Source organism: Diceros bicornis, chromosome X (genome assembly GCF_020826845.1).
Source record: "Diceros bicornis minor isolate mBicDic1 chromosome X, mDicBic1.mat.cur, whole genome shotgun sequence".
Lineage (NCBI taxonomy): Eukaryota > Metazoa > Chordata > Mammalia > Perissodactyla > Rhinocerotidae > Diceros > Diceros bicornis.
The window spans coordinates 38,245,833-38,317,921 of NC_080781.1; the positions used below are offsets into that span (position 1 = coordinate 38,245,833).

The 72,089-nt window shown below is 40.5% G+C and overlaps 1 protein-coding gene across 1 annotated transcript; it reads right to left on the reverse strand.

Annotated features, from left to right (window-relative positions):
• Window positions 1-12,654: 12,654 nt before the first annotated feature.
• Window positions 12,655-37,939, reverse strand: NDP (norrin cystine knot growth factor NDP). The gene is made up of 3 exons (XM_058535214.1): window positions 37,911-37,939; window positions 22,879-23,259; window positions 12,655-13,520 (listed from the first exon to the last, which is right to left on the reverse strand). Exons 2-3 carry the CDS (start codon window positions 23,050-23,052, stop codon window positions 13,293-13,295), a joined length of 402 nt encoding a protein of 133 aa, XP_058391197.1. The 5' UTR covers window positions 23,053-23,259; window positions 37,911-37,939; the 3' UTR covers window positions 12,655-13,292.
• Window positions 37,940-72,089: the final 34,150 nt, after the last annotated feature.

Here is a 72,089-nt window from a genome sequence, read left to right on the forward strand (position 1 = left end):
CCTATAATCTAGCTATCCCACTACTGGGAATCTGTCCAACGAACCTGAAATCAACAATCCAAAGAGGCTTATGCACCCCTATGTTCATTGCAACATTATTCACTATAGCCAAGACATGGAAGCAACCCAAGTGTCCCTTGACTGATGAATGGATAAAGAAGATGTGGTATATATACACCATGGAATACTACTCAGCCATAAAAAGAGACAAAATCATCCCATTTGCAACAACGTGGATGGACCTTGAGGGTATTATGTTAAGTGAAATAAGCCAGAAAGAGAAAGACAAACAGTGCATGATTTCACTCATGTGTGGAAGATAAACCAACACATGGACAGATAGAAGTGTTTGGTGGTTACCAGGGGCTAGGGGGGTGGTGGGTGGGCACAAGGGGTGGAGGGATGCACTTATATGGTGACTGATAAACAATAATGTACAACAAAAATTGCACAATAAAAAATAAATAAATAAAATAAAAATAAAAACAAGAACACTTTGGTATGTTGTGTTTGGACAAGTATACTGACAAGTGTTGAAGGCTTGTGCTGCTCCAAGCAGGCTTCTCTTTTCTTTTGTTAAGATCTTTGAAATCCTTAAGAGAATTTGATCTACTAAATTTTAGGATGGTTTTTCATGTTAGATTTGTGAGTCTGCCTTTGTAAATGTGAGAGAATCAAGTACATTAAATTTGTAAATGTAGTTTGAAATATCTAAGGTAATTTGATTAATTAAAGATGGAATTGGCATTAAATATTTAGGAGAATTTGATCTGTCAAGTTTATGAAATAAGTGCACATTAATCAAATAACCAATTAAAGTGATTATTCTTTTTCTTATACAAAAATCACTAAGGTTATAAATATAACTTATAAGTTGAGCCTAAAAGCTTTAAAAGTATAGGTTTTTGTATTTACTACTTTTATAAATTAAATAGAAGCTGTGAGAATATTTTTCTGTGCACAAACCTCCTTGGACAGAAAAGTCACTAACGCTTAAAAATTTTCAAAGGCTTCACAGTGCCCCTAAAATCAAGTCTAAAATATCTAGCACAGGACAAAATCCCTGGAGAGTCAAGTCACCCCTGATTGCCTTTCTATGTCATCCCCATGCTCCTCCACACTCTGCCTCACTTCCCACACCCAGTCTCTGTGGCTGCCAATGCTGGCTGCCGGCCCCCGACCCCCATACGTGCTGGTGCCATCTTAACCCTCCTCTCCACCTGGCTCATTCCTGCCCATCTCTCAGGTCTCAGCTTGAATGTCTCTTCCACCTAAGTTAGCACCCCTGAAATGAACTCATATGTATTCTGTTCCTGGCAAGTAAAATCCATGTTAGAATTCCCACCTATGTATTAATTGCTTTGAGGCACTGCTGGACTCTCAGGGGTTGCTTGTTGGGCTGGAACAACTTCCCTGGAGTGGTAACTGACCATTTGGCCAGCCCGCTGATAGATGTTTTCTGAAGCAATAAGCAAGTATCTTGTTGTCTTCTGAAATTCAGCATGAAGGCCACAAGTGACACCTCAGACCCCCAGGACTAATCCCCAACCACTGACATTCAAGGCAAAGGAATGCAATCCTTCTGCCCCTCATGTGATGGCACCCTCACAATGCAATGCCTGTTGCCCAGCTCTACATCCAGTGCAACCTTTGGCCAAGTCTCTTCATCTGTGAAAGATACCCGATGATTAGCAGGGCCTGAATGTTCTAACAGGAACTACTGTATAGAAAAAGAAAGAAAGAAACTTGACCCCTACTTCACTCCATTTGAGATGTATTATAAACCTAAATGTAAAACCTAGAACTATAAAGCTTCCAGAAGAAGACATAGGAGGATATTTTCATGACTTTGAGACATGCAAATTTCATACACAGGACACTAAAAGCATGAACCATAAAGGTTTTTGGTTATTTAGGTTATTTATTTAAATAGGTCATTTATTCTGCCACGCACTCTGAGCTGGTAAGTTTCATACAATATACTTGCCAAGCCAATATTTGAAATTTCATATATGATACAGCCCCTTTTATTTGTGAGAATCCTAAATTTTAAAAAGTTCGTACTTGTTAACATTACCAGTAATGTATCCTAGTGGATCCTAGATCAGAGGAAAAAAATATTGTTATAAAGGACATTATTGGTACAATTGCTGAAATTTGAGCATAGAGATATAATTTTACTCTGGTTATGTAAGAGAGTGTCCTTATTCTTAGAAAATGCATGATAAAATATTTAGGAATGTAGGGATATTATAATGCCATTTACTCTTAAATGGTTCAGAAAAATATAAATACTTATATCAGAGAGTGAGAAATATAAAGCAAATGTGGCAAAATATTAACAATTGAGGAACCTAGATAAACAGTGCCTGGGTGTTCTTTGTACTTTTCTTGCAACTCTCCTGTAAGTTAGAATTTTTTTTAATTTTAAAAACTAAAAAAAAAGTTCTTGCTGAAATTGAATTGAAATCTATCTCCCAAAGATTTCCATCCTTTTGGATCTAATTCTGCTCCTTCCATGTTTTTTCTAGACGTATTGATTTTTTTCTACTTTAATAGAATTTCAGACGTTAGAATGACGGTGTCACGACTCTCCCAAACTTTTTCTCAGCAGATGATCTGGATGGGAACTTCACCTCCCTCCTGACCTTCACCCCTCCCTGCTCCCCAGTCCTTCTTTCTCCTCTATTCAGGGCACATGCACACACACACACACACATACTCACACACAAACACACATACTCACAAGCACCACGTATATATACTAAGTGTGACATCATACTTTGGGAATCTCTGTCAGCTCCCACATGTGCAGAGCCATCCATGTGAATGGACAAGGAGTTATTTTCTTCCCTGTGTAAAAAACCTCAACAATATCCAAGGCTTCTCCATGCAACTGTGACACAGCCTGTCACTCGCTGCATTGGCGAAGAAAAACTGGATAGCAAAGTATTGTTTCTTTTGGCAGGACTATGAGACAATTGGAGCCTCAGGAACTCACAATGTGTGGAAAAGAGACGAAATGAGACATAAAAGCCTGCTATAGAAAGGTTGCTATGGTGTGATGTGTTTTTCCCCACCCCTCTTTTCAGAGCCACAAAAAATTGAATGATGCTAGGTTTCACCACTTCTTTCTTAAGTGAATGAATGAGGCTTTCCTGAAGAAAATTGTCTCACAAAATGAATGGCTCCATCACACAATCTGGCAACACAGTCGGACATTATGAACCAAGATCACCACAAGCTCTAGTCAACACACAAAGACGTAAGATGAATATGAATTCTGAGGATGTGTATTCACATTTAAAGTATTGACTGATGGCATGGAGTGCATGAGACCTGCCTAGAGTAGTCTGGTACATTTAGCATTACCAAAACCTTGCTGTGGCAATGAAAGCCCAGGAAATATATTTTCATCCAAACATGTTTGTGAGTGTGCTCCCAGGGCCTGGCACAGGAGGTATGAAATATAGCTAGCTTCTTGAGGTCTCTTCCACTTCCTTGATTCTGAGCATAAAGAGTTCTTGGCAGACTCTGTGTTATAGTAGAACATTAGCTCCATCTAAAGGCTACATACCAAATGTCTTGCCAGTGTGAATGTTGCTCAAAATGCTGTTTGCTAGGATGATCTAATTCTTTGGGGGACTGATACGGTGAAAAATTTTGCCTACCTAGAAGGAAGCAGAAGGCCACTATGGCACGCTATGTGTCTGTGACCGTTACATTCCTGGAGAGGTGCATGTCATCTGTAGTGCTTGCCTGTTTGAAGGAGTAAGCCATGTGTTTCAGAAGCTGTGTTGGCTTGTCGCTTGTGTAGGTACCTGTCATTCCTTAGCTCAGGAAATTCCCTCTGCCAGGCCTAGTCTCAACTTGCCATAAGTGCAGCGAGAAAGGAGGTTGGCAGGGAGGGGAAGGATGGGGCAGTCATCCAATAGCCATTAACCTTGGCGGGAGAGAGCGGGGCTCCAGCTCTGCTTTGCTGTTTGCTACGTTTGTGACCTTAACCCCTCTGAGCCTCTCCTGCATAAAACAAGACCATTCAACTAGATTATCTCTAAGGGGCTCTCCTTTTCTGCCATCAGTGTGGCCCTGGGTTCTGACAAGGCAATGTAGATGGCCTTGTCCCATATGTCTACTTCATATCATTGCAGGGAGCAAAATAAAATGACTCAAGCAGGTTTCTGTTAGGGAGTTCTTAAGCACAGCTGAGTTTCACCCAAATCCTTTGGATTCAAGGCCAAGGAAAGTCTGACTTAAAGTTTCCTTGGGAAGTTACAGGCCCCAGTGGTTAGCTGGAGTCTCCAGGTTCCCTAGAACCTCCCAAAGACCTGTTAGAGACAGGGACTGGTCTTAAAAAGACTCGAGTGGTAGGAGGTTTTTAGAACAGATGACCTTTGGTTCTGACCATCTGATGCAGTCATCCAGTGGGAATATGTCTTGTCTGAGGGTCAGACCTAGGTGGGTGCAGGGATGGAGAGTTGATGGAGCAAAAAGAAAAAGAATCTTAAGCTTAGTAGACAGAGAGATCTGTGGTCAATTTGCCTCTGCCCCTTGCTGGTTGTGAGATTTGGGGCAAATCATTCAACCTCTCTAAGCTTTGGTTTCCCTGTCTTTAAAATGCAGCTAACAACAAAGTTCCTGAGAGGATTAAATTAGATATTGTACTCATCGTGTCTAGCACAATACTCGATGCAGAGTAAATATTCCATGAGTGGTGTCATTGGCTTCTTGTTTTGAAATCAGACTCTCCTGTTTGAGGCAACACAGTGCACAAAGAAAGACTTAAGGTTCTTGTGCATCAGCCCAGGCCCCAGCAATAGACTGTGAGTCTCAGACCTAACAAATGCTCGCCAGGTTCCTCTGACACATAGCCCAGGCTCTTGCTTTTGTCTTTCAAAATATTCTCTCTGCTCAGTGCTTCCTGAGTACCTGCCATTGGCCCTGCCTTTCCCCTGCATGATCCTGCTTCTGCTTTTAGCACAGGTGGCTTTGCTGTCAGGGTATTTGAAGTTTTCCTTTGATGGCCCTGCAACTAAGCAACTTAATTATGAATGAGCACTCTGCCTAAAAGCTTGTACCACTCTTTTTTCTTCAAATACCCCTGGCATATATCCAGGGCCTCAATGCACAAAAGCAAAGGGATGGCTGACCCACCCACCCACCACTGAACCACCCCCATCCCTTCCCATCCATCTGCTGCTTGATGCCTTTGTTAGAAGGGAAGAGAGGAAGAGTGAGTTTGGAGGAAAAGAAAAGGAAAGATTTAACATATTTTTCATAAAATATACCATATTTAAATTTTTTTTAATTCTCAAAATGAATGATAATTTATCAGCAATTCACTATGTTCTGAGACTGGTCAAAGCAATATTTTAATGAGCTTACTTCCATTTTTAATCAGTTATATAAAACATCACCCATGTACAACTCTTGAAAAGAAGCAAAGGAAAAACGGAGAAACTCAATAAGTAAAATTTTAGATTTCTTAGTGGTAAAAACACAACAGAAATAGATTTTTGAAAAGTTCCTTTACCTTGAGAATAGGTAAGTGTTAGAGCAGGAGTGTGTGTGCACGTGTGTATGTAGGAAGAATATTCATGATATGGGAAGAGATCTTTGTAATCTGGTTTAAAAGACTGAGTAGTAGAAAGCATGTGATTCGCGCTGGATCACACAGCCAGTTAGTGGTGGAGCCAGGAGTGCATTGGAGTTTCCTGACTCCTAGGGTATTGCTGGGCAAAGCCACGCTGACAATAGTCTCTGAGAAACCTAAGAAACTATTGCGTGCAGGTTCTAAGCAGGCTGATCCGTAATTTGCAGGCTCAACCTCTTTGCTCTTGTTCTTAGACTTGTCCACTATATATGCCCTTTTTTCTCAGAGATTTCAGTACATCCATGAAATCTCAAAAATAATAGATAGCTCAAATTGATATGCATCGTGAGTGTAAAATAAACACCAGATTTCTAAGACTTGGTATGACAAAAAGGATGTAAAATATCTCATTAATAACTTTTCTTATTGATTACATGTTGGAATGATAATATTCAGGATATATTGGATTAAGTAAAATATGTTGTTAAAATTAATTTTACCTGTGTCTTTTTTTTTTTTTTAATGTGACTGCTACGAAATTCAAAGTGATTTATGTGGCTCACGTTACAATTCTATTAGGCAGCACAGACTTAGGTAATATAGCATTGTAATTTTTCAATTTTAATTTGATATTCTAGCCTTTGTTCGAGCTCAAGACTTGCTACAAAGGTTTCTAACTCTGAGTAAATGACTGCTGTTTTGGAAAAATAGGAAGTAACGTAAGAGATAAATGATTTAGACGTATTAAACTGTGCTAATCACTAATTGTGCTGCTTTGGAAAAATGTATAAATTGTGCTAATCAATAGTTGTACTATTCTGGAAAAGTAGAAATTAATGTAAGGAATAAATGATTTGGATATGTTAACTTGCACTATTTACTATAATCTTCCCTTCCTTGGAGTGGACCATATAGTCCCTGACTCTCTGATGTTCTTAAATTTAAATTTAACCAAAAGTGTGCCTTCATGAAGTTCTTTCAGCAGGCCACTACTCAGAACATACTTCAGAATAGGCTTGTTAATTCACACCTGTAAGAGGAATTGTTAAAGGGGCGGGAGGGGTGCACAGGCGGAGAGAAGACTGTTTCTGAGAATAATTGGATGATGGGAGGAAAAGAAGGCTGTACATTCATTTTACAGCAAATTAATTTTGCAGAAAAAGTATTGAGAAACTTGCACATTTCATTGCTTTAATTGTTTCCATCTAAGCTTGATTCAGGCATGTAGGAAGGCAAATAAAATGATCAATAGGTGTCTTCTGCCACTAGTATGAATGTAATTTTAAGCCAAAATACGCAAGCTAAAAGTTAAGCTGTAAATTAACAACAAGCTCTGATTTATTTCTACCAATTTAGTACTATCACCTTAAAAAATGAAAATGTTTTATTGTATAGTAATATAACAAGAAATCTTAAGAATGCATAATTTTTGCTTGGAAAAACTATGGATAAGAATAACATTCAGCTTAATCAAAGCTATATTTGAGAAGGTACGACTTATTCAAACTCTGAATGCATAACGCAAATGGAGCTAATACTCGTGAGTGCTACTCAGTGCCAGGCACGGTTTTAGATTTCTACACATTATCCATTAACTCATTTAATCCTCATCATAGTACCATGAGGTCTATACATAGACTCATCCTATGGTACAGATGTGGAATCCAAGGCACAGAAAGGCCAAATAACTTGCCTGAAAGTCACATGGCTAATAAACAGCAGAGCAGGGATGTGAACTCAGGTAGTCTCGCCCCAGAGTTCATGCTCTTAACATACAATGATACGTGTGCTGAGCACTCTGAATTAGTAGGCAAAGTGGGCAAATAGTCAAAGAAAGTCTTAGAATGTTGGTTTCAACAACAGTAGTGAAGAATCCTTTTGCATCGTTCATGGGAAACTGTCATGCGAGAAAAATCAAGAACATAGCATTGGCCAATGGCACGAGCACTGGTTGAAAAGTCAGGAGACACAGGATCAAAAACTTCTATAAAATGAGAGAGTTAGATGACATGCCTTCCATGATTCTTTTCAGACCAATGATTCTGTTAGTACTAGTTTCTCAAGGCTTCTCACAACAACTGCTACCTAAAAAATCATGAATCCAAAATGAAGCTGTGGAATCAAATAAAGGAAGGAAGACACTGTCCCAATGCGAAAGAGGAAATAATTGGGTGTTAGGATTATGGAAAAAAAAACACTGCTGGTGTAGACCAAAATTTAAGAGAACACATTGTTAAGAGATTAGTTATTTAAAACCATAAGCAGGGTTTAGAATGTCAGCTCTTACAAGGAGACACGTTACCTCTTTAAATTTATAGCACATATGCAAGTACAGATGCTTTATATACATTTTGTGATGATGACGACAATATTAGTTTTGGTGATCATTTTGAAGATAATGAAGAAGAACTCTGGGATACCAGAAAAAGAGTCTGAAAGATTAGAAACCATAAGCACTTATTCAAACTATCTGTAAAGTGGGGCTAATATTAACCTCAAGGTCTGTTGAGAGGGTTAAGTGAGATAAAGCAGAGAAAATGCTAAGCACAATGTCTGCTTCATTGTATGCTATTAATCAAGTTACTAGTGATGATGATGATGATGTTGATGACAATTGATGATGGCAGCAATGATGATGACAACGACACGCCACACAAATCAAACTGCTCCTAGGGAGTCATGTTCAACTCTCAACAATTTTAAAATAAAACATTCAAGTTAACATGTATGTAGAACACTAGAACATTGAAACTATTCAAAACGTTACAGCCAAATGTGCTGGGGTTTTAAATTCATAAGCACGGCTTTGGTTTCATATAAAATTTGGAATGTATTTATTTTCTCCAGAAGTTTATATTGGAATAGTATATTCTCTAAATTTCTATTGGGTCAAGGTCCTCTATGCTTTGTGTCAACAAGCTCCTCACAATCTGAGATCCTAGTTTGCTAATGAGAACTGACAGATACCAACACAAAGTGGTTTGGTGGTCCTTTCCTTCTGTCCACATGCTTTAGAAAAAAGAAAAAGAAAGTGTTTGGCAATAGCAAAGAAAGCACAGACTTTGAGGTCAGAAGACAACCTCTGGTTTCTTATCCGTGAGATTTTTGTAATAATTAACTTATCTTGCAAGGATATTTTGAAAACCAAATGAGATACTATCTGTGCAAGTGCTTTACAAATGCTAATATTATTATTAAAAGTCGTATCCCTTTACTTTAAAACGGCCGCTTTAAAACCAAGCACACAAGATCCTCTGCTTTATGGATTATCGGTGCACTTATTATAGTCATCTCTCATCCTCTCTAGCTTGTGCACATATTAAAAGCAAGGCTATGACTTTTTCACCTCAATCTCTCTAGCGTTTAGCATTCTAGCTGACACATAGTAGGTGCTGGTACATATGTTTAAATTATGCATTTAAAGGAAGCAGAAACATTGATATGAACCCTAACTGTTACAGACCACATAATAAGACTGGATGACTTAGATGTACTTTTTTCTTTTTACAAGCCAATAAAATATGTAAAAGTCATTGTTGCAGGCTTGGTTCCCAAGAGCGAGATGCTGAGATGGAGCTTGTAGTGCAGAGTGTTTATTAGGGCTCAGCACCTGCGGAAGGCAAGGGGGGAAGCAAGCTTGGGCAGAAAGAGAAGTAGAGCTGGCACGCCTCAGCCAACCCAGCGGGCAGCTCTGGAGAGAGGATGGCCCACTAGGGCTGTCTTTCATCAGGCCAAGAAAGCCAGGCTGTTATTACCCCACCTCCATCAGCCACTGGATACGCTCAAGGGGAAGAGCATTCCCTTGAGCAAGGCAACTGCAGCTGAGGTGTTCCCTGAAAGGATTGACAGCTGAGGCAACAAATCCTCCCTTGGTGCATGTCCATGTTCACCATAGTCACCAAATTTTAAATGTTCCATCTACCACACGAGAAGAGGGCATTAATATTTGAGGGCACAGAATGACTTTAATCAATGAGAAATTTGGAATTACATTCATAATCAAATTAAAGAAATCGCCTATACTCTCATAGATTTATGGTAGAATAGACCAAAACATTTCACTAACGTAGTGAAGACTTAAAGGAAAACATTGATTTGTTGGCATGTGATGTTGTTTTCTCATGAAATATAGTCCTTCAGCAAGTAGTTGCAGAGTACCTGTTTGTGCATTGAAACAGGCGTTACTAAGCAAAGCACTCCTCCTGGGGTGTAATGATACAGCTATGGGCAGAATCTCTCTTCCTAGATCCGAGCCTCTCCACTGTTTCAGCTCCTGAAGGGAATGGGTATGTCTGTCCACCACGATGTGGCTGCACCCTGGGCTCATGAGGAGAGCAGCATCAGTAGAATATAGCTTCCCTTTCTGATCTAAGCTTTCCTAACACCCTGGCCCCCAGGCATTTGATGTTTCATCTTGGGCAGCTTTCTTGTTCAAGTGTGTATATTTCAATGGGGCCTGAAGCAGTGACCAAAAGCAAATCTGTACCTTAATTCCTCCAAGGTCAAAAGAAGAAATCAACTTAGTCAAACAGTTCCCCAGTCATAATGTGTATGCAGCCTGTTCTACCTAGTACAAAATAATATGTTGACTGGATTAGCAAAAACTTGAGTTTAGAAGAAAACCACCTGTTATTTCCTCAGGATCAAGAAGGGTTGATTTGTCCTTCATCCTAAGTTTCTGGGGAAAGTTCAGGAGGTTACATGGATAAGACTTACGAGATTGGTCTGGGAAACTGAGATCTCAAGAAAATCAATTCAGTCCGTAAACCTCTCTATCTTCCTCTGCAGTATTAACTCATTATTATTAAATCCTTATAAATAATGAGGGTAAGATCAGTTTAGAAGAGGTTTACCCTCTACCATTATGGATTATCACATAAATTTTTAAGAAGTAAGCTACTAAAATGATAACATATTTTAATTTCACTTAATTCATGCATAGCAAATGGAGAAAACGGGTGAACATTCCTTAGGCATTCTAGGAGTTTTTCTAGAATTATATCAGTTTTTAACTGATCAATGTTTTCATTTGGTTCTCTCTCAATCCTTAAGGGTAAACATTAACATAAGGCTAAAAATGTTTAATTTTTAAAAGATATTATACAAATTCCATAGTAACTTAATATCCAATAATGTCTAAATTCTCTCAGTTCCCAGGGCTATTTTTAGGTCTTTAGGGAAAATATAACTCTTTTTCCTCTTTCTCAGCCTTGGTATGCCCCATTAAACTTTACTCTGTTTCGTCACACTCTTTTCCAGCCCATTCACCATATTCAGCATCCAAGAACCTGAAAAGAGTGAGGCTCCTTTCACAGGCAGGGGGAAGAGAAGCACCCACGGGTGGGGAGAACAGGAAGCTTGGATTCCAATTCCAAATGCAAGACTGTGTGTGTGACTTTGGGCAAGTTTCTGGGTTTCTGCAAGCCTCCATTTGCTCATCTATTTAGGAAGAGAGGAGGATCGATGCTTTTTAATGGCCCTCCCAACGCCAGTGTGCTATGATTCTCTAATGTTCCAAGCATATTCTGCTCATTTCCATGGGGGAAGCTTTGACATTAGACCATGTAATGGGATTTGAACAGAATATTTTCTATGGCTTCCAGAGAATTTGGAAAATGTGAGTCATATAACCGCCCCCTCAAGGCCCAAATTGGTAGTAAGGAAATAAAGTCTGGAGTTTGGGGCATATGACTCTCAAAGCAAATTGAGTTTTCAAAGCCAGGAAGAGATATTTTAAGGCTAGAAGTATTATTTCCACTTTTGATTAGTGACATGAAAGAATAGCTATAAATGTGACCAGCAGTTAATATTTTTATTATCAGTTAAGAATTATAACCGTTTAACTTCAGGTATTAAATTTAATTTTTTAGTAACAAAATTTCTCTTCATGTAATGGTCCAAATTACCATTTCATATTTGCCTTCAGAATGAGGAGAACCTCAATTTAGTGGACTGGCTGGCTCTGCCACCATGAAGGTTAAGATCAAGGTTGAGGTTTAATAGCATTAGTTTCATTCTGTTCCAAAGCCACAAATACAAGCTTAACCCTGCTGGCTTTCTAAAAAATGTGTGAAAGCTATGCCAAAGACTGTAGAAAATCATCATCTCTACAGGAAAAATAATTCACAGGTTGGCTGTACTAACAGCAGGATACACCATCATCTCTGGTGAACGAAGACAGCATGGTGTCAAGGTTGCCCTGGAAACTGGGCCAGTCTGGGTTAGTGTTGAGATGCCTAAAGTGGACACAGCACTCTGCTGGCACCATGAGTATCCTCATAATGGACCTGGAGCACCAGATGGTCAATGGCACAGAAACCATTGTATGTGAACTATTTGTCCTTCTTCTGGTTCTTCAAACTTCATTTATGGATACTCATTCGATTCTGAGAAAAATGGAGAGATTGAAAAGGAGGAGACTTCTCTATTTCATTCCATAGTGCCTAAGAAAGCCAGAATGCATCAGATTTTGTGCTCATTCAATAAGCTAAATTCTGAGACTAAAAGCCAAATTTTATAAGCCCCCACCACCCTAATACATTGATTTCAAAAATGTCCCCACCATGCGTTCTAGAACCTGATTTCCCTCTATTTCTGGAGCTCCCACACACACACACACTGTAGGGAACACATCATAGTAGGACATTGAGTAGGAAAAAACAATACTTACTCAAAATTTTGAAGATACTCTCTTTTTATTTCAAAACATGGGAATAACTCAAATTTTGAGCCTCAAGGACCAAAATACATCTGAACCAAATGTTCAGAAGATGAGCCTAGCCACCATTTTGGCGGCAAGCTTCACATGGACAACTGGATGTTAGAGAATGATGCCCGCGACATGGCTAAAGCTATAGCACACCCACGAATAGAGTCAGACTTGGTTGTCTAATTTGCATGCATGAGTAGAGTGCATTCTCCATGCCACTAGTATGTATATGCCTTTTTCAAAGTCAGTGCAGGATCCGTATTTGTGCAGGTCTTTAAGAGTCTACTTCCTTACAAAATTTTACCATAATTTATCTGAGAGAGCCTTCAGGTGACAAATTCTTTATGCCACCTTTACTTCTCAAAAGACATTTCTGAATAGTAATTACAGCTATCAGGAGTTCCAGCATCACATAAGAGAATCCATTTGTTAGTTATTTTCATGTCAGTTAGCTGGCTGTGAGCGAACCTGGCTAAACATATCCACATGCTTGGTGCCTGGAATTTGAAATTGGTAGCCTTTAGCAGCAATGGCAACCTTAGACCAAATGACAAGATTAAAAAAAAAAAAACCAGATGATGTCCCAGAAAGAGTTGGGCTTTCCTATTTTCCAAAGTGAATACTTCCCTAATCTGCACCAGTGACAGCCTAACCCACTCTTGCCTGGGGGCCCACTTTTCCCACTAATGCCGAATTGTTGGAAACTCAAACAGCATTCAGTGCCAAGGGGGAAAATGCCTGAATCTGAAAAGGAACCAAAAGAAATTGTACCAAGGAAAGGAGGAGACGGGAATGGAAAACAAGTTCCCAAAGTATTTCTCTCTGTCAACAAGCATGTAGAGTCTTTATTCCTAGAATATGCAGAATCCCATGGGAATTGCTGCATCTTTTTTTGCCTTAACTCTTTTCTTGTCAGTCCTTCCCCGGCTGGTTGAACTGCCTCGGTGAGGGGGGAGGTTGTCCCATCTAGAAGCCACTCAACAGCAGGCTTCAGGAGCTGCACTCCTCGCAGTGACAGGAGAGGATGTACCGGTAGGTGGCCGTGAGTCGCATGCCCCCTGAGCAGCGCAGCCGCAAGGCCTTCAGCTTGGAGGTCTGGGGCCGGCAGCAGTGACAGGAGGAGCGGAAGGGCTGCTTGAGGACAGTGCTGAAGGACACCAAGGGCTCGGAGCGCGACGCCTGGCTGCAGTGCCCCTCGCACCTGGCCAGGAGCACCATCTGGGGAGAGAAGAGAAGTGGTTACCCCGCAGGGAAGCCAAAACTTCAGCCAGACCCCACAGCATCCTTTAAAAGGCCCTAACACTCCTTGCCAATTCCTGCTGGATTAGACCAGGGGCTCTCAACCCTGGTTACACGGTGGAATCACCTGGCAAACTTGTTTTTAAAATGTCAACACTCAGGCCCATCTCAGACCAATTGAATTAAAATCTTTTGGGGTAAAGCCCAGGCTTTTGTGGTTTTCAAAGCTCCTCAGGTGATTCCAAAGTGCACTGAGGGTTTAGAACCACTGGAAGAGGCCCACAACCACGATGTGCTAACGAAAACCAAAGAACAAAAGAAACTTCTCCTGACAGGTGGTGGTCTACCATTGGCCCGATGCCAATTCTACCCATCTCAAAATGGTCATTCAAAATTGAAATCAGGGACTAAATAATGACTACGGAAAAAAGGAATTTGTTATGTGCAGGGAGTTGCTAAAGAAAAGGAACATATTTTCTGAAGAAGAAAAAGAGGGTAACCTGAGTGACACTTAGGAAGAAATATTCTGGGCACTACAACCTGAAACAAGAGAATGAATAGAAACCAGGTATGTTTTGGGCCCTGGAATCACACTTCTGGGCTTATACACTGAAGGAGCCTGAGATTTGCGCAATCATATCTTCAGGGTCATTTAGGGCAAATATTAGGAAGTACTCATTCTGACCATCTCCACTTTCAAAGGTAGGTTAGGATGATAATAAAGCTTGGGCTAGGGGAACAGAGGCTGTGTGTTCTTTATAGTGGCTTTGAATGTGGCTTTTGTAAACAGACTCCTTTAAGAATCCAGTGCAAACTACCAAAATTATCCCTAGAACAATGGACACGCACCCAATATTTTGCAAACAGTTTAAGGGGATGGACCAGAGGCTCATTTACGTGTCCTATACATAAATCCTGGTATCCTGGGAGTGGCAGTCATGGATGGGGTAGGGTGGGGCAGCTTGATTCATTCAGCTATATAACCTTATATATTGGGGCACAGAGAGTGGGGGCAATCTGAGATTATTGGTCCAGGTTTATGTGGGAGGGTCCTGCTTGGTGAATTTCACATTAAGTGATAGAGTAAAAGTTGCCCTATAATTTCAGAACCAAAAACAAGAACATAAAATGTGGAACTATTTAAATATAAAAGATTACAAGATATATATACATATATATGTATGAAACTATTTGACATTTACCTCATGATATTTTAGGAATTAGCAGTTATTATTAAAAACTTACCAGCTATTATCTCTGACATCATCCTATAGGACAGAATTAAGTACCCAAGGATTACAAGAAGGAAATGGCCTGCCCATCTTCCCAAAAGGAAGGGAAGATCACTTCTGGTAATTATAGATTATTAACATCATTATCTGAGAAGATGCTGGGATGAATCCAACAATCCCTTAGCAACCAACAAGAGAATATGAGATACTAGGAAACAGCCAACAGGGCTTGGTGAAGAATAAATTGGACTAGACCAACTAATTTATTTTCTCTGAAAGATCACAGAGGCAGAGAGAAAATGGCAGCTGTAGTCTGTTTTGATTTTATTAAAGCTTTGATTCTATCCTGCCTGCTCTTCACATCGATAGGCAAAACAAACAAGACCTGAAATAGATTTAGAAAGATTATGCCATAGGTCAGGAGTACATGAGCCAGTCCCTGGTGCCCACACCCATCTGTCTTGTGACAGAGAGTCCAAGGTCTTCCCCAGTCCCTTGTCCCACACCTGCCAGTACATGGGAAGAGCTCTGTGACACCTCACCTTGGAATAGTGTTAAATTTGCTCATCTCTAAATCTATTAGGCAGATTAAGCAGTTATTCAAAGAGTCCCCTCCCAAAACGGAGTCTTTAGAGATCGAGTTTCAGTCTGGGTGGATATAGTGAACCTGTGCCAACAGAAAATTCAGAAAGACAGACAAGGTGGTGCATCATACTCAAATGTTTGGTACAGGCGAACCAAACGTAGACCTTGAATGACCAGGCAATTAGCACTATCTGTAAAATGATCAGTGAGCAATGTAGGGCCATTTGTGGAAGAACTAACCTGAGACTGATTTCACTGAAAGTTTTCAGGGTCTCAAGCTTCACCTTTAGCTCATTCTAAAGGACAAGGACTCCGGCACTGAAGAACCTGGGACCGCCTCCAATGGGAGAATGCACACACATGTATAATAAACACCTTCGGTGGCTGCTCCTAGCCTTCAGAATAAAATCCAAAATCCTGAACAGGAGTTAAGGCCCTCCATGACCTGAATTTTACATATCTTTCCAGACTTACAACTGTTCTCATTCTCATCACCCACTCCCTATTCCGATCAAACTTAATCACTTAGGAGTCAATGGAACTGCCCTGAATTTCCCTACCTCTTGCCTTTGCTCTCGTCTTTCCCCACTCAGGAATGCCCTTTCCTCCTACCTCTGCTTAATGAAATCCCGACTATTCTCCGTTGCCAAGTTCAAATGTCCTCTCCTCAAATTATTGGACCTTAGATGTTCTCAACACACACATGCAAATTCTCTCTCTGGGAGGTTCCCAGTATATAGATCCCACCTCAAAGCTGGAAACTATATCAAAATCTAGCTTTGTTTTGTGTATGGTATTGGAGGGGTAAAACAGGGGTTTGGAAGAAAAGATCCATAAATGAGTATCGTTAAGGAACAGAAGGGATAAACATCCGCTTTCTAGGTTCATTCTTGATTTTCCACATTTTAGTCTCTGTCATGCCTCGCCTGTGTTTCAGATTTAATGAACACTTCTGACCTCTTCCAGACCAGAGCTTCTCAAACTGTAATGTGTGTATGAAGTATCTGGGGATCTTGTTAAAATATAGATTCTGATTGAGTAATTCTGGGGTGAGGCCAGAGATTCTGCATTTCTCATAAGATTCTAGTTGACGTCAGCACAGCTGGGCTAACATCCACACTTTGGGTTGCAAGGTCTGGACCCATTCAAGTTTGAGAGGCTCTGCTCTAGGTGGATCACTAGGTAGCGATCATTTAACTAATAATAATAATGGCAGCTAACATTTATTGAGTGCTTACAACATTTAATCCTCATAACAATCCTATGCGAAAGGTACTATTATTATCTGTACTATTATTACAGACGAGGAGACTGAGGATTTACAGTATTTAAGTAACTTGCCCAAACTCACATATCCGGTAAAAGGCAGAGCTGGAATCAAACTCAAGTCTGTCTAAAACCAAATCCCTGGTCTAAACCACCATAATATCCTGCCTCTTGATATTAAGATGGTTTTCTGAGGCATGAGCCAATTCACACCCTTCTCAAATTTACTTTGACCTGCCTTTGGGAGCCCTAACCATATCATAACCAGAGACATACAAGTCTGACCTGTTTCTTGTGGTCTTCTTAGGCACATTATCACTACCTCCAAGCTTATGCAGAGCTGAATCTTCTAAGAGCCATGGTAGTCCTGAATAATAACTCCTCCTCTGTCAAGACCCTCACCCTGCTTTATCCCCCAGTGATTTGGGGACTCCCAAGGACTCCCAGCAATTTATTGGATGGAACCACACAGTCTCTAACTCCTTAACCAATTCATCCTTCAGGTCAATAAACCTTTAACACCTTCAAACACCAGTTCACCTGCCAAAACATGTTGGCCCCCAGTTTGTGGTTGGCAAACATTCCTCATGCCTGGGTGACGTGGCTGTGTTTTACTGATGTGGGAGGACTCCTCTGCATTTTGCACTGCATTTAACTGCTCTTGATAGAGAGCATCCACCCCGCTCCATTATCAAATCAGGACATGAACTTCTTTCGACAAAGAACTCACATGGGGCTTCACCGTTAGAAGAGTGGGTTCAACAGTTGGTTATTGCTCATATGACCTTCTATTGATTTTCCCTAGCTCAGATGGGTGACAGATACATGTTATCTGCTTTGGGTCCAGTTTAATTTTTGCTATCTTATGTTCCCCAATTAAGTGGCCTGATGCTAGGAAGCTAGGCAACTTCTCCAGCAGCCCCTTATAACCCCCCAAACTTGGGTCACTTAGCTCCAGCTGGATGTGAAAGCCAGTTCCTTCTAATACAAGCAGAGCTGCCAGGTTCAGAGTGTTTGCTCAAGGACGGGCTTCTTCGTGTTCTAATCTGACTCCCATGTGCTGAGGCTAAGAGTAATGAAATGTCCTTGGGTAATAATAAAAGAATAGTGATGATGATGATATATAGCTTGTATTGAACATTTACTAGGCTCCAGGCACTGTGCCAAGCCCTTCATGTGAAACTTAATTCTTAACCATTTCAAAAGGTAAACTCTCCCCATTTTACAAATTAAGAAATTAAAAGGCAGAGGATAAGTTACCAGCCTGAAGTCACATAGCTGTACAATGGAGGGCCAGGATTCTGAACCAAGACAGTCGGATTCCTGAGCACTCTCTCCTAACCACTGTGCTGTACTGTTAGGCCATGACAGGCAGCCTGTCAAGCCCTCGGGTTTCATAAGATGCTCAAGGTGGTCACGGCTGTGGTCAGGCTACATTGTGAGGGCTGTAGCCAGCTGTGATTCCTGGGTCCAGACCAAGGATTGCACCCGGAGACCTCAGGTCCCTGCTCTCTCTGGTGACCTACCATAGTTCTTAGACAGTTACATCTTTTGCTGCAATACACAACTATCTTCTGAGTGAGAAAAAGCCCAAACACAGATGGTTTTCATCACTGCTTGTTGAAAGACTCTCACCATCGCCAAAGCCACTTTCCTCTCCCGTCACGAAGAGCCCCCATGAATCCTGGCTCAGGCCATGACTGACTAGATGTCTCTATCAGTATCAGAATGAAGACCCACTTGTCCCATCCCAACAGGGTTTTGGCTATTTTACTCCAATTGAGTAAGAGATAGATTTTGCCTTTTTCTCAGCAGTAAACACTGTGCACTACTTCTTCCATGGCACTCCTTGAAGCACCCCCTTTCTCCTCAAGAACAAGGTTCATCCATGCCGCTCCCATTCCTGCCCTCAGCAACACCCTCAATAAATGACTGTTCAGCTCATCTCCAGGGACTCAGGTCAACCTCCAAAGGGTCTGTGCCGGGCTGAGGACATCAACAAAATTGCAACCAGGGGAATGAAGCAGTGTGGGGGTGGGGGATCTTTGACAGGGTGGATGGGAACTCAGCAAACTTCAACTGGCCTCTGGTCCCTTTACTCAAACTGAGACGAAGAGGCCTTTGCACACAGAACACTTCCCTTCCCTCTCTCCCTCGTTTACTGCTAAGCATTATGAGGGCCAAAACTTTGTCTTTTTTTTTCTACTTTTGTGCCTCCAGTACCCACCTCAGTGCCTTCACATAGCAAGCATTAAGTATAAACGTATTCCTTTTTTAAAAATCAAGTCGTATCTCTCCGGTAGTTAATTGTGTTATGAACTTGATATTCCTGACACCCCTCATTTCTCCTACCACACTATGAGCTTCCTGGGCAGCACTAGGAGATGGCTTGGGGATCCTAACTGCTCCCCCTCAACCCCGAGGCTCAGCCCTTGGCATGCCCGGTCCCCTCTCCTCTGGGAATTTTCCCAGGCTTTGTCCCCCGAACCCTCCTCCTCCTTCTTTGTTGCCACTCCTGTGGCCCTTCAGAGTTCAGACAACCATATGCCCTGGTTCCATGCCCCTGGCCTGGAGCCACCACCTCCCACTCCTCACCCAACCCAGACTTCACAGGCCTGCCCCACTGGCTCGCTTTCCCAACCTCAGTTCCTGAAAACCCCTCCCTGGCCTGAATCCAGAACTTGTACCTCTCCAGTCCCTCCTCCCTCCGCTCACCTGGGAAGAAAGGTCACACAGCAGGATCTGTTTCCCTTTGACTTTTATCCCCCCCTTAGCACCCAGCACAGTGGCTTACATTTACTTGGCTCTTCTGCATGCTCCCCCAACCCCTGCCACGTTTCTGTGTTTAACAAGAACTGCAGTGAGGTTTATTTTCCTAATCCTTTAAGGCTATAGGAGATCCCAAGAGTTACTGAGGTCTCAGTAGTGACTAAAATAGAAAAATGAGTCTAAACACCTGTCCAGTTCATAACTTCATCATCAAGATCATAATATCATTTATTAATGTCTATTATATGCCAGACACTGTGCTGAATGCTTTACAAATATTATCACCAATACCCGAACTCACACCTTTAGGTAGACAGTATTAGCTCCATTTTACATGGGAAGAAATTGAGGCGCTAAAGAATTCATTTCTCCCAAAGTCACCCATTTGGCAAACTGTGGAGCTGGAATTTGAAACCAGGCCTCTCACTTCAAAGTCTGTGATGCCTCAGTTCTCTTAAAGATTCCCCCCGGCAGCCTCGTTTCCGCTAACCACTGACCCTTTGCCTGTTTGCTCTACAGCCTTTACTGACTCAAAATTTCAGGGAAGATTGTCAATCAGTCTGCCACTCCCAGGATCGTTCATATCCTAGGAGGTGTCACCACTGAAAGCTACCAGGCGCATCCTAAACTGTGGCCACACTGACCTCCTTGGTGGATCACTGTGGCCAGTCTTTTCCTCCTCACTCCATCTCAGCTCTTTCCTGAATTGCTAGGAGATGGACAACAGGCCCCTGGGGCTGACCAGCTGCAAGTTCAGGGCTAAGGGGAACAGACAGTCTCACGGAAGGCTCCCAGAAAAGCTTTCACTACTATTTCTATTTTCTAGAAAGATTGCTGAGTATAAATCATTATTTCCAGCAGATCAAAAGTTGAGCCTGGACTTCTAAATAGTGGCTCCTACATTCTGCTTGCATTCTTCCAATATGAAGACCCAAGTAGTTGAAAGATGAATGCTCCGAGGCAGACATTGGCACTCCCGGGCTAAGTGACACCAAGCAAGCTACTTAATACTTCTTTTAGGTTTCAGTTCTCTTCAGCAGTAAAATGGGAATGATAATGCCTTCCATCACAGGTTTGTCGGCAATGATTAGACCATATATTATGAGGTGCATGACACATATTAGATGTTCAAGCAGATGCCCTCCCTTCTCTGAGCCTGGGTTACACCCTCTCCTTCATCTGTCTTCCCAAGGGCAGATACTGGATAAATGTAAGTCAGAAAGCATTAACAATTGATAGGCAAACAGTGGGCATGTGTCTAGTAAATAATGGCCTTGGAACATCATGTTGAGGGAAAATTTTTGCAAAGAGGAAAAATCTACCCTAGACTCCTCTTTGTAAAAACCCCTGTCAGCTGTCTTCTAGACGCAGGCTAAATGTTTTATCCCAAGTCTGTCAAGATGAACAATTCTGTTAAATGAGACCCATTACCGAGAAGACCAGCCTGAGTCTGTGAGAGTTAAGAATTATAGAATATTTCAAAATGAAAAACAGTTTTTGTTCCTGGATACATAGAGAAAATCTAATCCAGAAAAGGTCTGGGTAGTTGAGATTCTGCCAGGCATATTTTATGGCCAAGGAAGAAAGGTTTATAATTACAAGCACCATTTACATTATTGCTATATTTGGGATAGTTTGGGATGTTTGGAAACAGATCGTTCCCATGAAATTACAAACATTTCTCCTATTATCATGATTTTGAGCTATTTACTATGGCATTCTGGAAGAAACAGAGGTGAACAGACGTAGACTAAAGTCTATTTCTAGGACTCACGCGCAAGCACTGTGAGTTTGTTGGGTTCGAGGTAACGACATCTCTTCTTTGACATTCCCTTAACTAATGTGATAATTGCTAAGGTGCATCTCCATCATTTCGCCAAATCTTTCCAGATTATTTTTCAGTTGTTAGAGATCTCCTACTTCTCTCTTCCTTCCTATCATCACCTTGACACTTTCTTTGAAATAATTTTAATTCCCCCTCCCCCCCCCAAAGAATCATGATTATGGAGGAAAACTCAACAGAGAGAGAAATTATCCATAGAATGAGAAACACTAAATACTAGTGTTATCTGTAGTGGGAGGGAAGGAGAAACTAATAATGGCTCCAGTTAACCTCACTCAGACCTGCAATTTCTGAACAATCACAGTTGTAAAAACACATCCCACCTTTTTTCTCCATTTGTTTTAGTTTTTTTCCTAAGAAGGGATTGCAGTCTTGCAAAATTTAAGCTTATCTATTTACTCCTTTTTTAATTCTACAAGTACAAATAAGAGCCAGAAAGTTTTTAAATGGAAAGTCTATAGTTTTTCCCACAGTCACAGGTCTTATTAATAAAATGGTTAAAGTGATTTACTTCAAATTCTGATCCCCCTCGAACTAAAACAAGCCATCATAATTGAGCTATAATCAGAGAAGTTACGGAAATTTTAAAGGCAGACAGAAGTCATAATGCTTTTAAAAGGAGGGTGGAGAGATTAACTTATATGGTCTTAATTCTAGTGGTTAATATTATAAAGACTTCTTAATTATACTAGAAATTTAAAAAATACTTGCCACATGAGAATGTGTAAGCGGTCTTAGTTTCAGGACTAAAAGTGAAAATCTCTGAGGTTGGGCTAAACAAATTCTTATTTACCAAATGTGGGCAAATTTCATTCGTGTGACTGTTTGGGAGCAGTGACAGTTGTGAGAACTCTCATTCTGAGTCCATTCTTCCCTACTGTGTGCCTCACTTCTGGGTGGTCCATGTGGCTGGCCACTTTTGGGGGCCTTTGAAGCATAATATTTCTTGATACACCTTGTCTTGTCTCAACACTAAAGCATCACTTGCATAGGTTGCCTGGGCACAAAACATACAATCGACTCCAAATAAGATTGATGTGGATAATCAATGTAAAAATAATAAATTATCACATTGCCGTTTATCTTTTGAAACCATTTTAACATAAACGTGGCAGGTGGAGAAAGGCTTGGATCACAAGGCCAGTGACCAACTATTTCACCAGGAAACTTTTCAAAGAGCCACCCAAGAAGTATGTTTCATCACTCAATTATATTTCTTGCATTCCCTTCCTCTTTATTGCTGGTAGAGGCAGAAGGAGTTACAATAACTTGTAGACTCCATTTCTCTTTCTTGAAAAAGGACTCTACTGCTCATAAATGTCACAGCCAGGGACAAAACACACCTGCCTTGTGTTTAGCAACAATTTTATTGTGAGAACATTCCTGCCTTTCCTATTGATTTTGAGCAGCCTGAAAACTGAGAAGCTGCTGGGTGTGCACATGGTCAATTAGGCAGCTTTGCTGACAAAAGTGCAAAGCATGGTGGGAAACTCTAAAAGCATGATTCTCCCACAAGCCCTGTGGGTCAGCCATATAGCTCGGGTTTGGGCCATGATCATAGTTTTCCATTGCTTGACAAAGGCATACAGCCTCTCTCTTGTTTCTGGAAGTAATGCTACCCTCACAGAGATCTTGGTCTTACCTTTGAGCTACACTTGTACAATGGGTGACTGATAGAATCGACGTAATGGTGCCTCATGCAGCGTCGAGGATCCGAGTCCATCATGAATGAGCTGTCCGTTTTGCTGTCTGTATCTCCCATTAGCGCCAGCAGGGAGAGCATAGAAAAAGATGCAGCTAGTACATGATTTCTCATTGTTGTAAGGAAAAACTTCTCAAGAGGAACAGCAGAGGGAGGCAGAGGACTAAAAATTGGAAATGCCTTCACCTCCTAGGATCCAGTTCCTTTCAAGGAAAGGGCAGGATCTGGCTGAAGCTTTCTGGTTGTCATTGTCCTTTGTATGCCGGAGTTTCGTCTTACTCTTTGCACTTGCAATCCATCATCACAGTATCTGCTGCACAGCTGGAATGAAAACAGAAATTATTTTCCCCAGAAACATTTACCCAGAAGAACTAATGGAACCCAGGAGGTATTGAGTAGAATTTTTCCACGTCATTTTGAATGGAGAATATTGGTTTCTAGAGTGTCATTAACATAAGCTGTCATCCATTCCATACACCCCCCCCCATAGCTTATACTACATATTTATAACCATTTGGAATTAAACACAATGGTTTAAGGGAAGCACATGTTGACTTTAATTGCTGGAGTCCCTGTTTCTAGGAGCAAGAATGGTTTGAACCCATGGTAAAGATTAAACATGTGGTTCCAGCCACGGCATAACTGAATTGGGTGGTCTCATCCTTATCCTTAGCTGGGGGGGCGGGTGGGAGGGTCTCTTCAGTTTCTCAGTAAGCTTTGGTGTCAACATCAGCTTACAGGGCTAGAGAGGAGGCAGGTCAGCACTAATGAACACAGGTCAAGCCCCACAGGAAGTACATTTTCCATTTCCAAGTCCATACCCACCCACCCACCTAGTTTTCCACTTCTGCTTTCTGGGCTCATCCTGTTTTTGTTTTAAGCCCTGTGCCACCCAGCATTAATGACAAACTGCATCTGAAATACACGTTATGCTAACTGGCCTCCAGCATGGTTAAGGCAACACATGTGTATTTGCCAACAGAGTCACACATTTCTGCAGAGCCTTTGTAGCCTGAACACATGGTATAATTTGAAAAAATAAGTGGTTCTTGGAGCAGAGACTTACCATTAAAATGGGATCATGCTATATCGATTCTCCTGAAATTTGCTTTGTTCTTTTAATCATACACCTCCTGGACAAAGGACTGGGGTCCAGAGGTTTCTCCAAATCACCTCACTAACCCCCCCACCAGACATGGCCAACACTGATGCTTTTTATCACACAAGACAGAGAGTATCAAAAATATTTTCAAACGTTTAGGAAAATTGGAGGGACCTGTCATTACATCCAAAACAAAGAGAACATGATAATTAAAGCTGCAGAACAACTTTCAAAGGTATTTCAGATAAAAGTTTGATTATTTTGTTCATAGTACATTTTTTTTAACTTCTTACTCATGGACAGTCTGAATAAACAGGGCAAAGTGTTAATAAGATCAAGATGAGAAGTTCAATTCCATATGAGTCAATTAGTTTTGTGGTAACAGTGGCCTCAGACCCACTTAGCCTCAATCAGCTGTCTTGTGAGTGTGGGGCTGGGGATTCCAAGCAGAAAAGAGTGTGTGACATAGGGCTGTTTCAGAGCAGAGCATCCCTTGCAATGGCAAAGCCTCAGCACATGTGTTTCAGCGAAGTCCTATAAATTGCAGGAAGGGCAGTGACTAGTAAAGAGGGGACCCACCTGGACTCTAGCACTGTAACTGATTAGCTGAAGGACCTTGTACAGGTCATTTAAACAGTTCCAGCCCCAGTTTCCTCATCCATAGAGCAGGGGAATTGGAAGAGACAGCATCTGCATGACCCTCTTGCTCTAAAATGCCACCACTTAATACAAATGGATTCAGTTACCACCATCTCCATATCCAGAAGATAATTCTAAAGTTGAGGAGACCATATTTTCATACTTTACACCACTTTCCTTTATGTAAATGCTAATGGCAACATCTCATTAAAATTGATCAAACCTGAGCCTAAAGCTCCAAATGGGCAAAGAATACAGAAGAGCATTTTTTATTTTCTTTTCAGCTGCATGTTCTAGGATTTCCTATGTGCATTTCACAAAACTCACCAAGACTTCAGCTCAAAGAGCCAGAACGTTCTTGGGTTCCATGTTCAGAGGCTGCAATATTACTGACCATTTCTTGAGTTTCAATATGACTAAATTATCCCAAGTGGTTATCTGTCTCTTTGAAGCTTAATTAGTCTCAGAAAGAGAATTTATTAGATTTCTCCTTTCACCACTCCAGTCTACAGATATTTCCCCCAGGAGTCAGTAGCAAAGGGATGAAGGGAAAAACAGACATTCCAGTCCTGGACCTCCCTCCTCTCTGCCAACAACTTCTCTTCAGAGCCATGGCCAGGAGATATGGTTAAATGAGCAAAGCAAATGAAAGAAAAACATGTATAGCATGATGGTAAAAAACAAGCAACAACATCCATAACCAAACCCTGTATATGCGTATGTGTGGTTGTATTTGTTGGCATTTGCATTTTCTCCATAGAAAAGGAAATATAAAGGACGCTTAAACACAGAAGATGGGCACCTTCACTCATTTAAGAGAAATGAAAATTGAGTACTTTGAGATACTTTGTTCCACCAATCAGATTTACAAATATTCGGAAATCTGATCATGCACCCTGTTGGCAAGGCTGTGGGAAGACAGGCCCATTTTGGAGACAGTATAGTATAAACAGGTACAAATCCTATAGAGATCAATTTGGCAATAGCTATTAAAATTGCAAATGTATAGAGGATGTGGAGAGAAGGGAACTCTCATACACTGCTGGTGGGAGTGCAAACTGGTGCAGCCACTATGGAAAACAGTATGGAGATTCCTCAAAAAATCAAGGATAGAACCACCATATGATCCAGCTATTCCACTGCTGGGTATTTATCCAAAGAATTTGAAAACACCAATGCGTAAAGATACATGCACCCTTGTGTTCATTGCAGCGTTATTCACATTAGCCAAAACTTGGAAGCAACCTAAGTGCCCACCAAGGGACAAATGGATAAAGAAGATGTGGTATATATACACAATGGAATACTACTCAGCCATAAGAAACGATGAAATCCAGCCATTTGTGACAACACGGATGGACATTGAGGGTATTATGCAAAGTGAAATAAGTCAGAGGGAGAAGGTCAAATACCGTATGATTTCCTTCATTAAGTAGTAGATAATAACAACAACAAACAAACACATAGAAACAGAGATTGGATTGGTGGTTACCAGAGGGGAAGGGGGGAGGGAGGAGGGCGAAAGGGATAATTCGGCACATGTGTGTGGTGATGGGTTGTAATTAGTATTTGGGTGGTGAACATGATGTAATCTATGCAGAAATATGAAGTATAATGATGTATACCTGAAATTTATACAATGTTATAAACCAATGTTACTGCAATAAACAAAAAATTTTTTTAAAAAAATTGCAAATGTATATAATTTAGACCCAGTAATTCCACTTCTGGGAATTATCCTACATGTGATATCACACAAGCATATGGTTATTCACTACAGCATTGGTTGTCATAGCATAAAAGGAAACAGCACAGAATGTCCATCAGTAGGGGACTGGTTAAATATATTATACAATATTTACACAATGGAATACTATGCAACTATATAAAGAAGGGTGCAGAAACTCTATGTACTGATTTGAGTTAAAATGGGGAGGGATAAGGATATATATTTGTATTTACATACAGAAGCTCTAGAAAGGTACCCAAGAAACTAATATAATTAGTTACCTGTAGGAGTTGGAGGATGGGCATGGGAGAAAGACTTTTCACTGTGTACCTTTTTTTATTTGTAGATTTTTTTACTTTGTGAATGTATTACCCATTCAAAATTTCTTTAAAAAAAATACTTTCTCTTTTAAAAGCTTGGCTTAAAAACAATAATTAAGTTAATGGATGTTTAATGCTTGTGCCAGTTTGAGTATTTTAATAGTATTATATTTTTATTTCTTATAAATATGGGAAGACATGCTTGTCTCCTTTCTTAAATATTCCTCCAGGTGGACCATTTAGTTCTTGTGCACTACTGCCACCTAGTAGCAACATCTTGAATTGCAAGCACAGTTAAACGTTCTTTTCCTGAAAGGTGAATACAACACTTTTGCAAGAAAATATTATGAAGTTTATACTGATAAAGAGATACTTAATGTCACACAAAACACAAAATGTAACTTTATTATCTGATTTTCTCTTTAAAGATTATAAACTGAACCCAAAAGCAGGATTAAAGATAAAGTATAAAAGAATGACAGAGGAAATGTTGCTTCACTACTAATAAGAAACAGGTTCATTTCAACGCACTCACAAAGCATGATACTTTTTGTTCACTTTTTATATTAAACTCTGAAATAAGAATGCAAGCAACAATGTAAATATGCTACAGAACTCACAGAACCGTCAAAACAGAAAGGTAAGATTTTTGCAACATAACATTGGGATTTTTACCTTGTGTTCAAATAGAATGAACCAACACTGTTGTGCTGAAGAAGAAATAAACATAATGCTCAAGAAAAGAGTGATGTTAAGTCAAGTCCTCTTAACATTATATTGGTCGGGGTGTACATAGGTGAGAATGCGCAGAGCGCTGAGGGAAGAGCTCACAAAGAGGAAAATCAGGAAGAAAAGAAATTGACATCACTTGAGATCTCCACTTTATGGCAGCCTAAAGATATCTATGTCTATATTGTAGGAGCTTCTGTCATTTTTCTCAAAATTAAATTAATTCCAATTTGCTTTAATTTTTTTAAAGCCACGTAGCATAAAATCAAATGCTGCCTATCAAGACTTAGAACCTCGGCCCAGCCAATGATGGATTGAATGAGAGAGTGACTCTGCTGCTGAACTCAGTAGCCCCGCTGCTGCTCCGTGCTCTGGGTACAGTCTCTGAGACATGGACTTGGCTGATGTACAGAGCCCACGTTCTAATAGCTCCAATGTGGAGCCTCTGCCGGCAGGAGAGGCACGTAGGCCAGCGTGCCCGACTTTGGAGCTACCCTCCAAACGATACCAGTGGAAAAGAACAACTGGTGCCCAGATTTCCCCACCTGTCATCCTCAGCGAAATAATATAGCAGAGCTTACAGTGGGCCCAGCCTCCTGGGTGAGAGATGGTGTTGTCCACAGATCAGCTCACTCTTGGGCTGACCTTCTGCCTGGCAGAGGGTAAAGTGCTGGTTTCACACAAGTTATTCCAGCAACAGGCTAAGACAAGTGGCATGTGCCAAGAATGGCCTTATTCTTGGCCTGCTTGCCAGGGAAGGGAGAGCGTTGCTTCAGTATCTGGACATCCCCCCCTGGGCTGTTTTCAGCACTCATATATGCAGGTATTGCCTCTCGGCCTTCTTTCCACAAATATTTATTTAACACATAGTCATTGAATGCCTACTATGTGTCTCGTTTTGCTCTAGCAGATAAGAGTTAAGGATCGGGGGAAAAAATAAGTCTTATTCTAGTTCCCTCCTTCAGCTCATTGCATCCAGAAGCAAAGAGTCTTGGCCTGCTGTTTTCCTGGGAAATTTTTTGGACACATTAATACACTCCCTTAACGTCTAATTCATATCCAACATGCATTTCATCATTTCTAGGAAGATCAAATTAAGCAGATAAAATATAATGGCTTTGGAACGGCATCATTGTAACAGATAGAGTTATTTGATATTTACTATAATTTAAAATAATCATATCAGGCATGATTAAGGTAAAGATGGCAGAACATAGAGCCTCTCTCAAAGGAATTGCCAAAAAAAAAATCAAAGACTTAAATATAGAAGAAAGCTTGCCACTAGATAACACTTTGTACTAGGATTAGAAAACCAGGAAATTCTAGGTCTAATCAGATAGTGTGAAGTGCTAAGTAGCCGATTCCCAGGAACTCAAAGAATTCCAATTGGATCTAGTCAACTAGATGCCTTGGAGAATAAGTCAGATGCCTCTTCCCAAGACACTTAATTTATAAACTGTAAACAGCATGTTGGATTTTATAAAGCATCCCGTGCGCTCAATGAATGGTTTTTGATATTATTCCTATCTGGCAGCACCTCAATAGCAGCCAAGAAGCCAAGAATGGGCTGACCCAGAGGCAGTGGTTCTGACTGCGAACGCTGCCAGGCCTCCAGCCTGCCAGCCCCAGGTATCTCCAAAGATGGGCAGCCACAAGGTCAGTGGGAAGGGAGTGGCTCCTGCCCCTGTCACCTCATGGTGTTTGTTCTACAGTCAGAGGTGGAGAAGCGTGTGAGGCAATGCCTGCCCCCATAGTGCCACCTCAGGAGAGAGAAGACAACATCCTTGCGAGCAAACAACAGCCTCCAAACTGGGATAGGACCCTGTGTTCTCCCAACCTGCATTACTAGCCAAGCATGGCCAAACTCAGCAGCGGCGGTGATGGAGGAAGAAAAGAGATGAGAGAAGCAAAAGGGAAGAAGAAATATAGCCCAGGAAAGAAGCAGTAAATCATAATCTTGGGATAAATAGGGGCACAAAAAGAAGGACCGAGAATAGAAGTAATTTCTGCAGATGAGCCAACTGTCAAGCAGCCCCACCTGTGTGCGTGTCCTTGGGTTGAATAGTTTTAGTTTTACTGTCTAGGGAGGGACTGGTGTGGGAGGACTGGACTTTGAGACTGGCTGAAACTTTAAATCTTGATTTTCAGGAAATCCAGAAGAACCTCTCATTGTTATCCAAACTCTCACTTACATACGGCTTTCTTCTCTTCTTCCCAAACCCATTTCTAACCTATGTTGTTAGTGTCCCATGTCCCGATGTTTTGCACTCATTTGTCAGAAATACTGGATAACTATTCCACTACATTCTGAAACCTAAAGAGCATTCTACTGTTGCCTGCTCCGGTGGCAAGAAGGCTGAACTGAGGCGCCTCAAGCTCTGAGCCCTACCTTCCCATCTTGGCTGTGCAATCTTGAGCAAGTCACTTGCCTTCTCTGGAAATCAGTTTTCTCATCTACAAAATAAACTGATTGGTCTAGATGTTTCTATGGTTCTATCCATTTCTAACATTCTCTAACTCTACCTAAGCTTCTCAGAGTCCAGCACCTGCTTTGGGGCTACATATTCCCCCACGCAATACTACAGAAAAAGTTCTGTTCTTACTCAAGAAGTTAATGATTGCAAAAAATGTCTAAACAAGTTCTAATGTGGTGTCTGAACCAAAACTGAAGGCCGAGCTATAAGAATTTGCCCCTTGATGAGGCCATATTTGTGGCCTGAAATAAAAATACTCCTTAATAAACAATTGACTCAGTGCTTACAATGTACTAAATATGGTTTATAAATTAATAATATGCTGTTAATAATAGGAAGCAGTTAGCGAGGATATTTAACCAGTTCCTGTTTCTCTTAAAGCTGTCTTAAAATTTGTAGTGTTTCTTTCCAGTCTCCACCAAATGGGGAGAGGAGAAAGGCTAATAGTAGTCAATCATACTAGAATTGGACTTCTTTCATTTGATGATGATGCTATAGGCTATCAGTTCTCCTGTACCTTTCCTATGAATGACCTTACTCCTAAAGTGAGCTTGAGCCACAGATCCTCACGCCCTGGTGGGGCCATTTGTGATGCTCTGGTTCAGCACAGAAGAGGAAGATCGGTTAGAAGAGTTGTCTTCTCTGCGGATGTAGAATGAATAAGGTCCTGGTGGTCAAGAGCAAGGCACACTGCTTGGCAAAGAATCTGGAATCTCTGTGCTAGGGGAGGTACATTCCTGAAGCCCTGGGCTGGGACTTGGGTCTAAAAGAGTTGCCCATTGGGTATGGCTCTTGGATCCTGTCCTGGGTTTCTATGGGTTTCTATAGTCTCTATGGAAGGACTCATTCTGAGTTCTTAACAGTTGACACAACTAACTGATTTTTAGAATACAAATCTTGCATAAATTGGAAATGACCAGGTCTGATTACCCATGTGTCAAGAAGCACGATCCAGTTCAAGCCTTTTCCTCCGGGAGTTTGGATTATTTCTGTAAATCTAGCCAGCCCACTAAAAGCTGTGACTGATATGGTGATGAGCTGTCAGACAATGCTTAGGGGTGGCCTTTCTGTGGTGCCACAAATCAATAATAGCCCTAAACATGAAGTCCCCTTCCATCATTTTTCATCAACAGGGAATAAAAACAGGGAGAGATGAAACCACAGAAAAAGTAACAGAAAAGAAGGAGGAAAGACTTTTTTTGATGTTCAAAATCTGCCACTGCCCTTTCAATGATTTCAAATGGCACAATTTCAGAAAGGGAAGACTCCCTTCATTTCACCCACTCCCTTCCAGGAAGGGGATTTCATGTGAAGAATGAGACACACTCTACCACTCACCTTGTGTAAGACCCTTTGGTAAGAAAGCAGGAAAGTTCTGAGATACCCAACCCAGGGGACTCATTCCTTCCAAAACACATAAATGTCTGCTCTCTCTATGGAAAAGAAAAGGTGGCCAGGTGTTCTGGGGACCCTGGTGCTGATGTAATTTGACACTGGTCCTGCCACTGGACTGCTGGCTGTGGTATGGCCTTAGGAGAAGAGAGGTGACCAATGTTAGCTCAGGGTACAGGCTCCCTTTTACCCTGGAGCCAAATGAGTATGTTGGCTTTTCTTCAAAGTGTCCAGCAGTGTTTCCAAAGCTGCATTTGAATCTCTTCATCCACAACAGCGTTTTGGAATGGTGGGTAGTGATCTCACCTAACAGCTGTAGAGCCCTTAGTTAGAAATGGGGCATGAACAATACGAGCAACTCAGTCTTTCCATTCCCCATTCAATTTGCCTTTTCTGCCCAATGGTGGGATTTGAATACTGAATTCAAGCCGGTTGCAATCCAGAACACTTGTGGACGCAGACCTATGTCAAAGGGGCAACATTAAAATAAAATCACATAAAAATGTTTCCCTATATTACTAATAACTCTGAACTTATTAAACTGTTGGTTTTCTGTTAGTATCTTGCTTGGCTTAAACCACACACACTACCTCTTTTGATTGCCAGTCCTCCTGTAACAATTCCATTCTGCTGCCTTTGGATTTCAGACTTCAAAAGAAAAATTCTGAAAAGAAGTAATTTCTCATAATTTGGGGGAAAATCACAGAAATGTATCAAGTCCTAAAATACCACCTTGTGTTTTAAAGAAAAATTGAACTTTGATTAAGGATTGGATTTCTTTGATTCTTCACGTCCATTTTAGGCATGTGTGTGCCTACATTTGACTTAGAGTTGAGACTGAGGGATATTTTTTCACTTAAAAAGTTGACCTCCTTTTCTACCATCAAGTAAGGAAGGCAACTTCAGGGTTCAAACCCCTCTTCCTGGGAGGGAGTAGGTGAAATTAGGGGAAGCTGTCCTCTCTGAAATTGTGCTGTTTGAAAATTTGTAGTGGCAGGGTTTGAACATCAAAAATAATCCTTCCTCTTTTTCTTTTGTTACTTCTCCCATGACCTGCTCTCTTCCTATTTTTGTTCCCTATTGATAGAGGATGGAAGGCGACTCCATGTTTAGGGCAATTGTTGGTTTGTGGCACTGCAGAAAAGACAGCCCTGAGCATTTTCTGACAGCTCATCAACTTCTTGAATGTGTTAACCTGTTGCCCTTTCATTTTTGAAGGATATTACAATTGGTTGGATCACAGCTTAACAGAAAAAGTTGGGATTGAGCCAGGCCTTAGAAGAGAGAAAATTGTCTGAAAAATTTTTAGCTTTTGTAGAAAAACAAAAAGAAAAATATATCTCCTGCAAATCTTAGAGAATCAAGTTTAAAGCTACTAGTCAATGTTCATGTGCAGATTTTGACATGAGGGTGAAGTGGACCCCAATTGGATGAATTCCTGATTATAAGCACTGGGGATATATTGCCAACTGAAGTTACCCATTCTTTGAATTTTCTGAGTCAGCGTTCTTTCTAACAAGAAAGGAGTTGTTCCAGACGGTAAACCCCATCCACGGTGTTACATTTTGACTATTGAAAATGGGTCTAGTGGGTGTGACTCTTAGCAATATATGCTCACCCATTAGACTCTGAGACCCTCTGATGAAGAGGACGGTAAACATGAATGGCACCAAGCAAACTATTGCCAGACACACAAGAAAAAGCTTTGCAGATGTGAGGGCAGCTGGCATCAGAAATAATGCCATCGGCACAATCTTCCTCAAAAACTCAAATGTGTGGGTGTGTGAATTTGCAGCATGCAACCGCCACAGCCAAGCTAGCCCTCATTTCAGTACCAGCATCTCCCACCCAGCTGCACACACATGGGGGGTCTCAGAAGGATTCCCTGCCCTTTGTTTTCTCCTAGGATCAAACGCAGAAGTTCATGGTTGCTGATCTGATGGGTGAGGAGTGGGCACCACCAGCTGGAATGTTGCCACTGGCAAGGGCAAAGAGAAAAATAGGAATGCTCTTAATGTCCTCCCAAAGAAAACCTTTGATGGACAAAAGAGTGGTTGTATTTTTACCCTCTCCCTTCATGCTGCCAGGCGTCTTTAAATAGATCCTCTAGCCTAGGGACTTGTATGGAATAATTCATATTAAAACCCAAGAAGTGGTAGAGGAGGGGAGTTGGTTCTTTCTTCTCTTTCTTTTCTTCCTTTTTTTTCCTTCTTGTCAAGCTAACAGGAAAAGACTCATTTTAATTCAGCTGTGTTAAATTTTTTCCTTTTGGGTCTTTTAATGAACTTTAGCTAATTCAGAAAAGACTACCAAAGCCCGCAGGAAAAGAAAAGGAATAGGAAGCCGCATTGTCAATTGCTCTTTAATACCTTTTGGTCCCAAGGACATTAGCAGCATCTTTTAAGGATGCTGCACAGAGGGGGTTACATGAGGCTCTTAAATGGGAACATCTAATTGAGAAGTCCAGTTCCTTCCATTTGCAACTCATAAACCAATCTGTTGTTCTGATGCTAAGAGAAAGAAAGAAAAAGCCCTCCCCATCTCTCCAGCCCCATGCATTTTTAGTTCGGCTCAACCCAGGATCCAATTTCTCCCTTCTCCCTTTCACCAAACCGGTTTCATAAAGACATTCAAACCCATGCTAGCCAAATTAAAAGTCCTGTCTCTCCTTCTTTCTCCTTGGGAAGGGAAGGATGTGGGAAGGAGGGAGAAAGGGGGCAGGGCACGGCCCAAGGATCCAGGGAGCTTTGTATCAAGTCACTTGTCTCTCCCCCTGAAACAGAGAATAACCACATTTCTCTTAATGTAGGCCGAAGTGCATCCAGGCGTTCCCATAGCGCTCCCACCCCCAGCCCTTTGCCGGAGATGTGCGGGTCACTGTGATGGTATGCTTGTCCCTGCCAACCCGGGTCACTCCAGCCCTACTCTCAGCAGCCTAAAGGGCAGCCGAGCCATGTGGCTGCTTCCCTCTGCGAGTGGGTTCAGGCTCAGGGCTCCAAAAAGCCCCCCAATCCTATCAGCCCGACAGAGCTGCTGCCAAGAATGACATCCTGGGAATACTATGGAGATGGGGAGACCTCATGGGCTGTTGTCCCCGGATGGAACAGAACCCAGGCTGTCTGGAAAACAGGCGGAGCAAAGAGCAAGCTCACAATGGAAGGAGCTCAGGCGAAGGGAAAAGGGGGCGGGGTGGGAGTGGTGGAGAGCAAAAGAAAAGAAAAGCCACATGCCACCCAGGAAGATTCCAGGGAGGGCGGGAGGAGGTGGTGGAGGAAGGACTTGCAGGAAACAAGTACCCAGACATGGCACTGCCAGTCTAGCTGGATTCTTTTCTGAATTAGATTATGCGAAAGAAAGAGGGGAAATATATAGCCTGCCAGCTGTTCAAAGGCTTACAACCTTGCTTTTATTGTCCGGGTAAGTTGGTGAGGTGGGGCATCAGAGGAATTCCAAACATACCATCCCAGAGAAATTTTAATATGTTCCACAGTGTCATACACGAAGAGGAAATGACAGCTGATCACAGCCAGGGCAGGCCACAGCAATCTGGGCCCTGGAGCTCACCCACCCTCAGATGGCCCAGCTTCCCTCCTCTGCTTTAGCACTTCTCAGTCCTTCCACCTGCCTCCCCATCCCTTCTGCTCTCACTGGCGCAGCCAGGGGGCCTGGACAAAGTAGCAGTAACTCACTGTCATGGGAAGAGGTGAGGATGGACTTGAAGGCCGCTGGCCAAGAATCTGAGGGCTGGCTCGGGTGAGTCAGGCACCCCAGGGAGTCAGAGGCATTTTAATCCAACCATGGGGGATTATCTGCTGATAAGGACCAAATCAAGGACCCTGATGATGCTATCTTCAGGGGTTTTTCCCAGTAACCTACCCACATCAGAAAACAGAAGCCTGGATTATTTGAAAGCAACGTTGTGTGTGACTCTGACGGAGACCTGAGTTTGGGGAACAACTTCCAGCAACTTCTTCCCAGGGGCTCCTTGAGTTTAGGCCAGGCCCAGAGGTCATTGGTTTTGATCCTGGGGGTGGGACAAGTAAGTGGTGGGAGACAGTGACTGCATCTTCCTTTGTGCATGTTCCTAATTCAATGATTCATCAAGTGTCCCTGATGTCAGCTGCTGAGGAGGTGACTCACTGCTATCCCTGATAAAGACAGCACGTGGTCCTTTCCACAGGGTGCTCAAGGGAGCAGAGAAAGGATAAACTGTCCTTTTTCCCGGCTTCTTCTACCCAGGCGGGAAAGATCCCGGTTTTGTTAGCTGTGCAAGTGATATGTACCCAGGATCCAGTGATAAAGGCCTAAGAGGAACCCCTTAATCATAAGTGGAGAGAAAACCCATTGATAAGTGATGATCATTTCAAGTAAATCTGGGTACCAGCAGATATTTTAAATGATTCCTTACAACACAGAAGTCATTGCCCAGCTTCCCCGTTGGCAAAGTCCATTTCAATTCCCAAAATTAACTGGAGATAGTATACAGACGAGAATTACAGTGTGGGACAGTGTTTCATTCACCTTTACACCCATCAGGACTAGTGTAATTTATTAAAAAAATGAGGGAATGAATAATTAACTAATAAGAATAATAGTACTTGAATTGGGAGTTCTTAAAATACAGTAAAAATTGCCGGCCACCATTGGTAGCTATAATTCCAAGAAACTCACCACGTTTTTCAAGGGCCCAGGAAAATGAATGAGTTGGAAATTGTTAAATGTACTGAAAAATGATTTATTTTCCCCTTGACAGTGTCACTGGAACTGGAATTAAGATTGAAAACTCCACAGGCGTGTTTCCCTCTGTGGGTGTCAGCTGCCGGGTACACAGGCGTCAGGAAAGCCTCGGCCAGTTCTCCCTTCACCTGAACCAAATGTATTTTAAAGCAAATGATGCAAAACACTGCATTTTGATTTAGCTAAATGGCTTGTTAACAGCAGTAGTTTTAAACAAAAATCACTGTAAAATTGTATAGCAATAGAATCCATAGTACTATTACAGGCTTTCTCGAACAGTGAATATCCCAACGTTGTAAATTAACTCATTCAAAAGCCAGATTTTCATTTAACAATGCTTATTAGGCTAGTTATTAGAGAAAATCAGAAAAGTTCCCCATAAACCCTGTCCCCATTCGACAATGAAAATTGGTCAATAGGACTCTAAAGTTTACTTTCAGAACCCAGACTAGTGAGAAGAAAGTGGGCGGATATTTGCATTTGGTCTAAAGGCACAATTGAGAAGCATTCTGCAGTCCCCACTGTATTTGGTTGACACCCTCAGCCAGCACTGCATTTTAGGCATCTCTATGTTTTCAAATGCATCTGGTATTTAATGTTATGTATTGGAGCAATTTGCCAATGCCAGTTCCTTGTAATTAAAATACACTAATATTAGAAATGAAAAGAGACATGTTTCGCAGCATCCATATCTGTTACTAATGACAGTTACAAAGAATAGAACGTGGGACTCCCTTCTTGCCAAATAGCTTCCTTTCCCACACCTGAATCTCAGCAAAGAAGGGAGGCTACCTCTTTCATGCAGGTTTATCTGGGCTCCTCGATTACAATGAGCCTCAGTCACAGTGCGTTCTGAGTCATTAACATTCTGTACACAGTCAAACTTCCCGTCCCCCAAGAAGGAGTTATGCCCAGGCCTCCTACAGCCTAATTGTTCATTTAAAGAGAGAACTTGTATTCAGGAGCTTGAAAGAACCCTCCGAATATTCCTCAGGTGTTTGTAGGAGTCATTCCTACAGGTCCTGGTCCCTGGGCTGGTGGGAGCATCCTTTCCCGGTCACTGCTTGGACAGTGTAGCATCGGTGGTGCTGCAGGGACAAGCTGACTACTAAAAATAACCCTTTGCAATAAGGCCAAGGCAAACAGCATGCATTTCCTCGGACTTTTTGCCCAATCAAAATCATATAGTAAACCCATCCTCCTCTCTCTCCCCACTGCTCCTGACTGCATCTATGGAAGCGAAGTCCTTGCACGTTGGGAGAAGAGTGCAAAGGAACAGGATTCCTGCAAAGCGTGACACAGAAATCTAGAAATAAATGTTGCCTATTGTTTGAAGTCATTCTAAGCACTCCGGCAGAGTCCTGGCAGGAGATCAGCAGCATACATAAGTAGTAATAAAAGTAAACAGTGCGCTTTTAAACTCGCAGGCTCTGCCGCGTTAATAGTGCCCCCATTGTAAGAGGGATGAGGGCGGTGGGGAAGATACTGGGGCTCCAGGAATCCATGTCGGCAAGTTGCTGCTTCTCAGTCTCCTTTCCCAGGATCAAATATAAGAACGATAACAAAGTTACATCTAACTACGCAGAGAGTTTGAAAATAAAATCTCTTTAAGTCAAACCAAAAGAGATTTTCTAGCCTCTCTGTGAGGCTCCCCTGCTCTGACACAGATTTTAAAGACCCGTTCATTTAAAAAACACAATGCTAGCATGCTACAGATTAATGCAAATTAAATTAATGCAAATTTAAGTGGTATTTAAAGGTAGTCTCTTTGTCTGAGAAGAGGATGAAATGCTCGGTTTGGAAAGAAGTAATTTCCTAGGCAAGCCGTCAGCGCTGGTTTTCCTGCTTACCTTGGGGGAAACGCAGGGCTCCTTTCTTCTCAGACTTTTCTGAGAGCTAGAAAGAGGTCCTGTTACTTCCAAATGCTTTTGTTCTTCTGTCCCTCTGTCACATGGCTTGCCTTTTATATTTGCAACACACAAAAGTTAGGACTGTTGTTTAAGCGACACAGGGAGAGAGAGAGAGGGAGAGAGAGAGGGAGAGAGAGAGAGAGAGAATGTCAAATGGAAAAGTGCCATTGCAGTCATATATCAATCAGGCGTGCGGCCGCAGCAGCGCACTAGCAAATGGGAATGCCACGGAAATGTGAGGCGCTCGTTAGTTATCGGGGACTCACAGCCACTGCCCTCCGCTGGGCTCCCTTCCACGGAGCATCTTACGATGGGAACAACGTACAAGAACAAGGGCAAGGAAATCCGGCCCCCCGCCACTGTTTTTGTATTATGGAAATAACAAGGGGCTAAATGAATATTCTGGATTTAATTCTTTGACAAGCATGTGGCTGCCATAAAGATGTGCAGTCTGCAATAAAGACACATAGTTTCAGAAATACAAAGACTGTGACATTCTGTTTAAGGATTCAGCAGCTGACTGGGATGAAGTTGAAATTCTAAGTAAGAGAGGAGAAAGATCGGAATCAGAGCTACTTGTCAGGCGAGGCTGTTGAAGCAAGTGCAAAACCCTGCCCTATTTTATCACGATGTGTATGGGTGGTGAGAGGTCTTCTTTTCTGAGTTGTTCATCCATTAAATGATTTTTAGCAGCATATCCATGATTAAATCTACAACGGCACTTTAATAAGCACCTTCGCCCGCATCATTTAGAATAAAACTTTAGATTTGATTTAGAAACACCGAGACAGTAGTCCTTGCCTCCTGGAGACATGTGAGTGTGAGAGTAACAGGTAAGGCCAACCCACTGCACTACAACTAGTAGAAAAATGGCAAAGGTAACTATGTGTGTGGTCTAAATGCTTGCTAGCTGGATAATACTGTTAGGAGCTGTGGGAATACAAAGGGAAATATTTCATAATCCTTGCCCTTAAAAGCTTAAAATTAAGACAGAAAACCATCAGCAACTTGGGGGGAAAACACAAAGAACCACTGAACCATTTATAAATTTTTTTATGTCAGCCCCAGCTCCAACATAAGTTTTTTAATTAACACTGATAAAGAATTAAACTGAGAATATGAAAAAATGATGTTTCACGGAAGAGTAACTATATCATAAAACTTAAGAAGAAATTTCTCTCGGGAGCCCAATATAATTGTTGATGCTGAAACTATGTTCAGCTGTATCACATCATTTATTATTTATTAATAAATTGATAATCGCATTATTACTTTTCCACGGAATCTTTAGTCCAAACAGTCATTGATGTTTACAGGAGGCGTCTTAAAATGTTTAGTTTTACCTCCACCCTTTAATAAGAAGCCTCTTTTCTTTTGCTCTACCGGGAAAATCCTGTCTACCTGGGACCAGCCAGTCACAAACAGAATCCACTTACGAGGATAAAGGATAAGTGACAAGTTCAAAGCCTTGAAAGAAAACCTGGCACTTGGCCGATGATGTTGGCTAAATGTCTTAAAAGCAGAAGATCAAAAAGCAAATGGAAATTGGGCCTGAAAAATGGAAATAATCTGAAAGGGGAAATGACTTGTAGCTGAGTAAGAGCCATGGAAATAGTCATGAACACATTTTCTGGCTCAATTTTGTGGATCAGATTGGGAAGGAGAATAAACTCTTTGGCCACCAACGTTTTCACGTATCAGAGCTTGACGTCCATCCACCTTTTCATTTCTCCCGATAAATAATTTGTGGCTCTCTCAACATATGTTCACCACTCCACCCTGCTATCTTTTGCCTTTGGGTTCTCAGAGTCACTCTATCTGCTCCAAAGAAACATGAAAAGGTGTGGTTCTTCCTGGTTGGAATTTTCCAGCCTTCTACAATCTCCCCTTCTGCAAGAGCACCACAGAAAGTGTAAAGATTGCAAACACATTGACTGCTTGGCCACAGAAGACAGGATCTCTCCCAGATGGAGCCCCACTGCTTCCTCCTGCCGTTATTCTGTCAGGGGTGGCGAAGAATACCATCTGTTGCCCCTTTCAAGAGGGAGGCTTTGCCTCCGCCCGTTGGGCTCCAGAGGACTTGTTTCTGAGCCTACCAATAGGTATCTGGCAACAGTAACTCTTTTCATCACATCACCATGCTTTTTAGAAAGGTTACTGTGCCACACGTGGTTACTGGCCATCATTAACATTGCTGAGAAAGAAGGGCTCCCTTTAAATTTCTATCTATGCAAAAAGGGATGAAAATACTCCTGCTGTTATCTCATATGCACTCAGGGTGGAAAAAGTTTGGAGAAGGAGATGTCTGTCAGCTGGATGGGAAATCCTTCAAGGGACCACTCCTGAACCTTTTATTTCTGGTACTGTTTTCAGATTGCCTCTCTCTTGGTAGCTCTAGTGGATATTTACAGGACTCGCCCGGCATCTAAACACCCCTGGAGGGCTGGGTAATTCCAAGGCAGGTTCTGTCTCCTCCCTGCGGAACCTGAAAGGAGCAGCTGTTTCCTCTCCCCTCCTCAGGGCTGCTGGAGACCCAGGTGTGATCAAGCCAGGTTCACCAGATATGCCATCCAGGAGGAGTGGCCAAGGCATGCGGAAAGTCAGAGGTTATTCCCTCTGGGCGCATTGGCATCGAGAGCCTGGAGGTTACAGTGGCCAATGTCGGGGGTAACAGAGCCCAGCCATGTGACAGTGGGTGTCCTGGGGGCACAGGATCCAAGAAGGCATCCTTAGCAGTCTGATCTTTTTGGCTGCATCCATGTTCACCATCATTTAATAAGCCTGGCTCTCCCGTTTTCCTGGTGATTCTGTGAACTGCCCCCCATCACCACACCCACTAAGATCTCTCCAATAAATTCCTTTCTGCTTTAATTACCTAGAGACAGTTTTTGAGGTTGGCAACCAGGAGTCCTGACCTGAACACTACATTTTCCAAATTTAGGCAAACTAACAACATTAACATACGAATGTAAATGTAACCTCTACTTCCTCCTAGCTACCTTCCAAAACAAACAGATGTTTTTAGATTCAATGTCAGTCTGCTATAGTCTCTGCTATAACATTTCAAAAGTAGAAAATTCCTATGTGGGTATATAAAAAGATCCATAGTTCTTATATATAAGTACTTATCAAGATGCCCACTGAAAACAGTACTATTTGACATCATATGTACATGGATACAAACATCGTGTGTGTGTGTAGGGGTGTGTGTGTGTGTGTGTGTAAAATCCCAACATACCAGCATAGTCTGCTAGGCATGTTTTATAATTATCTATGAGAATACTAATCTTTATCATCCTCATGAATATGATAGTCTTCATCCAAAAATACCTATTCATAATAATATCAACTATTTAATGGGTGTTTACTCTCTGCTGGACTCTATGCCAAATATTCTATATGTATTGTCTCTTTTAGAGAGATACACAGCAATCCTATAAGGTAAATACTATTATTCTCTATTTTATAAATGGAGAAATTGAGGCTCTGCAAAGTTCAGTGACTTCCTTGTGGTTGACACAGCAAGCAAATGGCAGAATATGAGCTCTGGTTTTCCTGACTCCAAAGGGCCATGGTTTAGCCACTGTGCCGTGCTGCCCCCATTCAACAGAAACTCACTGAGCAACTCTCTTATAGTAATGATCTGCTATTTGTCAGGGGTACAAATAAAGGTAGAACATGGATCCAGATCTTAAGGTGTTTATGATACAGTAGGGAAAAAAGAAATGTTCTCTTAATGGAGACACTGCAAGGTAAAATGTGATCAGAGCCACAAGAAAAGCAAAAGATATGATAAGATCAGAGGTGATGTGTCCAGGAGAATTCCACTGGGTCTGAGCTTTGAAGGCAAGAGTGGGAACCAGAGGACAAGGGTGAGTTTTTGGAGCAACACATAATCAGACATTTGGCTGGGCCTAAACCTAAACTACGTGATCCAGGAGGATAGGTGAGCAGAGGATGAGCCAGGCTAGGAGCTGCAGCCAGACAAGATTGAAGGAGAGAATAGGGTGGTAAGGCAGTCTGAGGCAAAGGAGAGGTTATGTAAGTGGAAGAAGACAACTGAGGCCGAGGAACGAAGAGAAGTAGCATGGCAGGGATGCAAATAGGTACTTTCATTTATTCATACATTCATTTAACAAATATTCTTTAAGTGTTTCCTACCTGTCAGATGTTGTTCTCATTCCAGGGGCTCCAGCATTGGATAAAGCAGACAAAGTTTCTATGGTAATAGTGGAGCAGTATGTCAGTAAGGACACTTTCAAGGCAAATAACAAAAAAACTTGAGTATCAATGGCTTAGAACATAAGGACATTTTTAGTGCTCAATGAGGAAGTAGGTAGTTCTAGGGTTGGTACAGTGGCCATGGTATTATCAAAAACTCAAGCTCCTTCCATTTCCATCAGGCTCAGCATTGTTGGCTTCTATTCTCCTCTGGCAGGTCAATTCATGGACACAAGATAGCTGGTGGAACTCTAGAAATCACGTCTAAATTCAGAAGTCAAGAGGGAAGGAGAGAAGAGCTTGCTCTTTGCTTCTTCAATCAAGAGGAAAATCTTTCCAGAAAGCCGAAGGGTTTCCCCTTGCATCCCAGTGACCAGAACCCAGCCACATTCCCACCTCAACAGTAATCTCTGCAAAGGGAAACACAATTACCCTGACTGGCCTGACCCGGTCATTATCCATGCTCTGGGGCTGGGTGCATGGCAGACTAAACATAGTCAGAGTCTTGGTGATAAAAGAAGATGAAGAGTAGTTGCATAGATAACCAGTAGTATGTGCCAGAGCGAGAGAGACAATATATACACCAGGTGACTTCAGAGACTGAAAAATGCTATGAGGAAAATTAAACAGTAATGAGATAGTGACCAAAGTAGTGGAGGAAGAGGGGTGAGTTAATAGGGTGACCAGAGTTGATTTCTCTGTGGAGGTGACATTTGAATTTAAACGCTAAGAGCAAACTTGGTAAGCAGAAATGCCAAGGTGCCTGGAACAGAATGAGAGGGGCAAGTGGCAGAAGATGCAGTCAGAGATGAAAGCAGGGGCTATATATATCACATAAAGTTTTATTGGCCAGTGTAGGGAGTTTGGGTTTTTGTTCTTGGTTGACTTGTGTCCCCTCCAAAAAAGATAAGTTGAAATCCTAACCTCCAAAACCTCAGAACGCAACCTTATTTGGAAATAGGGTCTTTTACAGAGATAATCAAATTAAAATGAGGTCATTAGGGTGAGCCCTAATCCGATATGACTGGTGTCCTTATAAACAGGGAAATTTTAGACACAGAGGCAGACAGAGGGAAGACGATGTGAAGACATGCAGGGCAAAGACAGTCATGTGACTGGAGTGATGCATCAATAAGCCAAGGAAGGCCAAGGATTGCTGACAAACAACAGAAGTTAGAAGAGACAAGGAAGGATTCACCCCTAAAGCCATCAAAGAAAACCTGGCCCTGCTGACACCTTGATTTCAGACTTCCGGCCTCCAGAACTGTGAAGCAATAAATTTCTGTTATTTACAACCATCCAGTTTTTGGTACTTTGATATGGCAGCCTTAGGAATGTAATATAGTTTTGTTTGCAATTGGATAGGAATTCATAGGTGAGTTGAAAGCAATGATTTACATTTTTAGAAGCTTGTTCTGGCTCATATGTAGTGATGGATCATGGGTAGATGAGGAAGTGGGAAGGGACAAAGAGTCAAAGGAGAGAGCTTACTGAAGTCTCCCAGGCAAGAGAAAGTGGTGGCTCACACTGAGGTTGAAGTAGCACAAGCGGAGTCAAGTGGACAGATTTCAGACGTATTTTTGGGGTAGAATATACAAGACTTTCTCCTGAATTGCATGTGAGAAGTGACAAAAAGAGAAAAATCCAGGATGATTCCTGCCCCATGGTGGACTGAGGGAAGCACAGGTTTGGTGAGGGGTGGGGCTGGAATCATTAAATTCAGTTTGGAACAGGTTCAGTTTGACATTCCTATAAGACATCCAAGTTGAAATGCAGAAGATGGTGTGATACACATGTTCAAATTTCAAGGGCAATTTCAGATCTGGAGCATACAATTGGAGGTTGTCAACCTATGGTGAGTATTTAAAGCTATGTGGCTGACTGAGATCACCAGGGGAGAGAATTTAGCTAAAGATGAGGAACTAGGGTGAAGCCCTGGATCTCACCTTCATTGAGAGAGATTGAAAAGAAGAGGTCAGAGAGGTAGGAGGAAAACCAGGATAGTGAGTTTTCACCAGAAAAACAAATAATAGTTTTGTTTTTGCTTTTTAATCATAGAAAGATGTTGCCTAAAACTAGAGAAAGTGAACTATGGCATTAGACTTGTGCATCACAAATTTAGAATTGATGAGAGAGCTTTAAAAATGCTGATGCCCAGGCCTTACTCGGGCTAATTAAAACAGACTCTTTAGGGGTGGAGACTTGGGCATTGGTATTTTTAAAAGTTCCCCTTCGTTCCTCAAAAAATTAAAAATAGAACTACCATATGATCCAGCAATCCCACTCACGGGTATATATCCAAAGAAAATGAAAACAGAATCTCAAGGAGATATCTGCACTCCCATGGTCATTGTAGCATTATTCACAATAGTCAAGACATGGGAGCAATCTAAGTGCCCATTAACAGATAAATAGATAAAGAAGATGTAATATATATGCGGACTATATATGGAATGGAATATTATTCAGCCATGAGAAAGAAGCAAATCCTGCCATTTGGGACAACATGGATGAAACTTGAGGACATTATGCTAAGTGAAATAAGTCAGACAGTGAAAGACAAATACCATATGATATCACTTATATGTGGAATCTAAAAAAGCTGAACTCTTAGAAAGTAGAGGGGTGGTTACCAGGGGCTGGGGTGTGGGGGAAATGGAGAGATGTCGATCAAAGGGTACAAGCTTCCAGCTATAAGATGAATAAGTTTTGAGGATCTAATGTACAGCATGGTGATTATAGTTAATAATACTTAAAAGTTGCAAAGAGAGTAGATCTTAAATGTTCTTGCCACCAAAAAGAAATGGTAATTATGTGACATGATGGAGGTGTTAGCTAATGCTACAGTGGTGATCATTTTGCTATATATGTGTACCAAATCAACATACTGTACACCTTAAACTTACACAATGTTATATGTCAATTATATCTTAATAAACCTGGGGAAAAAAGAATGAGAAGACAAGGAATAAAAATAAATAAATGAGTAAAAAAGACAAGTTTCCTGTACCACATCAAAGGCACAATCCACTAAATAATTAATTGATGAGCAGGACTTCATTAAAATGAAAACTTCTGCTCCGTGAAAGACAATGTTAAGAGAGTGAAAAGAAAAGCCACAGACTGGGAGAAAATATTTGCAAAATACTGTTATTCAAAATATATGAAGAAGTCTTAAACTCGACAGTAAGAAAACGAACAACCTGATTAAAAAATGGGCCAAAGACCTGAACAGACACCTCACCAAAGAAGATATACAAATGGAAATAAGCATATGAAAAGATGTTACACATCACATGACATCAGGGAAATACAAATTAAAACAACAATGAGATACCACTACACATCTATTAGAATAGCCACAATCCAGAACACTGACAGCACCAAACATCGACAGGCATGTGGAGCAACAGGTACTCTCATTCATCGTGGGTAAGAATGCAAAATAGTATAGCCTCTTTGGAAGACAATTTGGCAGTTTCTTACAAAATGAAACATACTCTAACCATACAATCCAGTAATCATGCTCCTTGGTATTTATCCAAAGGAGCTGAAAACTTATGTCCACACAAAAACCTGATCTCGGATGTTTATAGCAGCTTTATTCATAATCACCAAACCTTGGAAGCAACCAAGATGTCCTTCAGTAGGTGAATGAATAAGTAAACTGTGGTACATCCAGACAATGGAATATTATTCAGTGCTAAGAAGAAACGAGCTATCAAGCCATGAAAAGACATCAAGGAATCTTAAATGAATATACTTTACAATTTTATATGTCAATAATACCCCAGTGAAGCTGAATTTTTTAAAAAATGCATATTACCAAGTGAAAGAAGCCAATCTGTAAAGGCTACATACTGTTTGCTTCCAACTCTATGACATTCTGGAAAAGACAAAACTATGGAGACAGTAAAAAGATCAGTGCTTGCCAGGAGTTGGAGTAGAAAAGGGACAAATGGGTGGAGCATAGAGGATTTTTAAGACAGTGAAAATAGTCTGTATATATTATAATGATGGGTACATATCATTTTACATTTGTCCAAACCATTGAATGTACAACACCAAGAGTGAATCCTATGTGAACTACGGACTTTAGGTGATAATAATGTCAATGTAGGTTCACCAGTTGTAACAAATGCCCCACTCTGGTGAGGGATGTTGATATTGGGGGAGGTTGTGTATGTGTGGCGACAGGGAAAATATGGAAACTCTCTGTACTTGCCTCTCAATTTTGCTGTGAACTTAAAACTACTCTAAAAAATAAAGTCTATTTTTTTAAAAAAAAAAACATGGCACACCCCCTTCTCCTCCCAAAAATATTACCCAATTAAGGAGACAGCCTCAAGGGGAAAAAAGAACCCCAACTCCCCAGACAATTCTAAAGCCCAATTAGAGTTAAGAACCAATCTTTAGCCATTATAAAAATACCCAGTCACCAATTCAATAAATAATTTCATAATGTAAATTCAAGCTAATGAACCACTGGATATGTGCTAATTTTAGTGAATAATCTTTTTTGGCATCCTTTCCACCATTTTATGATCATCTTCAAAGCGTTGAGAGGACATCGTTGTCTTACAACATACTGTACATCTCATCAAAGGCATAAATCAGGGCAATCTTTGGTTTATAAAAAGATGACGAAAGAAAAAAGCCTCTCAGCTCTAAATTTAAGCACCTTTTGAACTTTATAAAAATCACTTTAAGAACAACATTATTAGTGTAACAAAACAACTAAGATTTTTATCTAGCCCTTTTCTTTTTAAATACATTCTTCTGTTAGTGAGTTACTCCATAAAGATAAGGGAAAATTATTTTATACACAAAATTAAAAATGCAAGCATTCAAAGCAGTCTGGAGAACATTTGAGAAAAAAGAACTTATATTTAAGAAGAAAACAAATCCTCTAACAAAATGTGTTATCTTGCTTCATTATCGTTCTAAAATTAGCTCTTCCTTATTTAGGTAAGAAATAGGGCTACTTACATCACTTAATACTCTGTCAAACTGCTGGGAGGCTCCATGCTAGAGGTAAGGACTCAAGGTCCATTTTATTTCAAAGGTCTTGTTCCTCACTCCGCAGGACCCCTCAATAATTTCTGACACAAATGAACAACTCTTCCTTAAAATTCTTTCTTTCCTTGGTCTTCATCATGTTACAGGATCCACTCCCACCCTGGGATCCTTTTCCTTCATGCCCTCAACTCTCTTCTCCACTAATATCCATCTGAGTGATTTATCTAATTCATGGTTCAAGTGTTACCTTGAGGTCAATTTCTGTTCTTAGCCTACTTTCTGAACTTCAAAACAAGAATTTCCACTTATTCCCAAGTAATCACCATTTAAATATCCCATTGACACCTCTCACTGGGGTACCAAGTCCAATTGATTATCCTCTTCTCTAATTCTGCTCCATTTTTTGCACCCTTAACTCAATCACACCACAGTTACCCCAGCCTGGAAAATCTTATTAGCTCTGCAATTTTGGGAAAGCTGTTAACTTCTTACAACCTCAGTTAGTTCATCTGTTTTATGGGTAAAGAAAACTAATTTAAGAGGCTCAGTATGAAGGTTATTTGAAACATTGAACTGACATTGCTTTAGATTTCAAAGATTATTGCTCTGTGTTATTGTTAGACAAGACCCTGCTGGAGAACACCTAAGGAAATGGTGAACTCAGCCTCGGCTATAAACAGGTCCAAGGTCTTTGACTTCCATATTATGATGCTATAAAACTACTGGCAGGCTAGGAAGTAATAACTTTCTCCATAGAATGAAACAGAACTGTTTCAGTCATATTTGAACTTCAATTTCTTATGCTCTTGCTATAAAATAATAGACTCTACTGTCAAGTCTTCTTTTCTCAAATTCTTAAATTTCACAGTATTAAGAAATATTCACTTCCTTTAGTATAAAATGTGGCATTCATTTAGAAATATATTTTTAATTAACTTTGCATGTCTCAGCGATCATGTAAAAACTACATTCACTAGTAGCTCAACAAATTCATGGTAAGTCAGTTTTAATCCTACTTAAGGTCAATTTCACCTAGAAAGAATTATTGTAAAAGTTTGTACTGACAGCTTGTAATTAATGTACGCTTTTGAAAGGATGAATAGTCATTGACTGGATATTCAAAGAAAGATTATACTTCTTGATCTTCCCCCCAAACACAAAAAAATGATACCACTCATCATATTTGACAGGTCTTTGTTTTTCCCAAAAGAACTTTTTCACATATTGAACAGTTTGCCACAAATTTATGACTTTTTCAATTAAAATTTAATTTTAAAAAACATATTTGGTGGTTTGAGCCAAGAAAAAACAACAGGCCTAGAGGTAGTCCATGGTTGTTCTATATGATGAATATAAGCAGCTTCATTTTATCCACTTACTTATTCAATCTGTATTTATTAAACGCCTATTAAGTGCAGGAAAACCCTGCCTTCCTCACCGAATTGATGAATAATTATATTTTCAGAAATATCCTCTGATTTTCCCAGACATCTGAGAAATGATTTTCAGAACTTTTTTCAGTTCCACTCATTCATTTACTCAACAAATAATTTTTGAGCAGTGCCGAGCCCTGTTTTAGGCCTTGGAGATAGAGTAGCAAACAAGACAGACAAGGTCCTTGCTCTCATGAAGCTGAAATTCCATTAGAGAGACAGACAACAAGCTCATAAACAAGTATACAATATAATTTCAGGTAATGATAAGTGCCGTGATAAAAATCAAAAAGGATAAGGGGATACAGAGTGAGGCGGAATGCTATTTTAGATTGGGCGATCAGGAAATGCACCCAGGAGGAAGTAGTATTTGAACAAAGATACAGGAGAAGTAAGAGTCATGCAAGGGCTGGCAGAAGACTATTCCAGGCAGGGGGAACAGCCTTAGGATGGGAGCAAGCTTGGCATGTCCACAATGAAGAAAGGAGGCCACTGTGGCTGGAGCAGAGTGAACAAGAGCAAGAGTGGAAGAAAATGAGGCAAAGGCCAAGTCATGTAGAGCCTTGTAGCCATGATAAGGCATTTAGGCTGTATTCTAAATGTGATGGGAAGCCACTGGGGAGTTTCTAACTAGAGGGTGACGTGACCTGATTCATGTTTATGAAAGACGACCTTAGGTCTTTTGTGGAAATAGGCAGTCTGGTTAGGACGCCAATGTAGTGAAACATGGTTGAATTCTGACTACATTTTTAAAAGTAGAGCTCTTGCAGAACTTGCTGATAGGTTGAATTTATGGTTTGGATAAAGAAGAGAAATTGGTGATGACACTTAAGATTTTTGTTATGCACAACTGGTGATTGATTGGTGTTCTCATTTAATTGAAATAGTGAAGATTACAGGATGAGTACAGTGGGGGAGGCAGAACCAAGAGTTCTGATTTGACATAATAGAAGACCTACTGTGTGACAAGGACAAGTGTTCTGCTTGCATGTAGACCAAACCTGCAGGAACATCATTCATAGGAAAAAACTCATGGAGACAAGATCATGGCAGATATGTGAGTTCCCCGTTGCCCCTCACACTCTGGGGTAGCTTCACCCCAGATGCCAGATGTGGGAGAGGGATATGAATTTTGGGATGTGGGGCTTTTAAGCTGAATGGTTAGGGAAGAACCAGACTCTTCCCTGACATAATGAGGAGGCAGGATGTAATACCAATATGATACACTAGAATCATGCTTCATCCCTATCCTGCCAGTCCCTCCTCTGAGTTGATCAGGGATCAGGATATAACAGTAGGATATAGCAGAACCTTGTTCCATCCCTATCCTGCCAGCATCTCCTCTAGCATTATGAAAGTGAGAGGAGGATCCAAGCTACCTGTTGCAGCTGTATGACAAAGAAAGTTAACAGCACGATTTGCCACATCAGCCCTCATGATTGGAGAAGTACCAGCCCTTATCCAGGCATGCTTGGAGGGCTGAAGTCCAAGCCTCATAGTTGACCAGGATTGATTGCCTTAAGTACTAGCCTTGGCCAGTTTCTATGGAGATTTTCAGGAGGCCAATTCCTTCTCTACAGGGGATAATTCATGGACAAATTAACACTTACCTCTTAGTAAAAATTTGGACTAAGTTGGTAGTAGTGGAGTGGTGAAATGTGGTTGGATTCTGGAAATACTCTCAATGTAGATTTCCCAACGAACTTGCTGGTGGATTGGCTTTATGATTCGAAGAGAAAAAAACGAATCAAGGAGTATGCATAGGTTTTTATCCTGAACAACTGATTTAATCATGTTGTCATTGACAGAAATAAGGAAGGTTGAAGAAATATGTAGTGGAGGTGGAGGTGGAATCAAGAGATCTGATTTGGAAATGCCTAACAGACACGCAAATAGAGAGGTGGACAGCGCCTGGCATTCAGGGAAGAGATCTGGATGATGGATATAAATTTCGGAGTCATCAGCATGTAGGTGCCTTTTAAAGCCATGGGACTAGATCAACCTAGGAGCAACTATAAAAGAGAAAAGGGCCGCAAACGGAACCCCGCCGGGCTTATGTCAATATTTAAAACCCTGTAGCAAGCCTAATGCCCACTTTTCCAGGCAGACTCTTGGTTGCCTATACCAAGAAAAGAAGAAACATTCAAGTACAATGTAATCTCAAACTAGTACCTGTGACTTACTGCATAAAGCAGGCCTGAGATAGACCTGAAGTGTCATGTTCCAAGGTAATGGGTGAGTATTTCTACACAGATACAAAATGATGAAAATATAAATATTAACAGCACGGCTTTCTCCTCACTCTGCTAAGGGGAATTACCTGCCAGCTCAACAGAAAATTGACAAAATTCCATACTTTGATTACTCTTTCAGAGATTTCAATTAAAATTGTATAATATTCCAAAGCGTTTGAGCAAGGTCTGTCCTATCTTTAATAGGGCTATATTTTACTCTCTCCTCCCCCAAAATTGTAGAACTATTAAATTATTGGACATTCCCTTACATGATATGTCTATTTTCTGTTTCAAGTCTAGGTTTCTCAGACCAACGTTTCAATTACAGAGCAATAATGCTTCAGACACGCTTATTCCACTACAGATCACTCTCATATCCTTCCTTTCTCTGAGGAGAAATCATCAAGGAAGTTTGAAAATGTCATTGACCTTTCCTCAACTTTTGGATCTGGAGCCAGGAACTGGTTATGGCCTCAGCTAAATGAACTAGACATTAAATCATGATTAGTAATACTTAATCAGGAACTGAAAGAGTCTTGGTTGGCAGGAATGGAGCAACGAATAAAACCGTCCAACAATATAAAATAGGGAAACATTCTGGTCCCTCTGTTTTAGCTTATTTCCTCTCTCCAAAACAAAAAGATGTATTTTTTTTGTAAAAACAATTAAAATTTAATATGTTGGATTCTAAAATTAGTCAAGTACAATATATGTATGAGAATAGCCAAGAAATTTCTAGGAAGATAAACAATGAATAATGAAGGGTGTGGCAAAATCATCTACTGCTCACCTAATATCCCCCTCGTTGTTGATGGAATGATGTGACTAGTACTGGCCAATGGGCAGAAAAGTGTCACTTCTGGGTCAAGCCATTTAAGATCCTGGACACAAACTCTTCAGTCTCTCTTCACATCCTTCAGTGACCTGGAGACCATATATTAAAATAGTGGCATCACAACACAGAAGCAGCCAGTGTCACCGAATCTCTGCATGGAAGACACCTGGCCTGAAGAGTTGCCTAACCCACAGTGGAATTTGTGTGACTGTGAAATAAGTCTTTGTTGTACTAAACTACAGAGATTTGGGGATTTGTGTTTTGCCATAGCATATAAATACATACTGATACAAACGGAAAGTTTCCTTAGTAGATACTACTAAACAGATCAATGAAATATGGGTTCATAAATAGACCCATGTCTATTTGGAAGTTTAGCATATGACAATGATGTTTTAAACCAGTGAGGAAAGAGAGATTGCTGGTATATGTCTCAGTTAACAAATTAACCCAAACCTTAGTGGTTCAAAATGACAATTACCGTTTATTATCTCTCATAGACACATTGGGTCAGGAATTCAGACAGGGCACCATGGAAACAGCTTGTCTCCACACCCTGCACAATGTCTAGGGCCTCAGCTGGGGCAGCCCAAAGGCTGGGGGCTGGCTCATTCACTTACATGTCTAAGATTGATGCTTGCTCTTGCCTGGGGGCCTAGTCGGGACTGTCAGCTGGAACATCCACATGCAGCCTCTCCGCATAGCCTGGACATCCTCACAACGTGGTAGCTGGGCCTTAAGGGTGAATGTAGCGAGACAAGGAGCTGTATTGCGTATTGTGACCTAGCCTCAGAAGTCACACAGCGTCACTTCTGCCATATTCTGTGGATCAAGGCAGTTGCAAATGTTTACCCAGGTTCAAAGGAGGGAGCACAGATGCCATCTCTCAATGGAGAAGTGTCAATGCCATATTGTAAGAAGGGTATGAAGAATGATATATATATATATATATATACCACTATATATATATACATCATCCATCCTTGAAGAATACAATCTGCCACCATGAAAATAGATAATTTGTTAAGGATTCGATACTACTTTTGAACAAGCTGAATGTATGCCCTCCTACTATAGAGATGAGAATAAAAAATATTTTCTTATATACAAATATTATGGTTTGAACAGATTACTGAAACTCTAGTCAATAATTGCACAAAAGAGAGGTACAGCAGATAAGCTTTTCTAAAATTAAAAACATTTTAGTAGACCTTCCTCAAATTAAAAACTAGTTTAAAGAGAAAATTTCCATATACATTATTTTATTTATTTTTCTTGTACTGTTGGAAATAATTTGCGTCATTTACTGAGATATTTTTAATGTTTCAAAGCCTTGAAAAATTCCAGGCTAAAGATATTTTTGTTATATGATGTGAAGCAGAGCTTCAGGCTTTTATTTCCCATGTGCCTATACACTGTAATAAATGAAAAACAATTTTCTAGGAGAATCTTGGCTTTGCCCATGGTTTTCCCATGTCTCACCTTAAAGCAAAGGTAATATGGCTCTCCATTCAGGCACACACCCTTGTTATATGGTTTCTCACTTTTCACAAAAGGATGTCTAACCTACTCCCAGGCAATCAATTGTCTGCAAAAGTATTCCAACATAAAAGGGTTGACTGCCAGAACTCATCAGAGAGTATAATCTTAAACTTTCTGTTGCCCTGTTTTTAACTTAATGTTTGTCTAAAATAAACAATGTCTAAGGAAGATTACTTGAGGGATACAGAATCCACCCAGTAGCCAGCACTGTCATTGCCCTGCCCAGATCCCCTTGGATCCCTTTCACCGGTGTGTACTCCTCCTCTAGCTTCTGCACCTCTTTTTGCAAGAACTGACCTCAGGCCACTGGAGCCACTTTGCCCACAGGCACTAGAGAAAGAATTACCTGGGAGTTTATATCACCCCCCATCTCGCCCTTGGATCCCAAAGCCCTTAGCCAATGATTGATGGGTGCAGGAGAACAAAACCCAGTTCCTTTGCCCCAAGTCAGGACAAACTCTGAGTTGTAATTTCTCCTCCAGAGCTCCCTGCAGGATCAGGCTGAGGCTGGGACATCACCTGAACTCATACCCCAGCTCAGCTTCTTCCCCTCCTCTACCCTCCTCCCCCCATTCCTTTGACAGTTTCTCCTGGGAACACGTTTTACATAAATCACGTGTACATGAGTCCTCAAATTAGGGTCTGCTTCTGCAAAACAAGACCTAAGAGATACTCCATCTCCTTTGATGTTCTACTATCTTTCTGTGAATTAAGGTGACTCATTAGGGAGTGGGGTACTTAGACTACATGGTGTAGTTCTAACAAATCAGAATCTACACGTCAATGAGATCCCTAGGAGATCTGTGTGCAAACTAACCTTCCAGAAGCACTTTCCTGAGAAAGAGTCCTATGAACTGATTCAAGAAGTATGACATTGGAATAGACCAGAAACCGTGGAAGAAATTAAAAACCTTGGCAAAAATAAAGTATTGAGTTATTTTCATTTTTATAATATTCCAATGCTAATTAAATAATTCCAAAGTTGAGAAATTGATGGAAAGCTTCCAATTCCTTTTATGAAACTAGCAAAACCACAGTATTAAAACCGGGTAAAGATCAAGCATTCAGAGAGAAAGCTTATTAAATAGTCTAGCAAATATATAGAAACAAAAATCTTAAACATAGCATTGACAAACTGATTCCAGCATGAAAATGAAAGAGGAGTACACCACAACAACAAAGAGTTTATACCAGGCATGAAAGGGTTATTTAATATTTAAAAATCTACTAACAGAGTTTATCACATCAAGGGAAAAAAGCTGGAATTTCAATAGATGTCCCCAATAGATGGTAAAATTAAATATCTATTCATTATAAATATGTGTAATAGACTGGGACTAGAAGAAAACTTTCTTGACACAATAAACAGCATATTTAGCGAACAAACAATTTACATCATTCTGACAGGCTTTTTAGCTGAAGTCAGGAATAAGATAAGGATGCTTAAAATCATCACTATTCTTTTTATTTCTTGTAAGTTCCAAACAATATAAAAAAACAAGAAAAGAAATAGGAAGTATACATATTGGAAAGGGAACAAAACTAATGGTATTTTCAATTTTTTTACCTACCTTGAAACCTCAAGAAAATCATCTGTGAAAATGTTGTAACTCCTAAAAAGTAGTGGAGAACAACATAAATATACAAATATCAATAATTTCCGTGTATTAAAAAATAAATACTATTTTATGCATAAAATTAACAGAAAATATAACATGTTTACAAATGGTCTTAACAAGAAATGTGCAACACTGTGTAAAGAAAATCAAAAAACATTTAAAAAAGAGTTTAAAATGGAGAAGGACACCATATTTCTGGATAGGAAAATCCATTATTATTAAAGTGTTCATTCTTCCCAGTATGCTTTATAAATGTAATACATTTCTAATCTAATCCAATACCAACTGAACATTGTTGAAACTTGACAAAATGCTTTTAAATTTTATCCAGAAGAATAAATATGAAAGAATAACCAAGAAAATTTTAAAAAGAAAAATGAGAAGGGACTTAAAACAAAATGTTGAAACATATTATAAAGCCACAATAATTTGAACAATGTGGTACGAGTGCAGGACTAGACAGACAATTCCAGGCAACAAAAATAGAAAGTCCAGAACTGATGCAGGAGTGTTTAAGAATTTAGTATATGATAGCTGTGTCATTTAAAATTATATTTATTAGACAATTTGACTAAATATTTGTGGAAAAATTGTTAATTTCATTATATTCCAGAATAGATTTCAGCTGGGCTAAAAATGTAAATTTTTAAGAAAAAAACATGAACATTTCAGAAGAGAATATAGATACACATTTATGTAACCTTGGGGTGCAGTAGGTTTTTTTAATTATGACACTGAAAACAACATCATAAAAAAATACTGGTCTATTTATTTGACTATGTAAAAATGTTAATTAACACTCATACATAAAAGAGAAAACAATGTACGTTAAAACCTTAAGCATATTGTGTTCTTCTATTGGAAGAATACAAACAAAATTAGGAAAACATCATTACTACATATGAAGTAAAAAAATAAATATATACAATAAAAAGCTTTCACAAAGAAAACAATAACAAAATTAAAATTGGCAAAGGCCATGAAAGGGTAATTTATAAAATTACAGAGCCAATAATTTTATTTTTAAGAAAAGTTTAGCTTCTTTAAAAAAAATGTGCAAATTAAAATAACAGGGATATATTGTCTTTTGTGTATCAAGCTGACAAGAAGTTAATAAAATTATGATACACCAAGTTTTGGTAAGTGTGCGAGCAACTGGTACCCTCGAACACACCTGGCCAGAGTGTAAATTTTATAACATTCTATACAGAAAAGTGATCATTTATATTAAAAAAAAACTTTCAGATTTTTGCCATTGGTCATCTGGGAATTTGTCCTAAGGAAATAATTATAAATTCTTGCAATGATTTATCTATAAGTATGTCCACAGGATCATTTCTTATAGCAGCAAATCTTGGAAACCAACTACCTATCCAACAATAAAGAATTGGCTCAATAAATAAATGCCTTTATCTAATGAAATACATAAAGGCTACTAAAAGTATTTTTTAAAGAATATTTAATGACTTGGGAAAATGTGCATGATATATAGTTTAATTAAAAACGGATTGAAAAATAATATGCAGTTTGAACGTTTCGTTAAAAATTATATTCATGCATAATTTAGGACAGGAAAAACACACACCAGAATGTTAACAATGGTATTTTTCTAGATTCTGGGATTTTTAGATTGTTTATAACATCTTTTTCCTGCTTACTTGTAAGTTTCATATTTTCTTCAATGAACATGTACTCTTTTATAATCAGAAATTATAAATACATTAAAATTCACTTTTAAAAAAATCTGAAAAAGAGAAGCAGTCTTGTAGACCTCCTGGTGTGTCTTATGGAAAATATGTTATCAGCATGTGTTTGTCATGATTGACCCCTAGTACCTCCTTCAGAGGGACACCCAAGAGAAATTCTTGCCCATTCTTGACACCAATAACCAATGACAGTTGCTCTTGTCCTGAGCAGTTGAGCTGTTTTTATCTGATGGCCCCTATGAATGATGTAAACTAGAAACCTTGGAGACAACCTATGTTTACCTCTGTAAACAAGGATATCAATTTATGTGTCATGCAATTGTTCACTTAAGAATCTTGTCATCTTGTTTTTGGGTATTCTGATAAGTCAGCTTAAGTCTTGCCAAGAAAGACACAGGATCTGTGTAAAGTAATAAGTACACCCACTAAAGGCCCTGAAGCAATAAGAGAATTCCCCAGCATACAAGAACCACAGAGCCCAGCAGAGGAGGGTCATGCTGGATCTGCAAAAGAATTCATCCCTTAAACAACTGGGAAGAGTAGGTCATTCATTCACTCAACTGACATTAGTTGAGGGTCTATTATGTGCCAGATACTGCTCTAGGTGCTGAGCAGGTAGATGATGAGAAAATTGTACCGTTCCTGCTGTTATGGGCTGAATTGTGTCCCCCCCATTCATATGTTGAAGTCCTAACCCCCAATACCTCAGAATATTACTGTATTTGGAGACAGGGTCTTTACAAAGATAATCAGTTAAAGTGAGATCATTAGTGTGGGCCCTAATCCAATGTGACTGATGTTCTTGTAAAAAGGGGAAATTTGGACACAGACACCCATAGAAGGAAGATGATATGAAAACATAGGAAGAAGAAGGCCATCTACAAGCCAAGGAGAGAGATCTGGAACATATACTTCCCTCATAGCCCTGAGCAGGAACCAACCCTGCCGACACTTTGATCTTGGACTTTCAGCCTCCAGAACTGTGAGACAATAAATTTCTGTTGCTTACATCATCCAGTCTGTGGTATTTTATTATGGCAGCCCTAGCAAACGAATACGTCGGCCATCAAGGGGATAAGGAACAAATAAGCAAACAAACAAAAAATAATTACAAACTGTGGACCATCCAGATTGAGTACTCAGGAAAGACTGCCACGGGGAAGCACGGTTTAAACTGTAACCTGAAGGATAAGAAGGAAGTGGCCAGAGAAGAGGGGAAAGCATCCCAAGTAGAGGGGCAGCAGACATGCGGGTCCAAAGCAGAGATGAATTGAGCTGATTCGAGAACCCAAGAGTCAAGTGAGGCTGAATGGGTCCTCTGAGGACGCACTTGGCGACAGACATTAGAACCCACTCAGATTCCTGTCACTGGTGTTCGAGCAGGTGTGGTGAAGTGTAATAAGTCCTCAGTTCCCAATGTGGCTCTGTCACTTATTGCTAACTTGATTTCTTGATTGAGTCCTCCATTATAAAGTCTTTTTCAATCATAGATATATGAATCCAGAAAGTCTGGCGATGAGAATAGAAAAACCTACCTTCAGAATTCATCCTTAATTTTTGTAAGGGGGTGCTTCATGATCCTCATTCTCTGTACTTTTCAAACTCTTTTCCCCTTCCTAAAACTTCCCAGTGCCTCTCAACCTTCTAGGTCACTGCCTGATCCTGGTGAAATGCATGAAGGAGTGCGGCCACCAAGTCAGCACTAGCATAAGGAAAGTAAGCAGAAAGACTGTGACCCCATGGTCGCGCGTGGTTGGAGGTTCGCACCTGGGAGCTTCTCTAAATAAATTTCATTCTCTTCATTCCCCCACAGTCATCCATCAATCATCTGAGTTCACTCATTCAATTACACGTTCCCCCTCTTTTTGTCACTAAGGACTTACCACCTCATTTTGCTGTGAAGTCTAACTCCCAATCACCCCACGGAGCTGTTATCCAGCTCTTGGGCAGGCAGACACTTAACTTGGCTCTAATAGTGTCCTCTGACTCGAAGCAAGATTTTATTTTTCTCACCAAGTTCCAAAAATGCTTATTTGGTTAGCAGCGAATGTCCACCGTGGGTTACTTCAAAATTAATGTTATCAATTGATATGAGGTTCCATCACATATCAAACTGATCATTCAGTAAGTAAATTAAAATAGATTGTCCCTTTAAAGCTACAGTTTTTTTAACTCATGATTTTGAGCAGATTTCTGTATTCACGTTATATACAGTACAAAGATGAGACTAAAATGGCTTCAAGACGTTTACTCTAGTTAAACCAAACCTCAATTTTTAAATAATCTAGTGAAAGTCATTTTTCTTTTCAAATAAGTTGAACAGAAAGGAATTCTTTAAAAAGAATAAAAGGAGATCTAAGAATATTTTGAATACGCTATGCAATTTAAAATTTAATTCTGCAGCTTGATTCTCTGCTAATCCTTTTGTGCATTTCCACTGTAGACATATGGCTTTAAGAGTCCATCTAGAATACTAATAAATAAATAATGGTTGAGCACAGCTGATAGAGCTCCCAGTTACAAGCATAACTTAAAGGAAGGTTGATTTTGAACATACTGCTTTGCCAGTTTGTGACAGGATGCTGATATTATTACTCCTTACTTTTCATTTGCATGCTTATTGCAAGTCAAATAGCCCCCACCCCCAGGTATGTGGTTACGGGTTCAGAGCCTCAGGGACCAGTACCCACAGGAGGTGGAAGTGTTCTCCGGCAGTTTTCTGGGTCAGTGACCATTTTCCAACATGACTCCAACATGTCTTACCTTTCTTTATCCATTCCTACAATCTCCATTGTACTATATGTTAGGCTCTGTTGAGAAGTCAATAACTTTGAAATATCATGAATGTTACTGGATGCCCTCCCAACACCAACACATGGAAACTTTTCAACTAACACGGTAGCCTTTTCTCAATAGGTACTTGTTTTTACTTCCCTATAGCTTTTAGTACAATTGACCATCTCCTCTTTGAAATCTCATATCGATTTGACCTGCCACTGACTACACAGTAATTATACCATTTTACTCAATAACCAAATACTGCTGTGACATCTCTTGTAATGTAGCCTTATATTTTAGTTAATTTCTATACTCTTCTTAGAGAGAGAGAAACGCTTACACTCTTCTGAGAGACAGAGAGAGAGAAAAGTTAAGAATTTGAGATATGACCTGAGGGTCCTCCCTCTTGTCCTTCCGTGTATACATTGCCCATCTCCCCTTCCAGTTGCAGGCATCATCAACTCAGGGAAGAAAGAATTAGAGCAAAGTAAAGGGGGAAAAATGAACTCAGTTTTGGTTTTGAATTTAAAAATAGGTTTTTGAAACTTGTGGCAGAGACAATAGTTTGAGAGCAAAGGATTCCATTTCCATGAGTATGGTCTTTTTCAGTTTTAAAAGCCATGGAGACTCAGGGCACAAAGTCTATGCTAAACAAAAGGCATGGAGTATAGGATTGGCCTAGGGAGGAGATCACAATGACCTGGGCTGGGCAAGGGGAGAGAGAGTGAGAGTAGGGGAGGAGCTTTTGCAGGGAGTGGGAGATGAGGATGGGAAACTCTGCTCCCTTTCCAGTTGGAGTAAACTACTACAAGCTCTCCAAGCCCTCCTCTGTGGAGTGAGGACAGACAAGTGACATTGGCTCTTGAAGGTTGGGGATGTCGAGGCATAAAGACCTAAGGGAGTCTTGGGGAGTCCCCATGCACTCCAGCATGACACAAGGAGCCATGCCAGGTCTTCCCAAGCATACAAGTTCCCAAGAGAACGATGGTGGGGCTTGAGTATTCCAAGTTTTGATAAGGATGATACAAGCAACCAGCGGAGACCATTGACCAGAGACCAGAAGGAAATATCTGAGCAGGTGTCAGGAAGCACAAATGCCAATGATGTGCAGTGACCAGTGGGAGGAGGCCCACACTGGCTCCTCTGCTGAAGCTCTTTCCCCAAAACTTGCCTCATACTGAGCCTGCTGGAACATGGCTACCACCTCAGAGACAAGGGCAGAAAGGGAAAGCTTTGAAACGACCAAGAAAACCCTAGATTGACTAAATTTATGCAAAACTACTGCAGTTAAGCTTCTTTTACCAAGAAGGATGGAAGCTAGAGATAACCAGATACAGAAAAGAGTTTTGGAAAACTACAATGAATCAAAACAAATTTCATGTTTCGAGTACTTGGGCTTAAGCCTAAGGAACTTTACCCACTACTATGCATCATCTCCCAAACTAAGAAATGTATCTTTTTTTTCTTTCACATTTTTGGTTTTCCTCCAAAGCATCTAGAAGGTCTGCAGATGCCTGATAAATAATCGTTGAATGACTAAATGATCAATTAATTAATTTGAAATTTTAAATTAGTGGTTACTTTAAAATTAAAACAACAATGACCTGAAGTTTTGCATTTCACAGAAAAGATTAAGAGGATCATATTTAAAAACTAGATACTCTTCCTTCTTACAACCCTCAACATTATTCTGCTCAAGAAACAGACTTCTTGTTTCAGCGAGGTGAGGAGATATAACGTATGCTTAGTAATGTCTTCTACTTTCATGGAAGCCATAATGCCAACCGTGGAGAGATGAGGGGACCCAACTCCGAAAAGTAATCTGAGCACCTGTAAAGAAATATCTTTTCAGTTCATCATCACAGTCATGAAGCAAAATGTTTTGATGCAGATGAGTAGGGAAAAAAGCTCATGGAGACATTTTTTGGGAAATAGAGGACAACAGCATTAAAAGTGGAAATATAAAACAATTCCGTAGAAATTTGCCATGGATATCTGCTTACATAGACTGAGTTATGAAAACTAGGCTTTAAAGAACCATTAAAAATGTCTCATTAAAAAGTCAACATATGATTGTAACAAATGTACCACTCTGGTGCAGGATGTTGATAGTGGGGGAGGTTGTGCATGTGTGGGGACAGAGGTGTATGGGAACTCTCTGTACCTTCTGCTCAGTTTCACTGTCAATCTAAAACTGCTTTAAAAAACAAAGTCTATTTTAAAAAAGCCACCACACTAAGTCTGTAGAAACAGCAGATTGGGTGGTTGCCGGACGCTTAGGAGGCGGGAATAGGGAAAGGTTGCTTAATGGGTATGGGATTTTCTTTTGGGGTGATGAAAATGTTTTGGAACTAGATAGAAGTGGTGGTTGCACAACAATGTGAATGTACTAAATGCCACTGAACTGTTCAGTTTAAAATGGTTTATTTTATTTTATGTGAATTTCACCTCAACTTTTGAAAAAGCCACCATAGAGTAGCTGAGCTTCTTCAAAAACACATTGCATGGAATTACAGTCTCTCAACATGGTCCTCAAAAAAGGAATTCTGTGATCCAATTTGTTTTGAAGCAGTGCACCCATGCTCTCTTCTTGAATATACCTGCTCTGCATTGGTGTATTAAAGGCTCTGAGTGGTCCTGCAGTCAAGCTCTTGATGTTTGTTTGCACAAGGACCCTCACTCCACACTCTCTGCATCATGTCTGATAATACGGCACTGAACACGTTTTGGGAAGTACTACTCTAGAACTTTCCAAGAAAAGAACACCCCAACCCATTCTTGTTTTAATTGTTCTAGGAAAAATGTTTTTAATCAACAATGTTTTCTCGATATTTGTTGAAAACAACCTATCCTTCAAACAGAAATAAGGTGGTTTCTGATGAGGTCTTTTTAATAATGCTCAAGACAGAAATAGGTGGCCTTAATAAACCCAATTCTAAATGAATGATGAGACGTTAGCATAATAAAGATATAATACTGCTCTTGAATGCCACTTGGTCTGTAGGCGGGAGTGCCACACTAGGAAAACATTACCCCAGCCATCTATAGATCAGCTAGCCATAGAGTTTGAGATTTTATTCATTTGTATAAATTTCATTTTATATATACTTCAGAAAGTATGACACAGTATGTGGGCACATTTAAAACAGCTGGCTTTTTAATAGCAGATATAAAAATGTCCAATACAATGGCAATTTAACAAAATGAAATAGCCCAAGGCTATTTCTTCATTGGAAGTAAATGCATCCTCATGAATCTTCACTCTAAGGCCATTTCTTAGGTTCCAAAAGTGTTGATTGAATAATAGTTACCACCAATAACAATATCTGTGGAATGGAATTGACTATTTTATGATTGAATCTGTTATTCTCAACCAGAGGTGGGATACAATTGGTGTGGAGCAGAGGAAGGAGCACTCCCTTCTCCCAGAGAGATGTATCATAATCTCCTGGAGGGATGTTTATATGAAAATGAATTATCAATATTATAATTATATATTTGACTTTAGTCACAATAATTAATTCACTCTGAAGATGTAATCACAATTAAGAGGGTGTCGGTAGTTTCAATTCCTCAAATGGAGACGTGTTATGAAAGGTGGGGAAACATAAAGGAGCATGTTGTCTAGAGACAGATTAAACACAGACAGGCTGTCTATTTCTTCACCACCCACATCACACATTCAGCTTCCTGAATGCCCATGCCCCAAATGTCCCACTGGTGTGGACTTCCCCGATGCGGGTGTGAGTGGGTGGAGTGTAGAGAGTTCCAGGAAGCAGCATCCCAGGAGCCCATGCTCTGACTCAGCCTTTCCCTGGACGAGCATCTGGCTCTGTACTCCCAGAATTCCTAACTTTGGCCTCTGGGACCACCTGTCCTGCTCTTCTGACTTTCCTCAAAGTCACAGTGCCAGGGCCAAATAGATTACTGTTGCCTAGACGAGCTGGGCTATAGAAACATCTCTAGTGTGTCTGCCTGCCTCAAAATGCCATCATGCCCATGCATGTGCACACACTCACACACACGCACACCCCACTCCACACATGCACACAGGCCCTGTTGGTTATATTTATGCTAGCTGACCCTGCCCTCCTGGCCACTGCTGATTGGACCAGGGCTGCATAACAGACCCAACTGGACCAAGGAATTTAGAATTGAGGCTCAGAGGTACTGGTCAGTGTACTGGGAGCTAAGGTTGCAAATGAAGGAAAGGTTGGGCTGGGAATATCCTGTTTGACCATGAATGCCTGAAAAAGCAGAGAAAGTCATCTTGGAGAGGGAGTGAGAGACAGAGAGAGAGAATGAGAGAGAGAGAGAGAGAGAAGTAAAGCAGATAAACAGAATAAAGCAGGTTTACAAGAGTATGTGGCGCTGGAGGGATAGAGAAGCCCTGCTGTGCTTCTGATAGCTTTTCAGGTCCTAGTTCAAGGCCCTCCTGTATTCTGCCTTTATTTCCTCCACTTCTTGGTTTCTGAGACACCTCTGTATTACTATACTAAATCCTCCCCAAACATTTTTGTTTTTAACCTAAGATAGCTCATGTAACTTTGTGTTACTTGCAATCAAAAGATCTGTCATTAAAAATTAAAATTTTAAATTATTAATATGAATTTCTACCATTTATCTTTATATTGTGCAATACCAGTTCTTAATGCACATATATGAGTATTTAACTCATAGGTGAAATCACCAATATTGCTCAATTCGTATTTTGTAGCTTATTACATGTATATGTATCTTGTTTTCACCAGTGGAAACACTGCATAAAATTAACGTTACATGTAACATAGCATATTACCAGGTTCTAAGGACTAGGATGTGGACATCTTCAGAGGGTCATTATTCTGTTTAACACAGCCTCAGTAGCCTGGCTGCTTCTCATGGCTAGTTTCAGCTTCCTGACAACATAGCGATCTCAGGATAGTCAGACTTCCTACATGGTGGTCAGTTGGCTCTTAGGGTGAGCTTTGCAAGCAGAAAAGCCTCAATGTGCAAGCGTTTATCAAACCTCTGCCTGTGTAAAGCTTGGCAATGTGTCATTGGCCAAAGCAAGTCATATGTTGAAGCCCAGGGTCAATGTGAAAGGGACTACACAGAGAGAGAATACAGGGAGGCGTGGTTTATTCAGGGCCACTATTGCAACAGCTATCACCATCACAATTACAATGTTCTTTCCAATGAGCTTCACACATCCTCCTTGAATGTCCCAAATTACGAAAGAGGGAGCATTGTAAACAGTACAAAATATTTGTTAATTCAAGAAATGATTGTTCCTTTGAAAAAAATTTTTTTCAAGTGCTAGAAATCTTTTATTGGATTACTTTATATAAATTCTTTTACAAAGTCATGTTCTTAACTTTCTGGCCTCTTCTGTTCTTAAACTTCACACCGGGGAAGATTGAAGGCTAACAGTAACATTACAAGAAGAAACATCAGGGAGACAGATGCTGAGAGAGTCTGAATTCATGCCTCCCTTTGGGATATAAAAAGAAAATATAGATTTGGGATACAAAGAGAAAATTCAAGAAATAATATTTCCTTTGAAATACAAATGAGAATAGACACATTCTCACACCACTGACTTGTGTGTATAACACAAATTTCCTGAGCACCTTCTACATCCCAGGACTTGGGGATACTAAGCTCTTGATTAGCCACTAAGGGCTTGAGTAAAAAAGGTTCTTGATAATCCACAGAAAGTGTTAACTATGTTCTCACAGGCACTTGCATAAAGCTAGAAAGAACCGTTGATTCTGGATGCTATTTTTAAGGAACAATAACAGGTGACACATGCTACTTTGTTTATGAATAGAGCAAAATGGGTCTCCCACTGTGATCAGCCTGGATGAGACATCTCTGACTGGTTCTAGTCATCCATTGATGATTCTTGCCTAACTCAATTATCATTACAATGATGCTAAATGGTGATTTTTCTATGTCTGTCATTCCTTCTATTTGTGATCTTTCTATTATAAGAAAAAGCCTTCTCTTCTCCTGTGTTTATTTATATATTTATACTGCCATAGTGTGAAATAATAGAAAATATATATATTGGTCTCTGTCCCTGGTTCCCGGCACAGAGCTCCTAAAACCTTTATAATATTCTATGTGATAAGAGCACTAGAAGCATCTTTTGTTCTAATATTTGGTCTTTGACGCTGGTTCCTGACACCGAGCTCCTAAATTCTTTTGAATTTCCTGGGTGATAGAAGTGTCTTTTGTTCAGTGAGGTGGCTCTTGGTGTGCTCTTGAATAATTTCAGAATGGAGGCCAGTCACTAGAAAGACCAAGCCATGATTAGGAGCTTGGAACTCTTAGCCCCACCCTCCATCTCCCAGGAAGAGAGGGGCTGGAGATTGAGTTAATGATCCGTCAAGTCTATGTGATGAAGTGTCTATAAAAATTCCAAAAGTACTGAGTTTGGAGAGCTTCCAGGTTGGTGAACACATCCATGTGCTAGGAGAGTGGTGCACCGCAACTCCACAGGGACAGAAGCTCTTGCAACTGGGACCCTTCCAGACCTCATCCTATGTATCTCTTCATCTGGTTGTTCTTTTTATCCTTTAAAATATCTTTTGTAATAAATTGGCAATAGTAAGTAAACAGTTTTCCTGGATTCTGTGAGCCACTCTAGCAAATTATTAAAACCGAGGAGGAGGTCATGGAAACCTCCCACTTGCAGCTAAGTTGGACAGAAGTTGTCGGTAACCTGGGGACCGACTACTTGCAATTGGAATCTGAAGTGGGGAACAGTCTTTTGGAACTGAGTCCTTAACCTGTGGGGTCTGTGCTAACTCTCATTAGGGTCAGAATTGAACTGAATTTTAGGACATCCAGCTGGTGTCAGAGAATTGGTCAATGTGGGAAAAAACCCCACACATCTGGTGTCAGAAATATTCAGTGTGAGAATAAAGGATAACAGGGAATTTTTCCTAGACACGTGGACGCATGGATTCTTATTTTATTTAGTGGGTCATAATCTGTTATTATCATTGTTTATTTTAAGCTCAAATTGTCTCAGATTAGCCAGCAGTAGTCCTTTCAAGGTGACTCTTGTGTCCTCTCAACATGTCTCTGCAGTTCTTTGAGCACTTCGTTACTTTCTGGCATAATGAGATGTTTCAGACTCATCTTGTACTTTCTCTGCCTCCAATCTGGAATCATCCATTTCTCCAAGGAGTCTGTCTTTTTTGGAGACAGAAACCAAATCTAGGTGCAAGGTATGCTCAATTGCTACTAGGGTGTCATTGCTTCTAGGCCCTGTCAATGAACAAATACAGAACAAATAGGTAGCAAATAGATATATGCGAACACACATACACATATATATATGTACACAAAACAGAATTTTTGGAGTGTGGACAATGCACAGAAGAAAAAAGAAAAAAATGACTGAGGTAGGCAGAATAATGGTCTCCCAAAGATGTGCATGACCTAATTCCCAGAAACTGTAAATATCTTGCCATGGGTCACATGGCAAAGAGGAATTAAAGTTAAAAATGGAATTAAGGTTGCTAATCAGCTGACCTTGAGATGGGGAGATGATCCTGGATTATCTAGGTTAGCCCAATTTAATCACAAGAATCCTTAAAAGCAGACAGGGAGGCAGAAGAGAGATGGCAGCCTGAGAAGGATTCAGCCTGACATTGCTAGCTTTGAAGATGGAGGAAGGGTCCCACAAGCCAAAGAAAGCAGGTGGCCTCTAGATGCTGGAAAGGCAAGGAAATGGATTCTCCTCTAGAGCTTCCAGAGAGGAATACATCTCTGCCAACATCTTGATTTTAGCCCAGTGAGACCTATGCCGGACTTCCAATCTATGTAACTGTAAGGTAATAAATGTGTGTTGCATTAAGCCATAATTTGTGGTAATTTGTTACAACAGCCATAGAAAACTAATGGTGACAAAAACTCTATTGTCAAGTCACAGCCTATAAAAACCCAAGTTAACTTTGGGCAAAGCAGAGAGAATCACAATTATTTTGACTTGAAAGAGACACCAACTTATCTGGTGAAAAAATTTAGTATTGTTTAGGGCATGGAAACTGAGACCCACGATAATAGTGGATTCAACAAGAGACAATTTTATTTCTCTCTCATATAAAATCTAAGTACATGAGGAACTCTCTCTGAGAAGCCATCAGGGGCCCAAGCCCCTTCTGTCTTCTTGCCTCCCCATTCCCAGGGTATCACCCTCATTGCAGAGTTCAAGACAGCTTGTCACCACATCCTTCTTCCAGTCACGGACAGGAAGAAAAGTGACAAGTATGACTCTTCCCTTTAAAAGTGTCCACACGTCACTCCAATTCACATGCCAATGGCTAGAACTGAGTCACATGGCCACACCTCTAAGCAAGTGAGGCTGGGTAGCCCTGTGTCAGCCTGAAAATTCTATTAGGATGAAAGAAGAAGAAAACAAATTTGGGGGACTACTAGCCATCTCTTCCACACTGTGTAACTGGTACTCCTCAGTTATGTTGATTCATGTTTTTTATGTTTGTAAAAGTAGGTTGTTTTTGTCTTGTGAAACTCTGGAAAGAGTATTCATGTCAGGGCTATTTCTATTCTATATGTTGATTCCTAACGAAAGCAAGAGAAAGGAGTGAATTAGCAGCACATAAGAATCTTGATATCTGCTGGTTTCCATATCTCAGTTTAGCTGTCCTCTGGTCGTTTGAGGTCACTCATGACAAGGGTCCTTGAATCTCCAGGTTTTGCTCCCTATCCCAAGCTCTTCCTGAGTCTCTTCTTCCAGCCTTCTAGTCTCACAGCCACCTTCTCCTGTGTGTCCTCAACTTGTGATATTTTTTCTTCAGTTCTCTTGCTGGCAACAGCCTGCCTGAAACGTACCTAAAACAAGAACATGTTATTTTCATCACTCTTGCATTACTTTTCTATTTGCTTCTATAACAAATTACCACAAACTCAGTAGCTTAAAACAACACAAATTTATTATCTTATAGTTCTGTAGGTTAGATGTTCAACACAGATCTCATTGGGCTAAAATCAAGACGTGACCAGGCCCGCCTTCATTCCGGAGGTGTTAGGGAAAGAATACATTCCCTTGCCTTTTCCAGATTCTAGAGGCTGCCTGCATTCCTTTATGGCCCCTTCTTTCATCTTCAAAGGCAGCAACAGTAGGTCAAGTCCTTCTCTCATTGCATCACTCTGACATCTTCCATAGTCTCATCTCCCTCTGACTCTCCCCTTCCGCTTCCCTCTTCTGCTTTTAAAGGCCCTTGTGATTATATTGGGTTGACCAGATAATCCAGGATAATCTCCCTATCTTAAGATCAGCTGATTAGCTACCTTAATTCCATCTGCAACCTTAATTCCCCTTTGCCATGTAACCTAACATATTCACAGATTCTAGGAATTAGGACATCTTTGGAAGGGGTATTATTCTGCCTACCACATCTCCTATATTTATTCCCCTTCCATTGTGGCCAAAACCACAAATAAAAGTCTCCTTTCCCTCTCCCCTGGGGCTTCCCTCCACCCCTACTTCTAAATCAGGTCATTATTCAGCTCAAGGATTGGTACTTGAGACATAACTTCCTACCAATTATCACTTTACTTTGTACATAATCACTTGTTCATTTTAAGTTAGTCTATAAATGAATGAGTCACTCTTCAATGCCTTAAAACAGGATAGCAAAGTGAGGAGGCAATCCTAACCAACACTTTTAAGCTGTCTTGTACTTGATTGCAAGTTTTAACCACTCGACTTTGGGTTTTTGGCACTCTGTACTGTTAGTAGCAGCTCTTAAGAAGTGGAACTCAACCTCACTCAGATTGGTTTGTTAAGCCTGTGAAATAGAAGCATTAACGTCATTTGTGATTTTGGAAGTTACGCCTGAGGCCTCAAAGCTGTTCCTAAACAGAGGAACAAGTGAGGAGAGTGGGGACATAATGAGAATGTCCTTGAAATGTTTTTATATTCAAATCGTTTTAGTAGAATTAGCTAAACTGCAAAAGCATTCTCAAAGCCTGAAGCAAAGGGCTTTGGTAGGAAGAACATGGGAAGAGGGGTAGAAGGGCTGGATTCCCACCCAGCTTTTATCACTAACTTGTAGGCACTAACCATGATGCATTCAAGTTTTATCATCTTCCGGACAAGGAGGAAGACACTTGGCGCCAACCACCTGCATGCTAATCAAGGCCAGGAAAGCAATTCTTGCTCCTCCTAGAGTTGATAGTAGATTTGAGAGAATGGTATCTTGTTTGTAACTCTGTAATAATTTGCATCTGATGGGACTGAGTTATGAAATGAGTTGACCTGGATGATCTCCAAGGCCCCATTAGGCTGTGTCCATCTGGGGTTCAGTGACACAGTCTTACTCAACTGACAGCAACTACTCTGCCCTTGGATGGCCTCAACCTCTGCTATGCTCCAGGACCAAGTCCTCTCTGCAGCCTGGGTTGTGGCTTTACACTGCACTTCCCTCTTCCTTCCTGAAAGATGAATCACACTGGCATGACTCTTGCCACTCTCTGAGGGAACTAAGCAAATGTGAGTGTGCATGTGGGTGTGTCTTTTCCTAGAACCAGACAGTGGCATTTATGATGAATCAATCTTATCAGGCAAATATGGTCCATGCTCTACTTTATTTTCTCAGTTAGAAAATGATAGGCCAGTGTACTGTCTATTTACATTTTACTCTGTACGTTTTAATAATGTAACATGGTGTCTTAGTCTGTTTGGGCTGCTATAACAAAAATACCGTAAACTAGGTAGCTTATAAATAGCAAGCATTTATTTCTCACAGTTCTGGAAGCCAGGGAGTCCAAGATCACGGCACTGGTAGATTCAGTTTCTATTGAGGGCCCACTTCCTCATAGACAACGCCTTCTCACTGTGTCCTCACATGGTGGAAGGGGCAAGAGAACTCTCTGGGGTCTCTTTTATAAGGGCACTAATCCCATTGATGAAGGTCATGCCCTCATGACCTAATCACCTCCCAAAGGTCCCACCTCAAAGTACCATCACATTAGGGATTAGGCTTCAACATATGAATTCAGGGGCGAGAGCAGGCACAAACATTCAATCTATAGCATACGGAGTTGATGAATGAGGAATCTTCAAACAAGATTCAGGGATTAAAAACCCCACCTATAATTTTGCATGCATGTGTGTGTATATGAGTGTACGTCTTTCTGGTAAGAAGATCTATGACTCATCAGATTTTCAAAAGAATCCATGAGCCAAAAAAGGATAAGACTAACTAGTGTAAAAGAATGTTCCATTGCCAGAGAGTCAGCATCAATTATTGCTGTCCGTGACGAAGGCAGCTCAGAGAGCCAAAGGAACTGCAGAAGTAATATCATTAATAACTTAAAGCATATTCTATTAAGCATCATGTAGTAAAAGTCTTCTTGATCAACCACTCCTTAACAGACTCTCCAGATTAACCAACGCTCACTGTTTCATCTGTAAAATACACTCACCACTGCCTCCAGCCTTGAGCCCACCACTGTCTCACACTCTTGGTCCCACCCATGGAGTTGATCCATACCAAGATTTGATAATGGTTCTTGCCCATTTTGTTCATGCCAAGATATTATATTTCTGTGATTTGGTTAAAAACATCAAAAATTGATTAAATATGAGCTGGAAAGAAAGTTGCAAACTTGAATTCTTTGCATATTCTTAATTAAGGCAAGTTGATTTTTTTTATAACTGTAGAAGTTTAAAGAAAATATCAAAAGGGTTCTGCACTCTGATTGCATGACAAGTATCTTTTAGTTTCTGCTTCACTTTAAAGAAACAACTGTAGATTACAGAAGAGTGTGGTTTGTGCAAGCAGAGCAATACTCAAGAAAAAGCCTTGACCCTTCAACAAAGGATTAGGAAATTAATGCAAATTTACATGTATTGAGTTAAAATAAAAAGCTTAAGAAATGTATGAATCATTTTTATGATCCCAGATTAAACCAGCTTTTTCTTTTAGCCAAAAAACCATTGATCCCCAGTGAATTAATTTAGAGCAATTCCACTGTATTGAGATCCCAGATAAGAGAAAAAATGGGTTCCAGGACCCACAATTTTCAAGGATGTTAATATTAGTGTACTTTCACTGACCCAGAAAAAGAAAGCAAACGGATATTTTCAACTCTACAGATGATTCCATACTCAGGATCAATATGTTCTTTATAGGAGAGTTAGGCTTTCTATGTCAGTTTGAGTCCTCCAGGAAGCAGATGCTAAGGTAGGCTTAGATGTGCAAGAGATTTATTGAGGGAAATTTGTGTGAAAGAGAGAACCAAAGTAGATGAGCAGAGGTTTAGGCCAAGATGCAGGTTTTACACCTATGAAGGGAGAGAGGGAAGGAAGGAAGATTGGGTAGAAGAAGCCTTAGACTGCAGGGCAGCTCTGAGAAAGTCTCAGCAGATGGGGAGCACTAGAATAAAAGTTGCCCACAAGAGAAGTCACATGTTAGCCTGAAGTACCCCTGCTGTGCTCAGTCATCCCAGAGTGTGAATGCAGCAGTGGGTCCCAAAGGTGCAGCAGCTGCAGCCTGTTAGCTAACCGCACTCAGCCACACGACCATGGGCTCCTTTTCTATTACAAAGTATGGCCGCTGGAAATAAACACCATTCTCTAGGCGGACTCAGACTAGTAGAGTGTATGGAAGATGGAGAATCCAACCATGTCCAGCCACCTTTTTCAGGAGACTTCTGAGAAGGACTCATCTTTCTTTCTTTACCTGCATCCAAAACCTTATGGCAAAAATG

What these genes read in the sequence shown, in the direction of transcription:
- NDP (XM_058535214.1), bottom strand. Translation starts at nt 23,052, where the DNA reads ATGAGAAATCATGTACTAGCTGCATCTTTTTCTATGCTCTCCCTGCTG. An exon ending in TGTACAAGTGTAGCTCAAAG is followed by an intron (nt 13,521 to 22,878) that starts GTAAGACCAAGA and finishes TTCTCTCCCCAG; the next exon opens with ATGGTGCTCCTGGCCAGGTG.